Here is a 58,820-nt window from a genome sequence, read left to right on the forward strand (position 1 = left end):
GTACCACCTCACACCTAGATGATTAGCCAATATGAAAGTAAAGGAAAATAATGAATGTTGGAGGGGATGTGGCAAAATTGGGGCATTAATACACTGCTGGTAGAGTTGAGAATTGATCTAACCATTCTGGAAGGCAATTTGGAATTATGTCCAGAGGGCTTTAAAAGGACACATATACCCTTTAATCCAACTATACTTCTACTAGGTTTGTACCCCCAAAGAGATAATAAGGGAAAATACTTGCACAAAAATAATCATAGCTGTGCTCTTTGTAAGTGGCAAAAAATTGGAAAATGAGGGGATGCCCTTCAATTGGGGAATGGCTGAACAAATTGTGGTATATGATGGTGATGGAATACTATTATGCTATAGGTAATGATGAACTTCTTGATTTCTTTATGAACTGGAAAGACCTATACCAACTGATGCAGAGTGAAATAAGTAGAAACAGGAGAACATTATACACAGAGACTGAAACATTGTGGGATGATCAAATGTAATAGATATTGCCACTAAAAGCAATGCAATAATCCAGGACAACTCTGAGGGAATTATGAGAAAAAATGCTATTCACATCTGGAGAAAGAACTGTGGGAGTAGAAACACAAAAGAAAAACATATTAGTTATCCTTTGTTTATATGGCTATATGATTTGGGGTTTGAGTTTTAAAAGATTACTCCCTTATGAAAATGAATAATAATATGGAAATAGATTTTGAGTGATAATACATGTACAGTACAAACAAGTGGAATTGCTTGTCAGCTCTGGGAGGTGGAAGGGAAGAGAGGAGGGAGATAATCATCACAAGTCAGTAAGGGTTTTTTAAAGTTAAAAAACAAGTTGTCCAGCAGGCCTGGAACTAAATTGCAAGTATAGTAGCTTGGTCTGCAGAAACACCCAGTTTCATCTGAGAACCTGAGCATTGGCATCAACACAATTATTATAATAGGAAAAGAGTAACAAATCTGGAGTTTTCATCAAAAAACACTTTTAACAAGGGAAGGAAAGGCAAAAACCCTTGTGAGTGAGTGAGTGAGTGAGTGAGTGAGTGAGTGAGTGAGTGAGTGAGTGAGTGTTCAAGGAAGATTCTAGTATAGGTAATTTATGACTTTTCAGTCCTTGTCCTGAATCAACTGGGGAATGGCTGTAGAAACTGTGGTATGTATTGGTGATGGAATGCTATTGTGATATGAGAAATGATGAACAGAACGATTTCAGAAAAAGCTGGGAAGGTCTACATGAACTGATACAGAATGAAATGAGCAGAACTTGGAGAACAGTGTACACAGTGACAGCAATATTGCACGATGATCAATTGTGAAAGACTTGGCGACTCTCAGCAATACAGCGATCTGGGACAATTCTGAAGGACTTATGATAAAGAATGCTTTTCACTTCCAGAGAAAGAACTGCTGGAGTCAGATGAAGATCAAAGGATACTATCTTTCACATTAGTTTATTTACAGTTTTACTTTGGAGTTTTGGTTCTACATGAATGTTTTCATATAACAATGACCTATATGGAAATATATTTTGCACAATAATACTTATTGCTTACCATATCAAATTGCTTACCATCATCATGAGAAAAGGGATGGAGGGAGGCCATTTGAATCTTATAATTTAAGAAAATATATGCTGAAAATTGTTTTTACATGTAATTGGGAAAATAAAACATCTTTACATAATAAATAAATAAAATAACTTTTCAATCCTGAGCATTAGAGAGATGGATTGAATTCTATTGTGCTCAAAGGAATAATGAACTGGAGGAATTCCATGTGAACTGGAATGACCTCCAGAAATTGATGCAGAGTGAAAGGAGCGAAACCAGGACAACATTGTACACAGAGACTGATACACTGTGGCACAATCAAATGTAATGGACTTCTCTAGTAGCAGCAATGCAATGATCCAGAACAATCCAGAGGGACTTATGAGTAAAGAATGCTATCCACATCCAGAGAAAGAACTGTGGGAGTAGAAACACAGAAGAAAAACAACTGTTCAATCACATGGGTCGATGGGAATATAATTGGGGATATTGACTTTAAATGATCACTCTAGTGCAAATATTAATAATATGGAAATAGGTCTTGATCAATGACACATGTAAAACCCAGAAGAATTGCATGTTGGCTGTGGGAGGGGGGGTCAGAGGAGGGGAGAGAAAGAACATGAATAATGTAACCGTGGAAAATTTTTCTTAATCAATTAAATAAAATTTTAAAAAAAGAATTCTTAGCTTCTCCAAGGCTCCCATTCAAATAGCAACTCCTACAGGAAGCCTATCCTTAACTTCAAAATTCTTCTGCCCTCTCCAAAATTACTTTGTGTTTGTTTTGTAAATACATTCAGTATTACTCAGCTATGTATATTGTTCTCTATCCTACTCCCACTTCCACCCACCAACAGAATGAAAGCTACTTGAGGACAGTGTCTGTTTTTTGGTTTGTTTGTTTTTTTGTCTTTAAAACTCTAGTGTCAGTGTTCTAGATCTCTTATAATCAGAGAGATGCAAATCAAAACAACTCTGAGGTATCACCTCACACCTAGTAGATTTGCTAACATGACAGCAACAGAAAATAATGAATGCTGGAGGGGATATGGCAAAGTTCAGACATTAATGCATTGCTGGTGGAGTTGTGAATTGATCCAACCATTCTGGGTGGCAATTTGGAACTATGCCCAAAGGCTGCTAAAAGACTGTCTGCACTTTGATCCAGCCATACCACTGCTGGGTTTGTACCCCAAAGAGATAATAAGGAAAAAGACTTGTACAAGAATATTCATAGCTGCGCTCTTTGTGGTGGCAAAAAAATGGAAAATGAGGGGATGCCCTTCAATTGGGGAATGGCTGAACAAATTGTGGTATATGTTGGTGATGAAATACTGGAGGAATTCCATGTGAACTGGAACAACCTCCAGGAAGTGATGCAGAGTGAAAGGAGCAAAACCAGAAGAACCTTATACACTGTGGTACAATCGAATGTAATGAACTTCTCCAATAGTAGCAATGCAGTGATCCTGAATAACCCGAAGGGATATATGAGAAATAACACTATCCACATTCAGAGAAAGAACTGTGGGAGTAGAAACACAGAAGAAAAACAACTGATTAATTACATGATTCGATGGGGATATGACTGGGAATGTAGACTCTAAATGATCACCCTAGTGCAAACATCAACAACGTGGAAATAGGTTCTGATCAAGGACACATGTAATACCCAGTGGAACTGCATGTTGGCTACGGGAAGGGTGGGGAGAGGGGAGGGAGGGAAAGAATATGATTCTTGTAACCAAGAAATAATGTTCTAAATTGACCAAATAAAATTAAAATAAATTTTAAATAAATAAATAAAACTCTAGTGCCCAAGACAGTGCCAGGCTCAGTCACTGCTGGTTGAATGAATTAAGCTGTAAAATGAAGAAGTTGAACAAGATCTCTAAAATCCCTTCTAGCTCTACATCTATCATCCTCTTTGATGCTGTTCTCTGTCTCCACAATCTATCTAGATCCTACCACCTCACACTGTTCCCTCCCACTTGAATTTTTTCGTGGCTTCATGTCTATAAAAACAAGTCTCAGAGAATTCTTGGAGTAGGAAGAAGGGTCCCCTAAAGTTCTTCATTCCCTTTCCATTCCATTCCATCTCACAGTTATTAAATACTTACAATGTGCAATACATTAAAGATGCTGCTATAAATATTTTAGAATATATGGGGACTTTCTTCTTACCAATGATTTCCTTGGGGTTTAAGCCTAGTAATGGAGTCTGATTCAAAGGGTATGTACATTTTAGTCACTTTATTTACAAAATTCCAAATTGCTTTCCAAATTATTGTACCACTTTACAGTAAAACCAACAATGCATTAGTGTGTCTATCTTTCTTTCCATAAGCCCTGCAACGTTGATGGTTGCCATTTTTGTCATTTTTGCCAATTTGCAGGGCATGAGGTGAAACCTCAGGGTTGTTTTGATTTCTATTTCTTTTATCTGATTCATTTTGGATCTGAAGCATTCTTTCATGTGGTTGTGAATTCTTTGTAGTTCTTTGGAGAACTATTTGTTCAAATCATTTATCTGTTGGAAAATGGTTATTAGTCATATATATATATATATGTTTATTGTTTATATATCTTAGATACCAAACCCTTATCAGAGAAATTTGACACAAATTTGAATCAAAGAATTTTTTCTCCCATGCAATCACTTTATCACAATATTACAAACATTAGCAGGAACTTTTCAGTTCCAAGTAATCAAAGTTGTCTGTTTTATCTTTTGTAATTGCTTTTGACTCTTGCTTGGTTAAGAAGGTACTATGGATGCAAAGGTAGACATAGACCCTCTTCTCAAGGAGCACACAATTAAATGGGGTAAGGATGTCTGTGCCAATAATTATGATACATAGAAGGGAGCTACATAACAGACCTAGGGAAAGAGCTCTGAAGATCTGAAGAGGGAGAAATCACTTTTAACTGTTATTATCATGGTGGTTCAGAAAACACAGTACCTATGCCTTGATCATTATGGTCTGAAGTTCCATGTCTCCAAGGGTATCTGCACTAATATGATGAGTTTTCAGAAGCAGACAGCAAGCAGGCTGCCTATAGAGGGGCCAACTGGCTCAGATCACAAAAACAGAGCGCGATAAAGCTTCTGTAATGCTCAGGATTGGGAATAAGTCCATGAGAGGTTGTTGCACTTCTAGCCTACATGGGATTGGAAGATGAATAAACATAAGGGAAGGGAAGATAATAGAGGGAGGAGGAAGGGGAAGAGAAGGGAAGGAAAAGGGAGATTGAGTCTAGACAAGGGGAAGAGAGGGAAGAAGGTAAAAAGAAAAATAAAAGTGTTTTTTATTATTATTATTATGTGAAGGAGAAAGCTAGATGACTCAATGGAAAGAGTCAGAACTGGGGATGGGAGATCCTGGGTTCAAATATGATCTCGGACACTGTCTAACTGTATGACTCTGGCCAAGTCACTTTACCCCAATTGCCTAGCCCTTACAACTCTTCTGCCTTGGAATCAATGCTTAGTATTGATTCTAAGATGGAAGATAAGGATTTTTTTTTAATTATATGGGGACTCTGACACTTCCTAGTTGTATAACCTTGGGTAAGTCACGCAACCTGCTTGCCTAGCCTTTACCACTGTTCTGCCTTGGAACCAATATACAATATTGGTTCTAAGACAGAAAGTGAAGATTTTTTTAATTATCTGGGGGAAAAAGAGCATCAGAGAACAGATAGGACTGCTTCTGAAAGGGCCTGGGATGGTAACAGTGATGGAGAAAAGGTAGAGCTGCACAATTCTTATGTTGCATCTATTTTCTCTGCCAAGAACAATCTTTGAACTGGAAAGGAAGGACAAGAATGGCTAATACCTACAATACATAGTTGAGATTCAGAGAGGAAAGGAAACACCTATATTTTCCCTTTCTTGACATAAGTGAAGGCCAATTTAGAGTGAGCTTCCTTTTCAGTTTAGACAACAGTAATAAGCAAACCCTTCCTTTTTTCATTTTCCGGTACTCCAGTAATTGTGCAAGGCTAGCCAGAAGACAAACACAGTCCACCCTGCCTTGGACCATGAGCCAACTATAGACCAGATTAAGAAATCTCTGTCCCCTCTCCTAGAAAACAACAAACTGCTCCCCAAACTAGTGGCAGACCATTTGAGAGCCCAGCATAACCACATACCTGCTGTGTAGCACAAGTGTACAGCAGGCATATGAGGAATGAAAGAAAAATCCAAGTGAGAAATGAATTGTATTCAGAGGCCCACTTGTTCCATACAGACTTCCCTTCTGGGTAGGTCAGCCAATGTTTCCCCGTGCCATGACTTGCAACTATGGACAAGATTAAGTGTTTTACTGACTTGTACCCTAAATTGTTTTCCACAACAAGATCCAAGACAAGGAGGGCGATAATAAGAAAGAACCTTGCTCTGCTTGATAAGCTCAAGCCACCAAGCCCAGATGTACTACATTTCAGGGTACTGAGTCAGGATCCAAAAATATCTTGACAGGCTAGAATGTTGGGCTGGATCTAATAAGATGAAATTTAATCAGGACAAATGCAAAGTTTTACACTTGAGTTTAGAAAAACTGACTTCATGAAAGGGGAAGGGATAGCTAGAAAGAATTTGGTCAGAAAAAGCTCTGGGGGGTTTAGTGGACAAAAGTGGGTTACGCTCACTATGCCAAGAAAGTTCATTCCATTTTAGTCTGCATTGAGAAGTGCATTGTCCTGGACTGAGGAGATCATAATCGCTCTGTACTTTACCTTAGGCACCCCACACTTGGAATATTGTGATCGATTTGGGGCAATGCGTTCTTAGGAAAAGGCATTCATTGATAGGCTGGGCAGTGTTCACAGAAGGGCAACCAGGACGGTGAAAGGCTGAGCACCTACCCTATGAATATTGTGTGAAGAAGCTGCTACTGCTTAGACTGAAAAAACTAAAGCGGGCTATGATAACTGACTTCAAGAATACAAAGTCCCATTGCTTAGAAAAGGGACAAGACTGGCTTTCTTAAACCCTGGGAGCAGAACTAGAAATATTAAGTGCAGTGTGAACAGAAGCAGATTTAGATTTATTTGAGGACATCTTCTTGACAATTGGAGCTTTCCCAAAGTGGAATGGACTACTTACAAAGATAATGGGGTCTTCAAGCAAAGGATGTGGTAAAAGGGATTCAGGTCCATGGCTGGGCTGGACAAGATGGCATCCAAGATTCTATGACTTGGTTTTACCTAGTTACTTCAGATTTGACAGTCCTCTTAACAACAAAGAGATGACTCATTTGAATTAAAAAGCTATCCCTTCTAATCTCTCATCCTTATCTACCTTAGACCAAATTCTTTGCAGTTCTTGTGCTCCCTGGATCCCCCATTCTATCCTTAACAAAATGACCTCTAGGGCTAGCAGGTGGCTCCAGGGAGTAGAGTCAGGGGGACCTGGGTTCAAATTTGACCTCAGACACTTCCTAACTTTGTATGTTGGGCAAGTCACTTAACTCAACTGCTTAGCCTTTACTGCTCTCTGCCTTAGAATAGATATTTAGTACTGATTCTATGATGGAAGATATGAGTTTTTAAAAAAATGATCTCTTCCCACCTCCTTGTATTCACTGACATCTGGTTCCACCCAGAAGACATTGCATCCTTGCATCCCTGACCATCATTTCCTACAGAAGGTACACCTAATGAGAAGTGGCCTGTCATCCTGAATCAAAGGCTGGTCTTAAAGACAGGAAGACTTATGTTCAGGTCCTGCCTTTAATACACAAAAGCTGTAGTACCATGAGCAAATAAATCACTAACTCTCTCAGTTGCCTGGGCAATTTCCTAAGATTCTTTATAGAACTGTTGCTTCACAGGGCATTTCCACGTTGGGAGTGCCCTATGAAATAACAGTTTTTGGATGCTCCCTGAGAAAAATAAATAAGCTGACACTTATGTGGCATTTTAAGGTTTGCAACATGCTTTACATGTGTTACAATGTCAATAGGAGGCCACAAAAGATTTTTGAGCAAAGGAGTAGCATAACCAGATATATGCATGAGAATAAGTCTGGCAAAGCTATAAAGACTAGATTCCTAGAGGTGGTAAAGACTGAAAGTGAGTAGCAGAAACAGAAAAAGGATGGATACTCCATTTAACTTGGGAAGGTAGGTATCACCTACTGTGATACTGGATAGGTTTCCTTTATACACATTTCTTTCTTTCTTTTTTGAAACACTTTCTGTTTTAGCAACACCTCTAAGACAGAAGAACAAGGGCTAAGCAATTGGGATTAAGTGACTTGCCTAGGGTCACACAGCTGGGAAGTGTCTGAGTCTAGATTTGATCCCAGATCTACTTGACTCCAGACTTGGCTCTCTTATCTACTGAGCCACCTAGATGCCCCACCTCTTATTTCTAATGACCTTAATCTGTTGAATTTGTATCTTCTGTAGCATTTGCTAAACCCAAAGATCCTAGCTTTGGGGATAAGAACCCGCTATTTAAAAAAAAAACTGCTGGGAAAATTGGAAAACAGTATGACAGAAAGTAGGTAGGTACAGACCAATATCTCATGCCCTGTACCAAGATAAGGTCAAAATGGATATAAGATTTAGATATTAAGAGCGATACCATAATTAAATTAGGGGAACACAAAATATTTTACCTGGCAGATCTTTGGAGAAGGGAAGAATTTATGACCAAACAAGAGACAGAGAGTATTATAAGATATAAAATGAATAATTTTCATGATATTAAATTAAAAAGTTTTTGTACAGATGAAACTAATGTAACCAAGATTAGAAAGGAAACAACAAATTGGAGGGAAATTTTATAACAAATGTCTGATAAGGACCTAATTTCTCAAATTTATAAAGAACTAAGTCAATTTTATAAGAATACAAGTCATTCCCCAATTAACAAATGATCAAATCATATGAACAAAAAATTCTCAGATAAAGAAGTCAAAGACCATCAATAATCATATGAAAAAATGTTCTAAATCACTCTTGATTAGAGAAATGCAAATTAAAAGAATCCTGAGGTACTACCTCATACCTGTCAGATTGGACAATATGGCAGTAAAGGAAAGTGATAAATGTTGGAGGGGATGTGGCAAATTTGAGACTCATGCATTGGTGGTGGAGTTGTGAACTGATCCAACCATTCTGAAGGGTAATTGGGAACAATGGCTAAAGGGCTACAAAACTGTACATACCCTTTGACCCAGTAATACCACTACTGGGTCTATATCCCAAAGATAGTATTAAAAAGGGAAAAGGACCTACCTGTACAAAAATATTTAAACCAGCTCTTTTTTTTTAACCCTTACCTTCCATCTTAGAATCAATACTAAGTATTGGTTCCAAGGCAGAAGAGTGGTAAGGGCTAGGCAGTGGGGATTAAGTGATTTGCCCAGGGTCACACATTTAGGAGTATCTGAGGTCAGATTCAAACCTACACTCTCCCATATTGATTGAGTCCTGGCTCTCCATCCACTGAGCCATGCACCTGCCCCCCTGAAGCAGCTCTTTTTAAGTGGCAAAGAACTGGAAATGTCCATCAATTGGCTTAACAAATTTTGGTACGTGTTGGTGATAGAATACTATTGTACTATAAGAAATGGTAAGATGACTTCAGAAAAAGCTGGAAAGATCCAAATGATCTGATACAGAGCAAAATAAGCAGAACTTGGAGAACATGGTACACAGTAACAGCAATACTGGATGATGATTATCTGTGAAAACGTGGCTCCTCTCAGCAATGCACTGATCTGGGACAATCCTGAAAGGCTTATGATGGGGAATGCTCTGCACCTCCAGAGAAAGAACTGTTGGAGTCAGCTTTCACATCTGTGTGTTTATATTTATGGTTTTATTTTGGTGTTTTGGTCATGTATGAGTTTGTTCTTACAACAATGACCAACATGGAAGTGTTTTGTATAATGATAAAAATAAAATTAAAGAAAAAAAATAATTTGTAGTTTTTCTTTTCCCCTATTCGTAGGTCGATAGGAAATAGGCAAGTTGGTGAAAGAAATAGGTGAATTCCCCAATAATTTATTAGGAGCTAATGGGTTTTCAAGGCATTCTCTGTTATAGCATCTGCTCACAGAGTTATGAGAATCAAATGACAATATTTGTAAAGCTGCTTCAGTTCAATGACCAGGTAAGCTTGGGAAAGAATGAAAGGTCTTAGGCTGAATACAAGGTTCTCAGGCTTGTGAGAAGAGCTGGAAGCTCTAAAGCTGATTCAGTTGATGGAGGCTCAAGACATAGGGCTGTGTTCTTCCTCTTTCCCACTCCCCTTTCATGGACTATGGCTTTCTGATGAGGGCAGAGTTGGAAAATGGGGAAGGGTTATTGGAGGATTACAGAGTTAGAGAATAGGGTGGAAAGGAGAGAGCAAGGAAGCTGGTTATCCGCTCCTCTTTACTGAGAATGCACCTGAATAAGGAAGAGCCAGAGGACATAGATGTCCCAACAGCCCAGAGCCCATTGAGTCACATTAGCCTCTTCAGCTGAAGACTCTTAGAAGAGATTGTTATTGAAAGGCCAGACATCTGGAGGGACTTCCCAATGGGGAAAGGGCATAGAGCATATCTCCATTATGGGAACATCTCCATTCCCAGGAACAAGCTTTTTCTCTTGAGGGAGTTAGAAGAGTAGGAGGAAGATGGGAGGGAGACCTGCCCTAACTGGCTACATACGCCCCCACTCCCTGGGTCTGGGCCAGACCCCCCACAGCCCAGGCTTCCCCAGGTCTGAAGGGGAGGGACTAGACAATCTGGAGGCAGCTTTGTGGGATGATGTATGAAGTGTCACCACCTTCTTACTCGCTCCCTCTCTCAACTCCAAATAGCCAGGTCTCTTGTCAGGTTTGGCCAAGGACTATTTGGTGGGGAATTAGGGATTAGAGCCTGCTTTTCTGACCTCCAGACAGAGAAAGGGGAGAGGCAGCCCCCTATTTTGTTAAAACAGCTCTTCTCACACAAACCTTTCACTCCTGATGCTGACATAACACATGACAAATGGGGGAGAGAGCATATGGACACCTTGAAGTCCAGAGTGTTCTTTTGACCTTTTCCCTATAAGACAAAAATGGCAGTGTCTGTGCAAATACAACTTACAACCAGAGCAACCAGGGTTAGAAAGAGGATAGACTTCCTTGTCAATGAAAAGAGAACAGGGTACCCTTGTGGCATCTCCCTTCCTGGAAGATCTCAAAAGCAAAGGGGAAAGATCTTCATTTGGGGCAAGGAAAAAGGAAGAAAGATTCATTTCAATTTCACTCCAAAAAATTCCTTTAAAATGACTTAGAAGGGGGCAGCTGGGTGGCTCAGTGGATGGAGAGCCAGGACTCAATCAATATGGGAGATTGTAGGTTTGAATCTGACCTCAGACACTTCCCAGCTGTGTGACCCTGGGCAAGTCACTTAACGCCCATTGCCTAGCCCTTACCACTCTTCTGCCTTGGAACCAATACTTAGTATTGATTCTAAGATGGAAGGTAAGGGTTTAAAATAAATAAATTAAGTTAAATGACAGAAGTAATTGGAGAGGTTTAGAAGAAATTCAGAAGAGCTTTTCTGAGGGATCATAAGGTGGCACAGTTGGATAGAGGGCTAGGCCTGGAGTTAGGAAGACTCAAATTCAAATCCAGTCCCAGACACTTAATAGCTGGGTGAACCTGGATAAGTCCTTAACCTCTGCTTCAGTTTCCTCATCTGCAAAATGAAGTTAATAATATATCTACTACTTCCCAAGAGTGTGAGGATAAAATATTTGTAAACCACTTTGCACATCTTAAGGCACTACATAAATGCTGGATATATATATATATATATATATATATATATATACATATTTTTTTTAAACCCTTACCTGCTATCTTAGAAACAATACTATGTATTGGTTCCAAGGCAAAAGAGTGGTAAGGGCTAGGCAATGGGGTTTAAGTGACTTTCCCAGGGTCACACAGCTAGGAAGTGTCTGAGGCTAGATTTGAACCCAGGACCTCCTGTCTCTGGGTCTGGATCTCAATCCACTGAGCTACCCAGCCACTCCCAATGCTGAATATTATGATAGAAATGGTGTAAGAACACATGAGCCTGGGATGTGTGATTTAGAGGAGTCCAGGAACTGCCTGGCTAGGAGGCATCATTCCAAGGCAGGGTTCTTCTTACTAAAACTCATAACTCATATTTCCATTTCTGATTAACTGACAAATGGAGATTCCTGGAAATTCCACCCATACCCACTGAGGATCCCACAGATATCCAGCACTTCCCTTATCCACACCCTTCCCCAAGACACATCCTGAAGGTCTAGAACAGGCTGAAGCCTGTCGGAGGAAAAGTCCCCCTCTGCTTTCTTCCTCTCCTCAAATTCAGCAGGACCCTGACAGCTAGCCAAATCGCCTCCTTCAAAGAGGGGCTCAGAAACGCCGAGACACCGACCAGCATTGGGAGTGGGCAGCCTGGTGGCCCGGTGGGTGTCCCCCCAAGGAATTCCATAGCACGAGGGCCAAGAGTTAGACAGTATTGTGTGGGAGGGCCTGGGAATTCTGGAACATGTGGGCAGCTGTGGAGGAGGTCGGGCTTCCCAGCAGGCAGTGACAGATGGGAGACTTCCGTCCTTCCCATTAGCTAGAGCCCGATGCAAGAACACATCCCCTCCGCCCCCTCGGCCCCAGCCCCTGCCGGTCACCGCTGCTCTCCCAAGGTCTGCCGGCCAGATGACCAGGAGGCTGTTTTCGGTCTCACAACCCCCCCAGAACCTCAGCTGGGAGTTTCTAAGGCAGCTTCCCCCTGGGGTGGGGGTTGGGGGGAGGGAGGAGCTGCTTGCTGCTCCAGTTGCCATGGGAACGGAGAAGGCAGCGCTTGATTTGCATGTATTTATATCTGCATAATTTCCTGGGCCCAGTCACATCCCCAGGAATGTAAATGATTAGGTCCCTACTGGTAGGGCTGTTCCTCAGGCTGAGCGCCACCCCCAGGCCCCGAGCGAGCCTCCTTTCCCTCTTTGGTCCCAGGGACTAGGTCTGTCGGGCCCAACAAGCTCACTTGGATTCCATCTTCCTGCCCAAGGCTTGGGGGAAGAATATCCCTGAATGGGCCTCGGATTTCAGCACCACGGAAAGCAATGGGGAAGGTTGGCGGGGAGCCCAGTCCACCCCACTCCTCAAAGTGGTCCAGAGTGGGGGAGGGAGGAGAGAGTAAAGGGAGAGAGGCTAGTGGGTGGGACCCTGGCAGAAAAGATCCTGGAGGAAAGATCAGGAGTGCCACGGGGCAGGAAAGGAATCGAGTCTCCCGAGGTTCCCTTTCTGCTGAGGCACGGATCAAGGCCCCTCTCCTCCAAGAAGCCCTCCAGGACCGCAGCGACCTGCCCACCCACCCCCACCTCAGCTGTCCCAGCCCTTGTCAGAGGTTACGCTGTCATTCTGGGACATGCACCATCGTCTCCCAAGGTCGTTACTTTAGACGCCATTCTCTCACCGCTCCTAGAACCCTTGGTTCCCTCGCCCAGGGCCTCTGAGCACAGGAAGGCTGTCTTTTCAGTCCTCCTCTCAATCCCACAGGGTTACTCCGGGGGAATGGGCAAATGGTAGGAAAGGGCTTAACAGCCGAGTAATTAGGTGGAGGCTGCCCGCCACCGAGACAGGCCCGCCACCGTGTGACCGAATCAGGAAGTGCAAGCCAAGCTTTGGCAGCCAGCCCTGGGCCGGGGTCAGCGCTAGAGAGGTTGTTCAGAGCACCTGGCTCATGGCCAGACCTGGAAATCCCAATCGCCAGTCCGAGAAGAGACTCTGGGCTGGAAGGGGCCTCCCAAGCCAGGCTATCCAAGCCTACACGGTTTACAGAGGAGGCCCAGGAGAACTAAAGGAGACATCCAAAGTCACGCAGGTAATAAGCATCAGAAGTAGGACTCAACTCGGGCTCTGAATGATGCTGTTTACATTCTACCCTACAGCCCACAGTCCCACTCTGGGAAGAGCCTCCCCCTGGACCCCTGCTTCACAAAATGCTCAGAAACCTTCATCCCAGCTTCCTTCTCTCAAATCTGTTCATCTGGCTCCAATGATTCCCTGCTGCCTACCTGTTACAGTTCAAACTCTTTAATGAGGCATTGGAAGTCCTCCGCCATCTAGGCTCCTCCTAGCTTTTCTGCCTCATTTCCCAGGATACCCTTTGCTCCATACTTACCCTTTTCTAATCTGGACAGCCCCAGCCCACTACTAGATCCTACAGGTCCCACTTGGGCCACACATCTAGGAAGTGTCTGAGTTCACATTTGAACCCAGGATTTCCCACCTCTATCCATGGAGCCACCACCTGCCTTCTGGTTCCATTTATTTTTATCTGTGCATCTCTGACCCACCTAAAATGCCTCCTGAAGCTCTCCTACTATCTTCAAGGTTCAATTCAAGTCTTGTTTCCTCCTTCAAGTTCTAACCACCTGGACACCATTCAGAGTTCTAGCCCAGCTAACTCTTATCATACAGTTCCACAGGGTTTCCTGTGTGACTTTTGTCTCCTTAAGGGGTAAGGAATAAGGGGAGCACCTTGTGCTGTACACACAGATACACACAGAGCTGGGCACAGAGAAGGGTTTCATAAATGGAGTAAGTAGAACTTTTATTCCCAATTCTTCACTTGCTTTCCTGGGGAAAACAACCTTCTATTCCCAATCCAAGGGATTTAATAGCTTCGAGCAGTTGATAAAACCAGTGGTAATACTTTTCAGGGAGGAGAAGAAGGAGAAAGGGTGGAGAATTCCTTTGATCAAGCAAACACAGAAAGCCTCAGAGCAGTCACCAACATGTCTGTTCCTGAATCTGCTCCTGGCCCCTTTCCACTCAGGGGTCAGGGTCTCCTGGAGGTCTCTCCTCGGCTCCCACCTCCACTTCCTTGCCAATGCCCTGAGGCCCGGGGGCCTCGCCTCTTGGGCTGAGGGGTATGTGGAGGGGTTCGGGGCAAAGGCTGTCCCAGACCAGGAGGTGCACCTGGAGGCTGGTAGCCACCCTCATTAGGATCCAGAGGGTCCTTGCTGAGCAGAAGCCACACAGCTGGCACATGTCGTCGTACAGTAAGTGGGTCCAGACCAGCCTCAGGCACAACAGGGACCCAGGCATCCTCTGTCTGCTGGAAGTGCAGTTTGGTGAGCTGGTGCAGGCCAGGCAGCCGGCGCTTCAGAATCTCAGCACAGGTCACAGCTTTGCCCGTGGCACGTCCTGCACCAGTGAACACTATTCGCCGAGTAGATTCACTTTCTAGCCGGCCCAATGCAAAGCCCAGGAGGTTGCGGATCTTGCTGCCATCCCGGACTCGCATTTCTAAGGTGTCTGGAGGCAGTCCTGGCACTGGAGGAGCCAGTGGTTTCTCTACAGAACTTGCCTTCTGGTAATTCTCCATAGCTGGTCCAGGAATCTTCACTGTGCCTAAAGAGGGAGAAGTGAGTTCATAGGACCCAAAATCCAAACCCAAGGTACCCCTGTATCACAAAGGGGGCATAAAGTACCCTCAAATTAGGAGCCTTCAAGAACTGGGTATCCTTGAGGAAAGGGACAATGTCTTCCCCTAATCCTGATATATTCCTAAAGGAAAAGTCAACTGACTTTAAGCCAAAGCTCTTAAAATCTTGAGATGCAGGGCTTGGGGCAGTTAGGTGGCTCAGTGGATTGAGAGCCAGGCCCAGAGATAAGAGATCCTGGGTTCAAATCTACCCTCAGATATTTTCTAACTGTATGACCCAGGGCAAGTCACAACCCCCATTGCCTAGCTCTTACCACTCTTCTGCTTTGGAACCAATACACAATACTGATTCCAAGACAAAAGATAAGGGCTGAAAAAATAAAAATAATTTTTTTAAAATGAAGGGCTCACAAAGGGTGACACTGCCTTCTCTAGAGCTTGAAATGGACAATTCCCCCAGTGCCTAAAGAATTACAAGCAGGAGTGCTTAAAACTAACTTTAGAGACACCATGGTTCAAAAGAGCATTGAACTTGGGTGTCATGGAGTCTTGGGTTCAAATCCTGGCTAACTTAACTATATGACCCTGGTAAAGTCATTCAACCTGTCTGGGTTTTAGTTTCCTCATCTGTAAAATAAAGATAATTACAGCATCTATCTCAGAAGATGCTGTAAGGATCAATTAGGATAATATATGTAAAACATTCCACAAACCTTACAAAAATATATAAATGTTAGTTATTATTAAATAAAACCAGAGGAAATACTTTATTTTTTAAAAACCCTTACTTTCTGTCTTACAACTGATACTACTATTGGTTCCAAGGTAGAAAAGTAGTAAGAACTAGGCAATTGGGGCTAAGTGACTTGCCCAAGGTCACACAGCTAGTGTCTAAAACCAGATCCTCTTGACTCCAGGCCTGGCTCTCCATCCACAGTGCCACCTAGCTGCCCCCCAACATAATTTTATGAGGAAGTCACTAGGTATGTGACCATAGGGGAAGACACTTTAATCTGCCTTTGCCTCAGTTTCTTCATCTGTAAACCAATCTCATGGGGCTGAAGTTAGCATAGTACTTTTTGGAAACTTGAAAGCCAAATAGAAATATGAGCTACTGACCCAGCTTAGCCCCACAGAAAGATCCAAGAAGGTACCTTTCCCCTTTGCAAAGATCTCAGGAAAGATGGAAGTAAAATGTTGAACACAATGTCAATTTTCTTTTTAACATGTGAGTTGGGTTTGTGAGCCTTTCTTCCTTTTTTATTTTTTTGTTGTAAAAGGCTGCTCTCTTTGAGGGAGAGAGGAAATACTGGGAATGTTGGTGATATAAAAAACAAAATAAGAAAGGTGGACTATTACCAAAACAATCATTTCTAAATGAATAAAGTGACTTTGCTTCTGTAAAAGCTACTAAAATACTTATCATGTATATTTTGACGCCCCCTCCCCTTTTTTAAGCCCTTACTTTCTAACTTAGTAACACTCTAGGGTATGGGGTAGGCAATTGTGGTTAAGTGACTTACCCAGGGTTACACTGCTAGGAAGTCTCTGAGGCCACATTTGAACCTAAGTTCTCCTGACCCCAGGTGTAACACTCTATCTACTGAACCACTTAATTTGCCTCAATTTCCCTCCCTTTTCAATTTACTTTCTGCCTCTACCTATAAAAAAAAGTAAGGACTAATTATCTCTGTACACAATTGACTATTAAGGCCTTCATTCTGAAGCCTACTTTCTAGCCTCATTCAACCTCCTCAAATCCAACACAAACTGGATCTGGATTCAGAGGGCCTAGGTTAGAACCAGAGCCATGTCACCTGTCATCTCTGTGACCCTAGGAAAGTCACTTAACCCTTCTATGTATCCTCAGTTTCTACATCTGTAAAAGGGGAAGGAAATGAAGCACTTTTTAAGCATCCTACTATGTGCCAGGAGCTTTATAAATTAGTTTATTTGATTTCATCTTCACAACAACCCTGTAAAGTGAGTGCTATTATTATCCCCATTTTACAGATGAGAAATACAAGGCAAAGGAGAAATGACCTGCTCAGAGTCACACAGTTAAGTAAGTGTCTGAGGCCAGGATTTGAGCTCAGGACTTCCTGCCTCGGGAGTCAGGGCTCCAACCACCGTGCTAGACAATGAAGTTGTGGCTGGGGTCCTTTCCAGATCTCTAAACCTATGGTCCTAGGTTCCCAGCAAGTTCAGTACATCCCGCACTCTCAGCCAAGCCTTTGCTCACGCCGTTTCCCCTTTATTGCTGGTGCTTTACCACCAAACCTTATCTTTTCACCCGTTCCCTGCCCATGTCTTAAGTCTTTCCCATCGGTTAAGGCCGATCTCAAGTGCCATTTCGCCTTAAGAGCCTTCAACAGAGAAACCCGTAGTCAGGATCTCCGGTCCCCTGGGTGTCGACGCCTCCACGTGTCAGAAGAGACGAGACTGCCGGGGTGGGGGCAGGGAGGCATGACTTCACGACCCCTGCTCCTGCTCCCACCCCGTACCTATCTGCGGATTAGCCGCGCTCTTCCCTTCTCCACCACCGCTACCCATAAAAGTACGAGGGGTGCTGCCAGGACCTTAAACCCATCACCCGGCTGGGGCCCTTGGGATCTCTAAACGTACTTTCTCCCCGCCCACCTGGGGGATCTCAAAGTGTCTCCGATTCTGAGGCCACTTTCACCGCCCTGGAATGTTTAAGCGCTTCTGGCCAGGTGCCGTTCTCGGCCGGAACCTCTTAGCCTCCCGCTGAAGGGAAGAGGGCTCTATAAAAGTGCCCGCCCTCTCCGGTACCCCCTACCCCTCGGCCAGCCCTCACCTCCGCCTCCTCCCGCCGCCAGGGACCTCTCACGACGGGAAAATCAAGATGGCTGAGTGACGAGGCGGGCGCGCGCACGGCAGAGCAGCGGCGCGCTAGCTGGGGCGGGGCTTTCGCGGAACCACGCCCACCAGCGGGAAGCCACGTCGGGAAAGTTCGGGAGCTGCTACAGAGCTGAAGTGGAAGATAATTTCATCTTCTCCACCTCCACTCTAGGTACCTTCTCTGCATTGAGGAGGGCAAACTGAGGTCCGAGCGTGGGCGTGGCGTGTACCCGAGGGAGGAGCTTGGAGGCGGGAGGGGGGTCCTAGCCCATTCTGCCCTCCCTCCCCCGCCTCTGCGGCCGGCGTCCTCCCTTTCGGCATCAGCATCAGAGAATTCCTCCGCGAATGCACCAGGTGGCGACAAAGTACCAGCCATCGGACTGAGGGCGCCGCGACCCCTACAGCCCGCCAGTCTGCACCCCAGAATTGAACATGCCATTGCCTCAGAGACCACCAGATGGCACTATAGGCTTTTTGTTTGTATGTTCGTGGGGCTAGTTAATGCCATCTGTGCTGAGCACTCGGTAAACGCTTAGTAAAATGGGTGTTGAATTGCTTTAAATCGGGGAGGGTGGGGAACGCCCTCTCCCAGCGCAGTTCAGCACCTTTATATACTTTATAGAGCTCGAGACATTGGGATTTGCCCAGAAAGAGGAACTCTTGTGTCTCTCCCGCTCTGGGGCGAGCTCTATACTCTCTTTTTATTTTAAACCCATACTTTTTGCCTTAGAATCAAATTCTATATATTGGTTCCAAGGCGGAAGAGTGGTAAGGGCTAGGCAAAGAGGGTTAAATGACTTGCCCAGGGTCACACAGCTAGGAAGTGTCTGAGTTCGGGTTTGAATCGAGGACCTCCTGTCTCTGGGCCTGATTCTCAATCCACTGAGCCACCTAGTTGACCCTTAGCTCTATACCAGTGATGGCAAACATTTTAGAGGTGGCACCCCCCCTCCTACTGAGTGCTGGGCCCACCCTGCCCCTCCTTTCACCCCACACAGGGGAGGGAGGAAGTGCTCTGGCAGAGAGGCAGGTGATGTGAAAAAGTATCGTCTGGCACTGTGGAGAGGGAGAAGGGAGCAGTTCCCCCTACCCCGAGCCCCTCTGCCTTTCTAGTAATGAATTCTGAGGAGGAGGGATGGGGGGGGGGGGGCAGCCAAGTGCATCTTTGGCACTCCATAGGTTCACCATCACTGCTCTATATGCTTAATATTTTTTTGGTCATGGACCCATTTGGCAGGCTGAACAACTTGGGCAAAAGCCATGGACACCTCAGAAAAATGTTATTTTAAATGCATAAAATTAAAAAAAAAAACGAGGGTTACAAAGGAAAACCATCCAGTTATCAAAATAGTAAGAAAAAAGGGAAAGGATTCTCTTTATCTACACCACAATTATGTCCACTGTAAAGATAAGGGCTCTGAAGGTTAGAGAAGGGAAGTCCCTACCTCAGGGTGTCACAGCTAGTGTTTGGAGCTGGGATTGGTTGCACTGGGGAGTTAAGATGTTGGAGTAAAGCATGCTGTGCTCCCCAATCCTTCCACACAATAAAAAAGAAAATAAATTGCTTCAAAACAAAGGGTAAGAAGAGAGAGTAGCCCTGGCAGCATGGCATTTTCCAGAACCAAGCAGATCTTGGAGCAGCCCACAACTCTGCCATAAGGTAAAGAAGCTGCAAAACAAGAATTCAGCTGGAGCCAACCAACCCAGGTAGAGAAGGCAGGAAACCTACAAACTCTCAGGTGGTGAGCCTTGGGACTGCAAGGGAGCACAGAGAGAGAACTGGAACTACTGTGAAGGAACCCACTCATGCCTATTTGTCTGAGGCCAAAGAACCTAAAGCAGGAAACCTGCCCAGCCCAGGCCACTTGGCAGGGGCAGGGAAGCAGCCCAGTTCCTGATGGAATGGACAGGGGAACCAGTAGCATGGGATGCTGAATGTAACAGGACAAAGTAGCTGCAAACCTCCCTACAGTAAGCCAGCAGAGCAACCTCCTTGACAGACACACAGTGAGAACAAGGGCAGCCGGTCCTGCTCCAAGTATCAAAGAAGAGTACTCTGCAAGCTTGGAGCAGTGTATTTTCTACCCAAGGCAAAAAGAACTTCAACAGTCAGATACAGTCATGGAAAAATAAACAACTAGCAAAGTGAGCAAAAGAACAACCACCAAAAAAAAAAAAACAAGCCTCTGACTGTAGACAATTGTGTCAGAGAAGACCAAAATAAGAACTCAGAAGAGGATAACAATGCCAAAAAGGAAACATGTGAAGCTTCCAAAGAAAGAATGAAAGTATGTCAAGCTTCAAGAGAGCTCGGATTGATTGGATATGGGAAGTTAGGGAAGGAGAAGAGTCGAGGATAACTTTGAGGGGATGAACCTGGTCACTAGAAGGATATTAATCTTCCTCTCAGCCCTATAACTTTGTACCACAATACCCAGTACTCCCCACACCACCACCATTGCCATCCCCACCAATCCCAGATTCTTTGTACCATACCCAGTCTTTGAAGTGATGACACCTTGAAAACAATGTCCAACCTAGGAGGCTCTACCCAAAGTAAGATATCCTGAGAATGGAGGATGGAGCCTTCAGTGATTCTCAAACCCACCTTATGGACTACTAGCTATTATATCTAGAGAAATCCAGCCTGGGTAGAGAAAGGGAGAAGTACCCAACTTTAGGTTACTGTGAAGGACTTTTTTCTCTCCTAGAACATTCACACATCAAAGATTTATAGCCAAATAGATGTTGGAATTCAATGAGTTCAACCCTCACACTTTACTGAAGAGGAAACTGAAGACCAGAGAATTTAATTTCCTTAAGGTTACACAGATAACAAATGATAGCCACGATTTGTACCTAGGTTTCCTGACTCAAATCCAGCATTCATTCTAGTGCCCCGATTCAGCCAAATTAAAACTACTCACTCCATACCCATCAAACTGTAAAGGAACAGAAGGATAAAATTCAAGGTGGGTGGGTCAGAAGGGGAGTTTTCCTTTGGATACTAAAATATCCTCAGGCCCTTCCCCTTGCCTTGTGCTCCTCTTTCTCTGAGAACTGTAATCAAATGACTGTTACCTCCTATCTCTGGGAGAGGTATGTTATTGTACTGTATCCTCACTGTGTTTTGGATTTCCAAGCCAAACTCCCTTTCTTATCTACCACTCTTTCCCATTAGAATAGAAACTTAAGGGCAAGGACTGTCTCATTTTTATATTTGTGTCCCCAGCACTGATCACAGTACTCCACATGTAGGAAGCACCAAAATGCTTTTCATTCTTTCTTGGAACATAGTGATTTGCACATAGCACTTAATAAATGCTCTTCATTCATTCTTGGAACACAGGACTTAGCACATAGCACTTAATAAATACTTTTCATTCATTCTTGGAACATAGAACTTGACACAGCACTTAAATGCTTTTCATTCATTCATTCATTCATTCACTCATTCTTGGAACATAGTATTTAGCATGTTTTGTTGTTTAGTCATTCTTTGTGACCCCATTGACCACAGTACACCAATACCATCCAGCAGGTTTTCTTGGCAAAAATACTAGAATGGTTTGCCATTTCCTTCTCCAGTGAATTAAGGCAAACAAAAGTTAAGTGATTTGTCCAGGGTCACACAACTAGTAAGTATCTGAGGTCAAATTTGAACTCACATCTTCCTGACTTCAGGCCTGGCACTTTATCCACTGGTGACACCACTATATTTAGCACATGGTAGTACTTAATCAGAGGCGACTTTGTGGTCCAGTGGTTTGAGTGCCTGACCTGAGGTCAAGAAAACTCATCTTCCTGAGCTCAAATTAGGTCTCAGACACTTAAAAGCTATGTGGCCCTAGGCAAGTCACTTACCCCTGTTTGCCTTAGTTTCCTCATCTACAAAATGAACTGCAAAAGGAAATGGCAAACCACTCAGCTGTCTTTGCCAAGAAAACCCCGACAAAGAGTTTGACACCTCTCAGCAACAACAAAAGTACTAAATAAATGCTTTTCATCATTTAGTCATTCTTGAAAGTATGATCTGATCCCAAGTATTATTATTTCTCTGTGGGAAAAAAAAATCTACAAACCTACTCCAAAATCTATAAATCCCGCCCTTATCTCTTCTCTTGCATCACCAACTCCCAGCTGGATATTGACACCTGAATGTTCCATAGACCCCTAAAATTCAACAGGACAATGGAACCAGCCTTCCCCCCAAGCCCATCCTCCTCCAGACTTTCCTATTGCCATTAATGGCACCAGCATCCTTCTAGTGACGCAGGTTTGCATCCATCAGAGTCATCTTCCCTTCCTTCCCCTATACTCAATCAGTGGCCACCTCCACAACATCTCTCACTTCCATTCTCTTCTCTCCATTCAAATGATCATCACTTAAGATTAAGTTGTCATCACTTCTCACCTATTGTTCAGTCATAGTGTGACCCCATTTGGAGTTTTCTTGGCAAAGAACTGCAGAGGCTTACAGATGAGGAAATTGAGACAAATTGAGACAAATTTCTGACATTCAGGTTAAGTGACTTGCTCAGGGTCACACGACTGTTCAGTGTCTAAGACCAGACTTGAATTTGTCTTCCTGACTCCAGGCCCAGCATTCCATCCACTGTGCCACCTAGGTGCCTCAGTTTCCAGTGTCTCTCATCTCCAATCCATCTTCCACACTGTCACCAGTTTATTTTTCCTGAAGCACCAGGCTGGTCACTTCATTGCCTTGCTCAAAAAGCTTCAATGGCTCTCTACCGTCTCTAAGATAATGAAAAATTAGAACCCTGTGAAAATGGACAAAGATGAAGGATACAAAGAAATAAAGACACAAGGAAGTTAAGGAAAGCAAGGAGCTCCTTGGTTTGGGCTTTGAAGCTCTCCATCTCTGCTCCTTAATATCCCAAATTCTTTCAAGGTTCAGGTGCCACCACCTTTCCAGAGCCTTTCCCCTTTCCACCAGTGCTTAATGTTCTGTCCCTGAAACTAGTCGGGGTGCAATAATCTGTGAATATGCAGGGTGCTGCCCTGCCCCTCAAATCTCCCTCAAAGGATTTACTTTCCTTGACAGTTCCCATTTTATTTTTGTCTTTGTGTTGTCAGGGTGTCCCACTGTGCATAGTAGGTGCTTAGTCAACAACACTAAATTGAAATTATGATTTTAGTCCATGTTTTCATTGTTTTTGTTGGAATTGCTATTGTCTTGCTAGTATAAAAAAGTTTTTATAGTAGTATATATTTCCACTCTAGTCCCAGCCTGCCTAGTCCTGATGTACCCAGATCACTCTTCCCCTGTCTGGGGAAGGAAGTTTTTCCATTAATTCTAGTAGCCTCTTGGCTTGCTTTTATCTGCCTTTACTACCATCATATTCATGCTAGGTACTTAGAAGTAGGATAGTGAATATAGAGTGCCAGGTCTAGAGTCAGGAAGACTTGAATTCAAATCCAGCCTCAGATGCTTCCTAGCTGTGGGACCCTGAGCAAGTCACTTAATTTGTTTGCCTCTATTTCCTCATCTGTAAAATGGTAAATAAAATCTACCTCCCGAGATTGTTGTGAGGATCAAATGAGATAATAATTGTAAAATACTTAGCACTGTGTCTGGCACATAGTAAACTCCATATAAATGTTAGCTTTTATCAGTGTCAGGCCAGAAGTCAGGAAGACATCTTCCTGAGTTCAAATCCAGCCTCAGACACTTGTTGTGTGACCTTAGACAAGTCATTTAACCCTGTTTGCCTCAGTTTTCTCATCTGTAAAATGAGCTGGAGAAGGAAATGGCTAATCACTCCAGTAAAACCCCCAAAATGGGTCTCAAAGAGTTGGATATAACTGAAATGACTGAACAACAAAAAATACTATTATTAGTCAACTCAGTTTAATAATTAACATAATCATCTCATGTCATTTCTTATTGCTCTCCCCACCCCTTCATTTAGATGCTCTTCAAGAGTTGAATTATCTCCTTCCTCCCGACAAGGCAGGCTTTATCTCCCAGCACTTAAGATTGGGAGCTTCCTGAAGGTAAGGAGCAGATGAGTCACTCTACAGTGATCTGGTCAGAGGGGGTAGGCAGTGGCTTGGTTCCAAAATGAAAAGTGCAGGTTAAAAAAAAAAAAGGATATATTATATGAAGCAATATAATCCTTGCCCTTAGGGAGCTTATTTTTAGAAAAGACAATTGCACAGCTGAGCACAGTACAGTGTTATAAGAGACCAGCAGGAGTGGAAGGAGTAGCCAGCTTGGATAGTGTTCAACAGGCAGAGACGGATGAGGAGGGAGGACACTTTAGGACATAGAAAATGCAGTAAGAGAACGTACCAAGGGAGAAACCATGAACTATGTTCAAGGAATGGTTAGTGATCAAGCGTGGCCAGCGCACAGAACCCGGAGGTGGACAGTGAGAGATGAAGCTGGAGCGGGCTGGGAGCCATTGTTGGGAGGGCTTTGAACACTGGGCAAACGGTTCTGAAGCCTCAGGGGCGCAGTGGGGTGATACTGCAGGCTCCACGTTAGAGAGGTGGCTTGATTTTCAGAAGGCCAGTCTAGCTGGAGAGGGCAAGGCTGGTGAATTTTTCACCTCCTCATCTATCACCAAAGCACAAACCTGAGACGGTGTATTGGGGTGCAGGACTGGCCCTATGGTTTCAGAAGTGGGTCTAGGTCTGGCCTAAATTCAAATAAATGAAAATGAATTTTGGTTTGAGATTCCAAGGCCCTGGGTGAGAAGGCCCCTCTGGCATGGACGTCTAAGCCCCTCCTTGGCCATCGAGCACCCTCATGCTGGCAGGTGCAGCTGGGGATCTCCAAAGCAATTTCAGCCCCTAACCAGGCTGAGCCCCAGCAGTACATGTTCCTTTGATGGCTCCCCCAGGCCCCAGCCCTTTGCTAGGCACCCAGCGTGAAGCCACAGAGAAGCCATCGCTTTTTGTGGCTGGATTGTTGGAGTCGTTTTGTTTCTTAGTCACAGTGTCAATAAAGTCACATTGTCAATAAGTCCCGACATCGATAAAGGCGTGTTGTCTGACTGGGGCACTGGGGGATGCAGCACATCACGGCAGTGCTCTCTCCTCTCTTGTTCATTTGCTTTTGTCCTTTTTATTCCACCAGCATGCACGTGAATGGCCTGGCATGTCCCATTTCCTCTCCCGTTCACACCCATCCAGGAGGCCCCCAGGAGACCCTCCAGGATGACCACTCCCGTTAAATTCATGAAGTGCCCCCTCTCCCCCATTCCTGGCCTTTGGAGACCCTGAACAGATGAGATGTTTGGGACTAGCGGTGGTTCCCTTGTCCCCCCACAATCTCCAAATGTAGACCCCCAAGGAAGTAGGGGATACTGGGTCTCGACTTCCTCTGACCTCTCACAGCACATGGGTGCCTCAGACATTCAAGGCCTTGTCAAGGGGTGGTACAGAGCAGGAAAAAGGAGTTAGAAGGCTTGAGGTCGAGGCATTTCTGTCAAGACTCTGTGTGACCTTGGACAAGTCACTTCACTTCTATGATATTCAATTTCCTCATCTGTAAAATGGGCATATGAAGAATATTATCATAATCATATGATGGCTGGCCCTTATGTATAACTCTTAAGATTTACAAAGCTTTTTACATACATTTTTTCGCCTGATTCTCATAAGAACCCTGTGAGTGGAATGCTGGTTGTGAGAATCAAATTAGAAAGTATAGGCCAGGCCCAGGTAGAGCTAGACGATGACCAGTATGTACTGGTTCTGCCAATGTTTGCCTCCCCTTATAGAGGAAAGTGACCAGATATCAAGGAATACACCCAGGGCTGCTGACTGGAACACTAACAGGCCAGCTTTAAATTGTATCAAGGTGGAAGAGTCAGAAATACCAGAGTTCAAATCCACATTCAGACATTTCCTAGCAGCATGACCCTTAGTCACTTCACCTTCTGTCTGCTTTCCTTTCCTGATCTAAAACAGGGATAACAATAGCACTTACCTCCCAGGGTGGCTGTAAGGATCCAATAAGATAATGGTAGCTAAGTGCTTAGCACAGTTCTCTGGCACCCAGCAGAGGCTTTAGAAATACTAGCTGTTGTTTTTGTTAGATTGGATAATGGTAGTGGAGGCAACATGCTTCTCCGTTCAATTATTCCTCCCCCTAAATAAATGTCATTCAGCTGCTTTTCTGACATTCAGGTTAAAGGGCACAAAAACAAATAATTGGTCCTCCCAGGAGGATTTCTAGCTAGTGGCATCTCCACATGAAATCTCCCAGACTCGTCCTCCATCTCAGCCTGCAGTGCTGATAGGACTCATCCCCCAAGTGCACCCCCTGACCACCCAGGGTCTCACTTGCCCCCTACTCACACCAGAGCAATCTGACCACCTCCCATTCTTAGCCTTCAGAGAATTCCAAGCCTACCTGTCTATTCCCATGACTACTGCCCTAATACAGGGCCTCATTACCATCTGCTTAGATTAGGACAATGTTGGTGAACCTTTTTGAGATCACATGCCCAAACTGCCCCTTCAAGCTGCCAGTGAGACCCCAGCATCAACCCATATAGCAAAGGGGGGGAAGTGCTGACATTGGGCAGCTGAAGGGGGAATGGGGCAGCTTCCCCATGCTGCCCCAGCACCTGTGCTCCAGCTATGCCAACACAGGACTAAGGCAATATGGGGAAGCTAGGTAGCACAATGGATTGAGAGCCAGGCCTGGAGTCAGGAGGTCCTGGGCTTAAGTCTGGACTCAGATACTTCTTAGCTGTGTGACCCTGGGCAAGTCACCTAACCACCTATTACTTGGCCCTTGCTGTTCTTCTTTCTTTGAACTGATACTAAGACAGAAGGTACAAGTTTTTAAAAAAGAATGGCAATAATCTAAATCTTTTATAGTATCAACTCTGTCCTAATTCTAATCCATCTTTTGTATCATTGCCAGAAAATTTTATGTAGATGTTATTCCTCTGCTCAAAAATCTTCAAGGCCTTCTTACCCATCAGCAAGTATATTTTGAATGTCATGCATTCAAGACCTTTACCTTATTGTCCTCTCCTCTTTGACTCTGATCCAGACCACCCCTCTCTGCCCATCTTCCCACTTAACAGATCAGATTCTTATATTACTATCATAAAACTCTAGATTTGTAAAAACTTTTCTTATTTGAGAGTAATTTTAGGATAAGAAACTTGCTGCCTCTCCAAATCAAGAAAGTGAACTGCTAGGAGAAAGTGCCATGAAGATGCCTGCAGAAACTACACACTGTACCAAAAAAAACAGAATGAACTTTGGGATGTGGTGAAATTTAACTGTGGGGGGTTGAATACATTTATTTTGAATGTATACTCTTATGCCAAAGGGAACTGCCCCCTAATTGGCTTTTTTTTGTCAATGCACCTAACATTGGTTTTGTTCTCTCTTTTATTTCCCTCTTATCCCCAAATTACTATAATTTCCCCTTAGAAAGTACAAAATTGTATGTACCTCTAGTTAAAGATCTTTATATATATAAGTTGGTTATGTGTACCAATTCATTGGGGAATGTAGGCATGTAAATCTGTGAGATTTCTACATGCTCATTTTCCAATGGAATCACGGGGGGATTGTGTAATTAGGATTTGCTCCCCAGGACTCTAAATCCCAGCTTTCCATGTTCCTTCTCCTGTTACATCCTAATGTAGAGAGGATATAAATTCTGTGTAGCTCCGCCCTCTCGTTCTTTTCCCCTGATCGAGGCTGGGAAAGCTAGCTTTTACTTTTGTCCTTTTATTTCTTCTACTTCAAGTGATTATTAATAAATCTTATAAAATATAATACTTGAAAGTTATTGGATATTAATTTAAATTTTACACTCTTCCACCTCAGCACCTTTAACTCATGCTGTTCCCTGTGTCTGAAATACAATACCTCCATTTATATATCCTTGAATTCCTACACATCCCTTATAGCCCTACTCAAATGCTCTTATCTAGGAGGCTTTCCTTATCCTCTGGTCAATAATCCCTTGGACTTCCCATAGACATTTGCTTTGTGCCTCTCAAAAGCTGTTATGCAATGGAATGCTGGTTGTCTGTGGATGTAGCACACAATTGATGATTAATAAATAATTGTAGTTGATTGTTGAAGCATTTCGAGAGATAGCTCTGAATTGGTAGACCTGAGCACAAACTCTATACCTCTTCAATCCTATTTCTATCTCTGCCCCCCACCAACATTATAGTCATTCACAGTTTTTTTTAATGTGTCATTTCTTTATTATTACAGTAATAAGGACAACAGAGTTCCATTTTCCTTGTGTGGTATTGGTTATGACGGAGTGGGGAGTTAACAGAAGGATCGTGATATAGCCAGGAATAAAAAGGATCCCAGGGCCAAGGCCTGCATCTCTACAAGTCACCCTGACTTTTCCCTTTTCCCCCATCTTCAAATTGGGGCTGCCTAGAGAACAGTATTTCCTCAAACCCCTTCCCCCAAACTCTAATAAATACATGGCCAATCCCCATCCCAAGTACAAGGGGAAGATATCAATCTGGGGGGCACAGGCAGCTCACACCCACCTGGAGTGGTGACTCAGACATCAGGGAATACAGGGAATGAGGGACCCTGAGGGGTGAACATGTTCTAGGAGGGGAGTTAACCTACAAATTCCTTCCCTCACTCCATTGCAGGTTTTACTTGTTTTGCCGCCTCCAGATGGGACAGAAGCTCATCCCACTGGACAAATTGCTTGGAGAGGAGAATTGTCTTGGAAGAGGGGTCAAGGATAAGAATAACCATGGTGCCCAAGCAGGCTATAGTCAATGAACATTTTACATATCTATTTGCAGGAAATTTTTTTGTTTGTTTTTTAAACCATTATCTTCTATCTTAGAATTGATACTAAGTATCGATTCCAAGGCAAAAGAGTGGTAAAAGCTAGGCAGTTGGGGTCAAGCAACTTGTGCAGGGTCACACAGAGTATCAGGTAAAATTTGAACCCAGGACCTCCCACCTCCATGCCTGGCTCTCACAGGCTGAGCCACCTAGCTGTGTGACCCTGGGCAAATCACTTAATCCCCACTGCCTAGCCCTTACCACTCTTATGCCTTGGAACCAATATACAGTATTGATTCTAAGACAGAAGGCAAGAGTTTAAAAAGAAAAAAGGAGGCATAAGCCTGGGAAGGGGCTCAGAGCTATTCAGATTAACCTTCTGAAAATGTTGCCTTTACCAAGTCAGTCCCCTACTCTAGAAGCTCCAGGGATTCCTCACTGTCTGCAGGATCAAGTTCAGCCAATTTGGCTTGTCCACTGTGTTCTGACCCTAACCAATCTTTCCAACCACATCTACCACTATCTCCAAAAGGGACCTCCACTCCAATGAGGCTAGACTACTCACTGTTCTCTGAACATACCCTCATCTTTCCTGTTTGGCACTTTTATTGACTAAAATCCCTAAAACTGGAATGTCCTTCCCAATTTCTGTCTGTTGAAATGCCACCCACCGTTCAAAGCTTAATTTTTATGTTCTCAACTCCTCTGAAACTCCCTGACCATCCCAAAGTATAAAGACTTGCAACATTCAAGAAAAGCCAAGGAGGGGCACTGAGCTCAGCCACTTCCAAGGAGATACAGGATGGGGGCAGGAGGTACAGGGACAGGATCTAGTGAAGGGAGAACAAGGAGACAAGGGACCAGGCTTCACCAGACTGAGCAGCAGGGAAACCCCACAAAGGTGAAAGGATACCATCTTGTTGTACTCTTCCAGGAGTGCCTTAGTCGCTTCGGTGACTTCCTCACACTGATCCTGAAATGAGAGAATGTAGCTGGAAGCTATCGAGTGACAGGCAGCTAGAGTTCCATAATAGAAACTTCGGTGGCTCAAGCTCCCTTGGCTTCCTCCCGCATGCCACTGTGGTGCTGCTGCTCAGCCCAAGAGGCTGGGAACAGAATGTGCTCCTCAGTGGGGGAGGTGGGGAGGATGTTTTTTGGAAGGGGCTAGAAAGCCTATGCTAATACTTAACCCAAGAGGATGATTAATCACTAATACCGAACATAAGGTCCTGACAGGCTGATGAGGGAGATAGGTTAGAGGGGATTCCTTGGAGCCTTTAGTTACTTTGGCCGTAACTGTATCGGGGAGGACAGGTTGAATATGCCAGGGGCTCCCACTTAGTAATGCTCAGAGGGTTACAGAGTTAAACAATTCTTTTAACCTTCATTCCTACTCCCTACCTCCACCCCACCAAGTCACTGGGAGGAAGGGTAGACTGAGTCCAGAGACTGGGGTTCTGGTTTCATTCCTGTTACTAACTCATTGTGATTTTGACCACTCTAAGCATGCCTCCTAAATTGTGAAAAATTCTTTAAGACAATTTCTCCCTGGATCTCTGGGGAAAAGGGAGAGAGGCCAAACCAAGATGGACTGAAGGACAAACACATATTCCTGATTTATCTTTGGTTTGCATAAATATAGAGGAGAGGGGGACTGCCTCTTCCCTTCCACCTCCCAGCCATCCTATCACCAAGCCCCAGACACCATACCCTACCTGCTGCTGGATGTGGATCTGGGATAGAGCCTGCAGCCTGGTAGCATGCTTGGGAACAGCTGAAAATCACACAAGTGCAAGCTTGTTATTTGATGGTTTGTTGTTGTTAGGTTTTTTTTTTTTCCAAATCCTCTGGGGAATACTCAATAGTCTATTAGGTCTTCGGCTGGGATTAAAGTATTGAGTCTCCAAACTAAACAAACGATAGTCTCTATCGATTGCCTGGCAACTGTGGATGGAGGAAGGGCTCCGTGGGAGTGTGGGGCAGGGGGGCTAGTGGGGCAGAGGAGCTAGTGCTGAAGGTTCCCAGAGAAAGCAAGCTGTCTGGCCACCTTCTGTGTCCCTTTCACCTTTGGAAGGGCTGGGCTGAAAAAGGAGGTTAGGTCTGGAACTAATCATGGAATTACAGCTTCCTGGAGTGCAGAAGGAAAGAATAAAGGAGGAGAGCAAAGCTTCAGGAGTCTCACACTGGCTTCCCTATACTTCCCAAAGGCTGGTTACTCCTGGGGCCTGGGTACAGAGCAAGGGCAAAGAGCTTTGTAGAGATGTTGGCATGTCACTATGATCTATCCCTTTCTTTCCTTCCCTAGCGGGGTCCAGTCTGCCCAGGGGACAAACAGCTCACTTCCTGAGCCCAGGACTGGGCCACTAATATGCACTAAGTCCCTAAGCAAACCTCCCAGAAATTCATCACTCTAAGCATTGGCAGCAGCTTAAGGCAGCGAGACAAGGTCTTCCAGTAGCCAGCACAGAGGAGATGTAGAGAAAACTCCTCAAGAAGGGCAAGATGGATATCTGGATTCAATTAAAGCCTTGGTCTGTCACTTGCACCTGCCCCCTCCACCCAGCTCTGCAGAAGCAGAGGCGGCTCTCAGTCAGTATGCAGAAGGAATTCTGTAGCATCTAAGGCAGGGAGGAGCCTTCTGATAGACACCTCATCCCTGGAGCCTTGGCCCCACCAAAATCAAGCAGTAAAGACTAGAATGGAAAGTAGGAAGACTCAATCCCTCCTGAGATAAACTCAAGCTTTCCATATCTTTTAGATGACAGGCAGCAATACCACTGCAGAGCCAGTTGGCATTTATTGCTAAGGATAATAGAAGACATCTTTATAACTATACATATAAACTACCCCTCCTCCTCCAGCCAGATTCTGCCCTCTTTTCACCAGACAAGAGAAGTTGAATTATGTAACTGAAAAGATTTCTCCACAATGAATGCTAAGACCTACAGTGAGTAAAAGGGGAGATTATGGCATCTATTTTCCTCATTGAGAATGGGGTATAGGGAGCAGCTGGGTAGCTCAGGAGATTGAGAGCCAGGCCTAGAGACAAGAGGTCCTAGGTTCAAATCTGGCCTCAGACACTTCCCAGCTGTGTGACCCTGGGCAAGTCACTTAACCCCCATTGCCTAGCCCTTACCACTCTTCTGCCTTGGAGCCAATACACAGTATCGACTCCAAGACGGAAGGTAAGGGTTAAAAAAAAAAAAGAATGAGGTATAGACAACAGTGAAGTTGGACAATAGCCTCCAGAGCTAGCTTTCAGGAATTCTGATCTTCTTTTTACAGGTGGGGAAATTGACATCCAAAGAAAGGGATATGGATTAATCTAAGTGGCTCAGGGGAAAAAAAGGCAGTAAAGGGAACTGTGGCTCCATATGAGCCTCTCATCCTAGAACCTCTGGAGACAAACTCACAAGCACCTCCAGATTCTCAAGGACAGCTCCACACCAGGAGGGCATATGCTAGGTGTACCTCGGTACTGATCAAGGCAGTGGCAGGGACTCTAGTGGGACTGTTGGTTTTAGAAGTTGAGTCAGATCTAGAGCTCTTCCCCTATCTATGCCACCCGACCACCACTCCCAACCTTGACAGAATGCAAGAACTAGTCAGTAGGACTTTCTGAAGCTATCCTAAGGACATGAGCAGCAGTTGCAGGCAATTTTCCCAGGGAATGAAGTCTTAAGAGTTACCTTTGATGTGAGAGCTATCCAGCAGGGGAGCCAGAGCCTCTACCTGTTCCAGGAGCGCCACTTGGGAGAGAATAAACTGTTCCTCTGAGAGGAAAAGAAGCAGACAGTGAAGTACAGTCCTCTGCCTGTACCCATAATCTCTGTGTGTGTGTGTGTGTGTGTGTGTGTGTGTGTCCAAAATAGTTCTTGACATGCAAAAAAGATTAAGAACAACTACTCTAATTTCTACCTTGCCCCTAGTGTTACACAGATTCTCATGATCCCCAATTTGCCACCCAAGGCCTCTTGAGCTTTTGTTCATATTGTTTCCCTTATTATCCTCTAAATGGAAAATACCCTCTTATCTCTGCCTACCAATCCAAATCTTACCCATCCTGTAAGATCCAACTCAGAACTACCTTCTCCATCCATCCAATCAATCAACAAAGATTTATTAAATACTACTATCTGCAAGGCATTGACATGATAGAAAGCTGTATAATAGTAACTAGCATTTATTTGATCCTTTAAGGCTTGCAAAGTACTTTATAATTATCATCTCATTTGATTCTCACAACAATCCTGGGAGTTAGGCGCTACTGTTATCCCTATTTTACAGATAAGGAAACTAAGGCAAGCAGAGGTTAAATGACTTGCCCAGAGGTGACTTGCCCAGAGGTACAGGGCTAATAAATATCTGAAGTTGTATCTGAACTCAGGTCTTCCTGACTCCAGGTCCACCATTTTATGCACCATATCAGGTCTATTTTGGGACACAAAGACACATGCAATCTGTTGAACAGTAAAAGAGAATATGTGCCAAGTGCTAAATGTGCAGTCAGGAAAGACTTCATGGAAAAAGAAGCTTTGAGCTGTGCCCTGAAGAGGATGAGTAGAATTTAAATAGGTGAAGAGGACCAAGAACATTCCAGAATGGCAGGGTGTGACCACATCACAGCGGTCCCAGAACTCTAGGATAAGTAGACTATGGAACCCCTCTAAAGGTTTTTGAGCCACAGTGGCCTTCTCCCTTTTCTTTTCTCTCTTTTTTTTAAAACCTTTCCTTCTATCTTGGAATCAATACTGTGTATTGGCTCCAAGGCAGAAGAGTGGTAAGGGCTAGGCAATGGGGGTTAAGTGACTTGCCCAGAGTCACACAGCTGGGAAGTGTCTGAGGCCAGATTTGAACCTAGGATCTCCCATCTCTAGGCCTGGCTCTCAATCCACTGAGCTACCCAGTTGTCCCCTCCTCCCTTTTCTGACCTCCTTTTATGTATATTTTATCTTCCCAATTATAATTTCTTGAAAATTTAAGGACCACATCCTCTCTTTCTATCACATCTCCCATAATCATCAACACAAAGCATCAGCACAAGTATGTGTTAAAAAAAAACTTAATTGATTTACTTTGATCATCAAGTCCCCTATCCCCCATTCCTTTTCACCTGTAAGATAAATAAGAGCCATGGCAATTTTTGCAACAATTCTCCCAAATCACTCCACCTCCAAATCCAATTTCACTCTAACCCTGCCTCTTAAACTTTATTTCCTCACCTAAGTACCCATACCAGGACTTCAATAGATTTATCTTCTCATGTGACTCTGAATTTGGCCCTGTTAGTCACAATGACTGCTACAAGATTAAGAATTCATAGACTAGACTACCCTCTCTGCCCCTGAGAACTTGTAGTCCCTCCTCACCCCAAGGACACACTGGGAATTCCAAATCACTAAGTAATGGCTGATGGTCTAGATTGTGCTGGGACTCTCAGTGCTAGCTGAGAAAATGAAAATTCAGCTGAGTCATCCTCTTCAAAAAAGAGGAACAATTCCAATGCTAAAGTGGTCTGTGGCCCAGCAATTAAATGGTTATAAGATTCACTGTGATATCTGGTGGGGAAAACTCACTACTTGTTTACCTGCTAAGATGAATTGCAATTTGGCAGCATTAGGAACAGTGATTCGATCAATGTACTCAGGATCCAGGTATTTTATCAGGTCTTCAACTAAATTATCAAAAGAAAGAAAGAGAACAGAGAAAAGGTCAACAACTCAGGAAATGTTAAATTAGTTCCTTGTCACTTGGGAAGAGGGGGCAGCAATTTAACTTGTGGAGAGAGGAGACATTTGAGCTGGTCACTGCCTTGGTCTAAGATCACTAAGATCCCAAACACAGAAACTTTTATGTTATTTCTAGTTTCCAACTTCTGGTTCCCAGTCCCAGATGCAGGGGCTCAGTGAATGACATAGACATTGCCATCACTACATATCAAAACCATTGAGACTCTTACTTTCTCTGGTTATAATGACCAAAGTGAGCGAGAAATCCCTTTTCATCTTTGTTTCAACTAAGACAAAGGTGATGGCTATGGAGTGTTTAATAAATGTTGCTGGAATTATTTATTAATAAGCTCAATTTAAAAGCAAAATCCTCCCAAAAAACACACATGAAAGATTTTAAAAAGCATAGCCTTTTAACTCAAACTTATTATCTAAAGTCTAGCCACAAATTCACTGAATTTTAAAAATGTATACTGAGCTCAAAAAGTAAAAAAGATAATTTCCATATACATATTAAGACATAAAAGAGGATTATCACATGAAACTGTTAACCTCTATTTCATAATACTTGTTTTTAAAGAAAAAGTACATAATGAACTCTACATGTTACTTTCAAAATTGACCTGCTTGTCTATGCTTCCTTCTGAACTTTATTCTGTTCTTTTGTGCAGATTAAAAAAAAAAACTTACAATAGCCTTTTTTCAGCATCACTATTACTAACCACCTCCCTTCTTCAACACAATTAAAACTAAGTAAAAAAAAAACCAACTTGTTACAAATAAGAGTGATCAAATAAAAAGAATCCATAGTGATCATATTTCAAAAAATGCATGTCTCTGTACCTTATGTCTACCATCTCTTAGTTAGGTACATAACATGCTTCATCATAGGTCTGAAGACATGGTTTTTAACTTTTTTTTAAACCCTTACCTTCTGCCTTAGAATCAATATTATGTATTACCCAGCTGCCCCCTGAAATTTTTAATTTTCTTTAGTGTTCCTGTATAAAATGTTCTCCTGGTTCTGCCTATTTCATTCTGCATCAATTCATACTAAAATTGTCTCTTTAATTTCTTATTAATAATAATATCCCATTATATTCACATACCACCATTTGTTTAATCATTGTCCAACTGTCTAAAAGGCAATACAAGGCACCTCCTTAGAGTATACTTCATTACTTTTCTAGTTCACCCTGTTTTTACTTTTCTCTTCAAAATCAGGAAGGTTGTTCTATATCATCTTCCTTTCTTAGTCACCATCCCTCACTAATATATATATCCTGTCTTCTTTCCCTATTGAATTTGAGGTATTTCTACACAAGTTGGGTATTTAACTCTCTTCTATACAGTTTGGATATGAGTAAGGTTCATCTGATGCTCTCTGCCATGACTTTTCCCTCCACATTAATGTATACTCTTCTCACACACACCAATTATGAGAAAGGACAAGAATACTAGGACAAGTTCTTTGTATACTAATATATTTCTTGTACCTTCTCTTTTAGCCCTCAGAAAAGAAATAATCCACAATTTCTTATTTATTTCCTAAATATCCTTTGAAGACCTTAAGGTACTGAAGAGACACTTATTTCTTATTAGAAAGTTTGCTCTTCAGCTGGGTGGCTCAGCAGAATGAGAGCCAGGCCCAGAGATGGGAAGTTATGGATTCAAATCTGCTCTCAGACACTTCCTAGTGTGATCCTAGGCAAATCACTTAACCCCCATTGCCTACCCCTTATCACTCTTCTGCCTTAGGACCAATACATAGTATTGATTCTAAGAGTCTTAATTTAAAAAAAAAATTTTTTTTGCCCTCCATCATTATATAGCTGCTTGAATTTGATCAAATATATTTATTTACCTTTCTAGTTTTCTCTGGACTCTTGTGTCTGTATTTCAAAGTTACAATTCAGCTCTGGTCTTTTCATTACCTAAGTCTAAAAGCCCTTTATTCCATTAAATGTATATTTTTTTCTCTGCAGGATTTTCCTTAGCTTTGCAAGATAAATTAGTTTAGATTTTAAGCTTAGCTCTTATGCCTTTTGGAATACTGTATTCCAAGATCTCCTACTTATAGTATAAGTTGCCATATCTTCTGTGATTCTGACTGGTGCCTAGTTATTTGAACTTTTTCTTTCTGGATGCTGTTATCATTAGGGATGAAGGAGAACTGGATGTTGGCTATGACATACTTTGGACCAGGCCCCTTGATATGATAATAGATATCACACATTGTCTTCTATTTTTTCAATTTTTTAAAATTTTGTTTTAATGGCTCTTTCTGTCTCATAGTCATTGATTTCTTAGTAGTTTTCAGTAGTTCATTTCTTGGATAATGTTTAGCACTCTCTCTTCTAAGCTATTTAGCCTTCTAATTTCTTCCTCCAGATCTTATTTCTTCTAGGTATTCATACAGAGCTTGTGAAAAATCCATTTTTCTTTTTTTAAAGGAAAGTTCCATTTATTCCTATGCTTTCTTAGTATTTTTAATATATATATACATACATATATATATATATATATATATTTAGTATCAATTCAAAGAGAAGGATTTTTTTTAAAGTAACTTACTTCTCTCAGAAAAAAAAAAAAGGTCATCTCCAGACTAATCTACAGGTTTCCTCTCTCAGCTTAGCAAGGTAACTCCAACTTGGGCCCTGGAGCAAGTGTCAAAGGATCATGGAAAAAGAAAAATGGGGAGACTTCTGGCAAAGCACACTGACTTAAATAACAGCAGAGGGCCCAGCTCTGATGAATCTATTTCAGCAAAATCCTAAAAACCTCACCAGATTGAATAATGGTCAATAGGTCCAAAGAGAAACTATAGTAAGCAATTTTGTCCAACCCAAAACTCACAAAAACATCAGCCAGAAGTCTGTGTGCAACAGGAAAGAAGGGAACCACCAGAAAAGCCAGTACCAATACAAGCAGACATGACTACATGTAGTCTTTCAAAGTGAGCAGAGATGGGTAACATACATATAGTCTGAAAGTTCTGTGTCTAGAGACTGAGAGTAGAGGGCTCTTCCACAAAGCCCCAGGAGGGCCCTGAAGATCCAGTATTCTGAGCCGCAAAGATCCAGAGAGGTTTAACTCCAGGAGGTGGAGGTCAGTGCAGGAACCCAGGTGACCCAGACCACTCTAACACTGAAAAAATATCAGTTCAGAGGGAAAATGGGCTATATGAACACCTAAACACCAGTTTAAATTAAATAAAAGCTCTGGTGAAAGGAACAGAATGAGAATAAATAGTTTAGAATAGAAAGTGGTAAACATTATATGAGAAATGGACACTCAGGAAAATAGACTAAATAGAAATCAATTACTCTCTAAATAGTAATAAATATTAGAACAAAATCAAAAAGTTGAAAAAAATAAAGAAAATGTAAGATATTTTTTAAAAACTGATTTGGAAAATAGGTTATGGAGAGATAACTTAAGAATCACTGAAGGGCAGCTAGGTGTCTCAGTGGATTGAGCCAGGCCTAGGGATTGAACGTCCTAGATTCAAATCTGGTCTCAGAAACTTCCTAGATGTATGTATGATACAATACTGGACAAGTCATTTAACATCAACTGCCTAGCCCTTTTCTGTTCTTCTGCCTTGAATCTGATATTTATCCATTCTAAAACAGAAGGTAAGGGTAAAAAAAAAAATATTGGATTTACCGAAAAGGAAAAAAAAAGATTAAAAACATTATAAACCCTAGGCATAATATTTCAAGAAATGATAAATCAAAACTGTCAATATCTACTGGATTATCTACTAGAATAAGAGGGCAAAGTAAAGATTGAAAGAATCCATTGATGAGCTCATGAAAGAAACCTCAAAATAAAAAGTTCCAGGTAGTTTATAGCTAAAATTCAAAGTTTCCATGTAAAACAATAATGCAAGTATCCAGAAAAAAAATTTTAAATTGTTCCAACATCAAGGAACAACGGCCAGAATAATTGAAGCTCTGATAGCTTTTATTATAAACAAGATATCTTGGAATACAATATTCCAAAAGGCAAAAGGGTTAGATTATAAATAAGAATACTATACTCTGTAGAGAATAATCCCATAAGGGGGGGAAATAATGAAATAGAAGACTTTCCAAATTTTTTGATGAAAAGACAAGGAGAGGTGGGTAGGAACTTTGAAGTGCAAACTCAAGGCTCATGAGAAATCCATAAAAGTAAATATATTTGGTCAAGTTCAAGGAATTGTATAATGCTGCAGATCTAACATTCTAATGGGGGGTGGGGGGATGTGTCCCTTTGGAAATTTAATAATTTAATGTCTTCAAAGGCCAATGAGCAGTTGAAAACTGTTCACAAAAAAACATGTCCTAGGAGAAGAATATTCTGTTCTCAAGTTTTAAGAGAAGAAAAGAGAAGATAAAAGGAATGTAATAGTACAGAAAGAATAAAGGGAATGGAACTTTCTATATTCTCACTGTTACAGAACAATATACAACATGGAAGAAAATATGGGGGAAAGTAGGTATCAAATTAGCTCTCTCTTTTATCTGAACTGGATGAAGGAAGGTTGAATATACCTACAGATTTGCATATATACAAAGAGTTTGTTATAAAAATACATGCATCAAACTCAAATGGTCAAAGGATATGAATATATCGTTCTCAAAAGAAGTGCAAACTATTAACTATATGAAAGAATGCTCCAATCACTAATAAGAAAAATGCAAATAAAAATAAACCTGATATTTTACTGTGAATCTTAAAACTACTCAGACTGTACCTTAGAAGATTTTGTCTAGTTATTCCCCATTTTTAACAATGGAGGTACTTGATCAGGAATGTATTGAGAACTTTTAAAATTACTCCACCCTACTCAGACAGTGCCTTAGGGAAAGATAAAGTTGCAAACTCCTGATTGAACAATGAAAAGTCCCTAACTCATACTTATAGTAAAGCTAGAACCTTAAGCTAGGTCTATTTTTAGATCTAATACAAAAGGGTGCTAAGTACCTATAAAGGTTAAATTAGTACCTAAAAGGTCAAGCAACTTACAAAAGGCAAGCTTAACAAAAGAGATGTGAAATACTCAGAGGATTTAATCTAAACAGAGAAAGTGAGAACAAAAGAAGATGAGAACTAAGAATGGGCAGTCCTGGGGAAAAGCGTCTACTGTGATAGACGTGAAAATTTAGGGGAGGTGACATAAGAGAAAATTTCTTTAAAAGGAAGGGACTTATTGAATTTGAGTCAGTTGTAGTTGGAATTAGTTGGAGTTCGGAGTTCGAAGGACTTGAGCTTGCTTGCAGACAATCTTGTGGTGAGTGATAAAGACTGACTTGCTCTCCCTTAGGCTCAGGCCTAGGCCATTTTGGCCTAGGCCCTTTTCTACTGCTTGGCTATTCTCTCTCTCTTTCTCTCTCTCTCTCTCTCCTTCCCTTAATTCCTTCATTTTTATTAATTAAAACTTCCATAAAACCCAGCTGACTTGGGTATTTTCATATTTGGGAATTTCCCATGCCGACCACTTATTTAGATTTTAAGTCAAAACACTAAAATTATCTTTACAGTTTTGGCAATTCACAGTCTTGGAAAACCACATTTTCATGGTTACATTACTTCATATTCAGTAAACTAGAAAAGATGACAATGATGACAACAGTCAATATTATAAGAGTTATATAAAGCTGGACACACTAGTACATTTATGGTGAAGCTATAAATTAGTAAAATCATTTTGGAAGGCAATTTTAATTATGTAAATGAAGTAACTAAAATGTCCATAGTTTCTGATCCATAACCACTAATAAACATATATCCCAAAAAGGCCACTGATAAAGAGAATTCTTATATACTTGTTGGAAAGGAATTTCTCTTCCTATTATGTCACTTTGTTTGATATCATCAATCAATGACCTGGAGGTCACTTACCACTAAGATGTGCAAGTATAGACAAACCCTCAGAGAAAGGAAGTTGAAAACAATGAGACCCAAAATTGTTCCCACAGGCACTACCCCATCCCCACCTGGTGCCAGGCAAACTAAGGAACTATGGTTGGTTCCTGAGATATGACATGGGAGAGCTAGTGGGTGAAAATTGCTTATAAGGTGAGACCAGGAGAATGTTCGCTCTCTTCTAGCTGGAGCTTGGAACCTGAAGGAACCCAAGTTGGTGGTGAGCTTCAATCCAACATGGCTGTAAATTGAGTAGTAAACTAAGCAACTCTCTTCCTCTTTCCTACATTTCCCTCTTTTTAGTATCACTACTTTGATGTAATAAAGCTGTTAAAGCTACTAAGTAACTACTAATTTAATTTTAACTATTACATACTTCAAAACACTTATGGCAATTTTTAATGTATCAAAGAACTGGAGATAAAGTAGATGCTCATTGATTGGGGAATGGTTAAACAAACTGGTACATGAACTAACAGAATGTTACTTTGCTATATGAAACAGCAAATATGAAGAACACTGAAAAGCATGGAAAGATTTATAAGAAATGATTCAGAGTAAAAGTGAATAGATTTAGAATACAATATATGCAATGACTATAATGAAGTAAATGAAAAGAAAAACCACCACAAAACAATAAAAAACAACATTTAACAATCATTGTCCCAAAAAAGAGATGAGAAAATACTTCCTTCTAATTACTTTGTATGTGGAACATTGCATATATTTTCAGCTGTTTTCAACGTGTTAATTTTGCTAATTATCTTTTCAATTCTCATTCTTAAAAATTTTTTTTCACTTTTTATATGGGATAGCTCTCTGGCAATGGGAAACAGGAGGGATACAGGGATAAATGTAGGTAATGTAAAAACAAAAGATATCAATAAATTTATTTTTTAAAAAGGAGACTAGTCAATTCCTGAAGACACAAAAATATAAAATCTGCTTTTCCAGAGACAGTGAAGTCTTCCAAATACTGTAAATCTGTAAACAAATTCCTAATGTACATCCATGATTGGTCTGCTTTAGTTCTCAGCTGTATCATGATGCACTGGGTGGGGTGGGGGGATGCAGAAAATCAAAATAAATTCATTATGAAGTCTAATTCAGCTTCTCCTGATGAGTCACCTGGGGTTTAGAATCAGAGTTATGTCTAGCTACTTTCTGTTCCCCAAGAAACTGCCAGTGACCCATTCTACAATTCTCATCATGGTGAAAGGAATTAAACCCCTTCCCCCTACAACCAGATGCTAGGTAATGAGATGTTTGGGTAGGAAGATGCTATTTTAACCACAGTTGTTCCTAGTCCTACCTAAACTAGATCCCCACTTTCTTTGTCCCAGCCCCTTAGGTTCTACCTCTCCTCTGGAACTGGTCTGATTGCTCACTGCCTACCACTATCAGACCTTTAGATCTGATTTAATGAGCTTTACAGGCAAAAAGGTCCCCATCTAAATTTTAAGCTGGAGAGAAATTCACTTTCCTCTAATTCAACCTAGACAAAGTTAGAGTTTTTCAAAAGGAACTTACTAAGAAACTAATGGCAGCTATAACCATCAAACCCATTTGGTATTGGCTTAAAAAAAAAAGACAACCCAGAGAAATCAATGGAACAGACAGGGGAGAATCAAAAACAAGGGAACTCAATAACTCAGTGTTTAATAAAGTGAAAACCATAAACTGCTTAGGAAAAAACCTCATTGTTTGATAAAAACTGCTGGGAAAAGCGAAAGGAGCAGAACCAGGAAAACATTATACACAGAGACTGATACATTGTGGTACAATCGAAGGTGATGGACTTCTCCATTAGTATCAATGCAATTTCCCTGAACAACCTGCAGGGATCTAAAAAAAAAATACTACCCACAAGCAGAGGATAAACTGTGGGAGTAAAAACACCGCTGAAAAGCAACTGCTTGACTACAGGGTTGGAGGAGATAAGACTGAGGAGAGACTCTAAATGAACACTATAATGCAAATTCCAACAACAGGGAAATGGGTTCGAGTCAAGAACACATGTGATAACCAGTGGAATCATGCGTTGGCTATGGGAGAGGGAAAGGGGGGGGGGGGGAGAAAACGATCTTTGTTTCCAGTGAATAATGTATGAAAACGACCAAATAAAATAATATTTTAAAAAAAAACTGCTGGGAAAACTGGAAAGCAACATGGCAGATTTTAGGCTAAGATAAATACCTCATACCATATTCAAAAATGCATTCTAGATGGACACATGATTATAATGCTAAATATAATATTATTTTAAAAATTAGAAGTAATATTTACCAAATAAGAGATAGAGGGAATTACAATAGACAAAATGTTACTTGACTACATGAAACATGAAAAAAATGTTTTTGTCCAGACAAAATTAATGTAACTAGGATAAAAAAGTGGTCAATTGGGGGAAATCATTGTATAAAATTTCTTTGATACAGGTTTAGTATCCAAGACATAAACAATTTATGAATAAATATATTTATATGTATATGATTAGTAACCATTCTCCAATAAAAAGTGATCAAAGAATATGAACAAACTTCTCAAAAGAACTAAAAAATAATCAAAACCACATTAAAGAATGCTCCAAATCCCAAGCAAGATAAATGAAGATCTAAATAATTCTGAAGTTTTATCTCCCACTCTAAATTGGCAAAGATAACCAAAAAAATGGCCATAATGATGATGGGGTTAGTGTATATTGCATATAATGATAGGAATACTAATACATTTCCATTGGAGTTGTGACATGGTGTGATCATTTTGGAAAACAATTTGAAATTTTGCAAATAAAGTGACTAAAATATTGTATATCCTTTGAATCAGACACTCCATCACTAGGCTTATCCACGAAGCTTTAAGAAAATATCCATATTCATCAAAATGTTTATATCAAGCCTTTTTAATTAGCTAAGAATTGGGGGGAAGTTGTTGCCTATTTCTTGTGGAATGACTAAACAAATGGTGGTACATGGATATAATAGAATATTAATATGCTATAAGAAAACATGTGCCAAAAAAAATATACAAAATGTAGAGAATGAGAATCCCTCATGGCAACTCCCCAATCCATTGGTTCTTGGAGATAGAAAGTTCACAGGTGTTATGTATTGAGAGAGGGTAAGGGGATAAGCATTGATAGACAACTCTTGCTTTACTTAATTGTGCAAATTTGACTTTAAAGAATCCTGAAATAATTTCAAATTCAAAAAAAACTGTTAAATAATTGTGCCCTCTCTCTTTGCTCCTGCCCCTCATCCCTTTGCTCCATGTCCTCCCACCCCCCTCAATTAAAAAAATTAAAAACCCGCCAAGTGAAAATATAACAGATGCCCTCCACCCCCATCAGTGGCTTGGCTTGAGACCTCTAAGTCTGATTCTGTCTACCTGCCCAGCCCTGATATGCCTGTCTTTGTTTGTGTGTCTATCCCCAATCCCTTCATGTCACCCACCCTTTCCTGTCTGTGCCCATGTCTAGCCCCCCAACATGTCTGTGCTATGCCAGTTCTTTCTCTCATTTCTAACCAGGCTGCCATGTGGCTGGCCCTGACCCCCATACATTCCTCCTCCTGCTCTCACTTCGTTGTGTCTGATCCCAACACATCCCTGAACCATAGATCAGCCTCCTTTCTCCAGAATCACACTGCCCCCTTTCTTTCTCCCTCCCTTTCTTATGTCCACAGGCAAATTCACATTATGTAAAAATTGCTTTAAGTTGAGGCCTACACCCTACACGAACAATGAAATAAGCAGAACCAGGAGATTATACAAAGAGACTATAACAGTGGGACGATCAAATGTGATTGACTTTGCTACTAAAAGCAATGCAATGATTCAGGACAATTCTGAGGGACTTATGAGAAAGAATTCTATCCACATTTAGGAAAGAACTGTGGGAGTAGAAACACAGAAGGATTTTGGTTTTAAGGGATTGCTCTTTTACAAAAATGAATAATATGGAAAGAGGTTCAAATGATAATATATATATGTATATATATATATATGTATATATATATATATACACATATATATACAGTGGAATTGCTTGTCACCTCCAAGAGAGGAGAGAGATGAAGAGAGGGAGGAAACATGAATCATTTAACCATGAAAAAAAAATTTTAAATAAAAAATAAAATAAAATTTAAGCCTATACAATCTAAAAAAAAAGTTGAGGTCTACAGAATGAATCACTCACATGAAGTGAGAACTGTCTGTATATAGTGCTGGCAAAGTGCCTGGCAACTTGCTAAATGCATCATAAATATTATATCAGTTGATCTTCACAACAATCCTAAAAGGTAAGTGCTATTATTATCCCCATTTTATAGATAACTGAAATTGGCACCGAACCATCTAGCTTCCTCTAATATTGCTTGTATTTTTAGACTTTTTTCAATGTATTGATCAGTTATGATTTTTCCCTCTTTTTTTCTTTTTTTGTCTTATAAAATACTTTTTGTATTTTGTAAGATAGTTCCTGTGGGGGAGAAAGACCTTGAGGATAACTATTATGATGCAAAAAACAAAGAGCATCAATAATATTTTCTTTAATCATTTAAAAAATGGAAAACAAAATAATCCACAAAATGGATGAATGTATAAAACACACATTTTTGATACAAATTTAATTAATCTGGCCAAAGATTGGCTTGAATAGCACAGTTTATAGCCAATTTCTTTCTCTTATTCCAACTCTACCTGAAGAATCCTAATTCAACATCCTCTTCCATAATGAAGTATTTCCCTTTCCATACAGCTTTCTCCCTTTTTCCCTCCATCTTTTCCACCATGGAACCAAGTTGAGGAGGTCTCACTACAGTTCTGGTCATTCATAATTCATCTGGATTATCTCTTACCAGTAGAGGACTAACCAATTAATGAGTTACCTTCAGCTGGACTGAGAAACCACTGCATGTTCACAGCTACATATCATAACTCTTACATAACAGTAACATTGACATTTAAATAGCAAAAAAACATGACATAGCAAAAGTAACAACATAATAAAACAAACACAAGACATAAACATAGTTAGGTTACATTGAATCACTACTTAAATGAGTGAAATAGCGTATAGTTAGGGTACTAACAGTGTTATGATTAGCTATAGATATGTTATTTACTAACATAATGTAGTAGTTACATACTTGGACTTAGTTTAGGTATAGAAATTTAGTTAGGAGAAGTATTTTGAAGTTAGATAAAATTAAGATAAGGTAAGAAAATTAGATACTGACTTGCACTGCATCATACATTTACACAACACAAACAACATATGACATCACATATCAAACAAAATTGTAAATAAATATGTAAATAGGGTATATAATAGGATTGTAAATTAATTGTATTATAGTGTGTGTAGATATGTAAACTGTGTAAATATGAACTGTACATAAGTGTATATATGTGCATATGTATAGCATATATGTATATATTATATGTATGTTCTATATGTAAATTATGTACAGAGCTCATTGTTACATGTATTTGCATAAGTGAGTTTATTGTTTGGTTTAATTTTCCATTGTAAAACTTATGGAATATTGTGTTTATTGTGATTTTCAAAATTTTTTCTCTGAGTTTAATGTTAATGTACTGCAATACTAGTACATTGTTCTGTTTTAGCTGATAAGAGCATTTTAAGTTTGATATTTGCAGGGAAGTTATGTTCATCTGATGTTATTTGCTGCTCTGATTTGGCTTCTGTTTGACTTTTGTACTTGTTCATTATTTACTTTGTTTTCCTTTTCCTTTTTCCCTTGTTACAATTCTTTAGAATAGGTCAGTATAAGTTAGAGTAAGATAGTTGAGTGTAAGTTGTTTGTTATTTTGGATAGATTTCTTAGTTTAGGTAACTGGTAAGTATTTTCGCTTGTTTTGGAAGGGAAAGGAATAAGGTATCGTGTTTCCAACACGATTTTTGATTTGTGCAATAGGGGGGAATTGTGATAAAGGATGGAAAGGTTTGCAATTTGCAAAACTGTGCAAGAACTGAAAAGTGCAAACCTAGGTATGATTGACAGTGGCATGTGACAGAAAGGTCACATGGGAGCCTGAGCGGGAGGATCTGGGAAGACTCCATCTTGCCCCAACGGATTTTTCTTCTGGTTTCCTGAGGAAGTCAAGAAGAAAGTCTGAAGAGGGATCTGAAGAGGATTTTCCCTGTGTTGAACTGAGGAAGGATTCCTGTATCTAGCTGCTGGCAGCATTCAGTCTCACTTGGACATCAGGACTTCCTTGGACATCTAACAACAACAACAGATCCTGGCTCTAACTGTTTTTTTTGGACCCCTGCTGAGTAAGATTTGGGAACTTAATTAAGTTTTATTTTAGTTAGCATAGTTAGTTAGTTTTTTAAATAAGAATAAGTAAATCCCTAAGTCCTTATTCCTTTCCCTTCCAAAACAATAAAGTAGATTTTTATATGTTTTTTCCTCTTGTGTTTCCCTTATCCATAATCCTACCCTAACACAGGACAGCATCCAAACAGGCCAAGTCCACCCAAAAGTGATGTCCCACCCTAGTCTTGTAAAGAAGCAGGAGTCACTCTCCCACACCTCCAGAAACTCTAGCAGTTGAAGTACCAGTGGTAGAACTTACTCTTTTTATACAGGACTTTAACCCTCTCTCTTTTACTGGAAATGTTCCCCAAAGCCACCTGTACCTTAACCAAGCCATCAGCTACCTAGGGAAAAAGAGCAAGAGAGAGAGAGCAATAAGGGCAGGTTATAACCAAAGCAGTTGACTGATAAGAGCCAGGACTTGGCAAATATCAAAGATATCACCAAGTCCCTAAGCTTTACCTGTTTACAATACCAATCTGTCCCTCCCCCCACCACACCTCAAAATCCATTACACATATTCATTATCCAACCATGTACACAAATTATCCTATAAAGACATATAAGGAGATCTCTCCATGTCTGTCTATTCATTTTAAACCATTTCGTTTCCTGTCTTTTATGCTGTCTTGTAACTATTCTCTAATTGCTTCTCTTATGTTGAGCTACTCTCTCCAAGCAGAATCTTTCTCTCCCTTACAATGTAAATAAGCCTAGTGCTGGGCTCAGAGTTGATGCTCAGAAAATAGATTGTCTGGAACATGTATAACAAAGAGGAATTGCTCATCAGCTCCAGGAGGGAGGGGGAAGGGAAAAAACATGAATCATGTAACCATAGAAAAATATTCTTAATTAATTAATTTAAAAGGGGGGGGGGGAGAGTATTAGAGAACCCTGGGGACATATCTTAACTTTGGGAGTGGGGTGAGGCGGGGCAAGGTAATTATTATAATAAATCAATAAAAAAATATTTTTGAAAAAAAAAATACAATTGTCCAGAAGAAAAGGCTGTAGGCAGTGGTAGAAAATATAATGTGGGAATGGAAATTTATTTCTTTGGAAATTTTTACTGAAACCAAACTGAAGTCACATTAAGTTTATAAAAACTGTTTATCGGTTCATATTCTTCTGCCTAGAAATTTAATTAAATGATTGTGGGTCTCATAAATGAGCATGGGAGAGAAGAGATGAAAGTTGAAGCTGAAAGTTATGAAAACAGAATAGTTGTAGACAATTCCTTTTCTTACCCACTAGCTCAGAATAAACAGGAAGCCTGCTAATGACATCTGATTCATGAAAAGTATGTAGAATCATATACAGCTTGGGTAGCATTACACCCAGAGTCTATCCCCTGCAGTTTCCGCCATCAAATTCGGGGAAAACAATGGCACCTGCTTAAGGGATAACACCCAAATCAAAAAGTTTCAGCTAGGGAAGAGGTGAATCTCACACATAGAAGATAAAGTTCCATCTAATTAAAATGTTGATCCCACGGGACAGCTAGGTGGCTCAGTAGATAGAGCACCATGACAAGAGGTCCTGGGTTCAAATATGGTCTCAGATACTTCCTAACTCTGTGGCCTGGGCAAGTCACAATCCCATTGCCTAGTCCTTACTGCTCTTCTGCCTTAGAACCAGTACATAGTTCTAAGATGAGAAGGAAAGATTAAAAAAAAATGTTGATCCCTCTTTCCATCTTATCCAAAAATGTTGATTCTCTTTTTTTTTCCCCTCAAAACTCAGTTTAAAACACCCCAGCCAAAGAATATCTCATCTATTCTGGAAAGAGCACTCATGGTCAACACAATTTGTTTGACAATCATATTCTGCCTTCTGACTTTTTCTATTGTAGTTTTGAATTTTTATTGAACATTTTCCTGGATCACCATAAAATATCAATATCCTTCCCAGTTATGTTTAATGGAAAGAGCACTAAATGAGTCAGAGAATCTGCATATGAATCCAAGCTGCTACTTACTATTTGTGTGAGTTTACACAAATCAGTTTACCTCTTTGGGCCTCTGTTTTATAATACTTAAAATGTAACTTTGACCATATATTTTATGAAAGCCACATTGTATGTTGGGAAAAGGTGATCTGGTCATATATTGAAAATAAGAGATACCAGAAACTTAGACTATGCTGAAATCCCAAAGATATTAAAGAACTGAAGGAGGGACTCTTTTAGCACATAAGTGGCTCTTTCAAGGGAGATTTACAAAAAGATTTGAATTAAGAACAAAATAAACAGGTAAGCTGGGGTAAAGACCTACACCTGTGAAATCTCTGATCACAGTGACAAGAGATCACAGATAAACCTAAGATCTAATTTGTCTGTGCCATCCAACTATAAGCTCCACCAGAGCTGGGAAAGTATCTAATTCATCTTTGTACTCCCAGTGCCAAGTACAGTATCTGGTACATGATGAGTGTTTAATGAATAATAATTGATTTAAACCAAAACCCAAATATTTATCTAGAATTTTTCTGTCCCCTCATTCCCAGTTTCTCATCTAAGCTGGACAATTTGAGTTACTCCCCTAAAACAGATAAATCTGAGATTTCCTTTGGTCAAAGGCCTCTGATGGGTTTTTGTACAGCTTTTAAGTAAGGGTTTTTCTCAGAGGAGAGGTGGAAGAAACAAAAGATTGGGCTGAAAATGACAAACTGTTTCCCAAAATAATTCTAGGGGATTATTTTATCCGTTATCATCTTGTCATAGAGTAGTCCTGTTCCTAATTCAGCCTAAATTGATTGGGAATAAAATCTCATTGTTTTGATTTCCCAGGGAGAAAGATTATAGAATCAATGTCCATCATTCACTTTGGTGTTTCACTCCTATTTATAGAGCACTCTTGTTTGTATATAAAGAAAATCCTTCCTCTTAACAGTTCCAGATGATTTCACATGTCTAAGAACTCAAGAGGCTATAAAGAATATAACAAGCAGGCTATGGAAAATACTGCTCTGCTGTTCTGTCCAAATTTGTCATCTAATCCAGACTCTTGCTTCAATGAGATAACAGAGAGGACACAAAGTATGGGGAAAACTGAGGATCCAAAGGTAAAAAAAACAGCTTAAAATGGAATTGGTTAATTAAATACAGGGTCAAGACTGTGCAAGAAAGAAAATGAGCCCAGAAAAGGACTGATGGCCTGAGAGAACATTATGAGTGAACATTACAGCAAGGCAACCACCTCTTTGGAGGAATTGATGAAATATGTTGGGATGATCTGTCAGGGGTTCACACAGTGAAGAAAGAAAATTTTAAGACTCACTCTACTGAGGGGGGTGCAGCTGGGTGGCTCAGGGTATTAAGAGCCAGGTCTTCAAATCTGGCCTCAGACACTGCCTAGCTGTGTGACCCTGGGCAGGTCACTTAACCCCTATTGCCTAGCCCTTACCACTCTTCTGCCTTGGAACCAACATAGAGGTGAATATAGAGTATTGATTCTAAAATGGAGGGAAAGGTTTAAAAAAAAAAAGACTCACACAGAAGGAAATGGCAGGGAGGTATCATGTGATCAGGAGTAGAGATTCTGTGTCAGGAGGGAGTACTGGAGAAGAATCTCCACTGGAGGAGAATCCAAATGATGACAAACATTTAGTGTGTACCATTCAAGGAGAAGGTCATACACATGTTGGTCATTCAGAAAAGGGAATCTTTAGGAAAGGGTCAGAGGGAAGTAGTAGCTAGACAGATCAATCAGAAGGAATCACTGGTGGGGGCAGCTGGGTAGCTCAGTGGTTTGAAATCCAGGCCTAGAGATGGGAGGTCCTAGGTTCTGAGGATGGGAGGTCCTAGGTTCAGATCTGACCTCAGACACTTCCCAGCTATGTGACCCTGGACAAGTCACTTAACCCCCATTGCCTAGCCCTTACCACTCTTCTGCCTTGGAACCAACACACAGTATTGATTCCAAGACGGAAGGTTAGGGTTTTAAAAAAAAAAGGAATCACTGGTGGTGAAATTATGGGGGCTGTTACTAGAGGTTCACAAAGTGAAGAATCAGTGAGGAATTGTGGGGGAGCTTAAGTGGGAAGAATGGTCACAGGATCACACAATGAGGGACTGTCACTGGATGTTAGGTGTACTGTATGAAGATTACACTGTAGGGAATCAGTGAGAAGTAAATTTCAGAGTACCTAGGATGTAGATCAGAAATTGGAAAATCAGTGTGGAGTTGGGGTATTAAATCTGAAAATCATTAAGTTGGAGTTTATGGGTAGGGGTGTCACAGAGAGGAAGGTCATTTGAGGTCACAATGAAGAACCAGGGGATATAACTGGAGGAAATTCATTGAAGACCACACAGTAGGAAATCATTGAAGAATCATGGAGGAATGTGAGTTATAAGGAGTTACAATAAAAAGTCAAAGACAGGGTAAGAATAGAGATTAGCAGTCTGGAGAAATCATACAGTGTAAAGTGAGGAATCAGAGTCACTGAGGGAAGCAGTGAAGATATAGTATAGTAATAGAAAAGTGTCATGAGGGGCAGTCACTAGTGGTACCAACGGGGTCAGTGAGAAATCAAAGGGGTTGTCACACAAGTCCCTGTCAAGAAGGAATCACAGGGAAGAGAGTGGATAATTAGTGATATCAAGCAAGTCACTGGAGAGGGGGTTGGGCATCAGGCAGTCACTTGGGAGGGTGTCACGATGAGGAGGGTGGTCACTAAGCAGTCACTTGGAGGGAGGTGGTCACAATAGGGAGAGTGGTCACCAAGTAGTTACTGAGAGGGGGTGTCATAAAGTGGAGAAGGGGTGGGGTCAGTAGAGTCATTCTCCTGAGAGGACGGGCTCGAGAGAGTCATGCAAAAGAGAATTCTGGGCATTTGGCCTGAGCATCGAGTCTCAGCCTGCTCACCTTCCGAGAGCCGCGCGCCTCGCCTGTCCCATACACCCAGCGTTCCAGCTCTTCTAGCCGAGCCTGTAACCGCTGCACGTCTGTCAAAGCCGCCATCGCTTCGGCCAAAACCAGGAAAAGCTCCGGAGGCGGGACATCCGGCTGGTTGGGAAAGGAAACCCAATCCAAGTGCACAAAAGCCTACCTGCGTAGGAAGTGACGGAACGAAATTTCCCCACTGCAACTTTAGTCCCGCCCCTTCCTTACCGGAAATGGCCTAAGAGACTCAGTGGACAAGCCAAACGCTCTATAGTTACCTAGGCAACCAACTTTGGCCCTGGTCTAGGGGTCCACAACCACTCGCTTTCAGCCTCTTCCTTTCTTTAAAAATGAGTACCTCTGTGGTTTCCATTCAAGGTCTGCCCCACCTAAAGCCTTGGCTTGCCCTTTCCTACCTAAGAATCCCGCAAGACAGCTCCTTCAAATCTTAGAAATATCCACATTGGGGCGATAGTTTCCCAGCCCCTCCAAGTCTCAGCCCCTTCCACACCCATTTCCCCACCTCGACTCAGCCCCGCTCCTCCCCTCAGCCCTTCCCCCGCCAGTTTAGCCACACCTCTTGGTTCCGTGCTTTCTACTAACCCTTCCATGATATGCTCTAGCCTAAGAGTCTCCTCCAAAAATCCTTGGGAATCCACCTTCTGTACCCATCATCCTCCCATCTTTGCCCAGGGAGTTTACCTATGAACTTCTCCATGAAAATGTAAGGTTCTGGAGAATAGGGATTGATTTATCCTTTATATATCTAATGCTCCGCACGTAGTATACACTTAATAAAATAATCCTAGTGCTGTGTGCTTGCCCTGACCCAGTCTACCACCCCAGCTATTTGGTTCAAAGCCAACTCTACCAAAATTGCGAGGTGCAGACTCCTCTCTGCCCCCAGAGTTCTACTAGTTCAGATCAGAAACCTCCGGAATTGTATGTGAATCGGACAGTCCCCAGGATTATAAGAGTCTCACTGTAGACTTCCTGGGAATCTTGTCAATGTAGACAGGGTGAGCAACAGACACCCAGAAACTACATTACAGGGTATTGCTTTTTTCATTCATTCATTCCTAATGAATTGATAATCCAGCCTCAGACACTTCTTGCTTTGTGACCTTTGGCAAATCACATAACCCCCAACTGCTTAGCCCTTACTCCTCTTCTTTGGAACTGATATTTTTATCAATTTGAAGACAGAAGGTTAGTGTTAAGAAAAGAAAATTAATTGATAGATGAGATTGTGGAGTTACCAACTGTAATCTTGGGAAATAGAGATGCTAAAAAACCTGGATGTGGTCAACAAACTTTTTTTAGTATCAATTTTTTTAATTTTTAATTTTTTAATATTTTTCCATGGTTCCATGATTCATGTTCTCTCCCTCCCCTCTCTGGGAGCTGACACAAAATTCCACTGGGTTTTACATGTATTATCACTTGATACTTATTTCCATATTATTCACTTCTGTAACAGTAATCTTTTAAAACCAAAACTCCAAATCATATACCCATACAAACAAGTGATAAATCATGTTTTTCTTCTGTGTTTCTACTCCCACAGTTCTTTCTCTCTATATGGATAGCATTCTTTCTCATAAACCCCTCAGGATTGTCCTGGATCATTTCATTGCTACTAATAGCAAAGTTGATTACATTTTATTGTCCCACAATGTTTCACTTACTGTGTATAATGTTCTCCTGGTTCTGCTCATTTCACTCCACATCAGAGGTCTTTTCAGTTCATATAGAAATCAAGCAGTTCATCATTCTTTATAATACAATAGTATTCCATCACCATCATATACCACAATTTGTTCAGCCATACTCCAATAGGACACCCCCTCATTTTCCAATTTTTTGCCACCACAAAGAATGTGGCTATGAATATTTTTGAACCATTTTTTATTATCTCTTTGGAGTACAAACCTAGTAGTGGTATTGCTAGATCAAAGGCAGGCATTCTTTTAAAGCCCTTTGAGCATAATTCCAAATTGGCCTCCAGAATGGTTGGATCAATTCACAACTCTACCAGCAATGCAAATTAGTGACCCAATTTTGCCACAATCCCTCCAACATTTATTATTTTTCTTTACTGTCATACTGGCCACTCTGCTAGGTGTGAAGTGGTACCTTAGAGTTGTTTTGATTTGCATTTCTCTAATGAGGAGAGATTTAGAAAACTTTTTCATGTGATTATTGATAGTTTTGATTTCTTCATCTGAAAACTGCCTATCCATATTCAACAAACATTTACTAAGTTCCACTATTCCAGGCACTTTTGCTAAGCACTGGGTATATAAAAGGAAAAGATAGTTCCAGCCCTCTAATAGTAATAAACAAAAGGAAGCATAAAGGAGTCAGGGCTCTAGAGCAGTGATGGAAAACCTTTTAGAAACAGAGCCCCATCCCCACCCCAGATAGAGTGCTGTGCTCTGACCCCTATCAGCCTTCCCCTTTATCCCAGACAGGTGAAGGAGAAAGTGCTACCATTGTCTGCTGGACAGAGTGGCAGGGGAAGTGAGGAATGTCCTCAGGCACATGGAGAAGGGGAGGAGAACAACTCTGAGTCCCTCTGGCTTTCTAGTAAGGAACTCTGGAAGGAGACTGCTGATGTGCCCACAAAGAAGGCTGTGCATGCCATTTTTGGCACATATGCCATAGGTTCACCATTACTGCTCTAGGAGAATAGCCAGGCATGATGTTTCCTGGAGTGGAAACCATATAGAGCAACTAACATTAAATGAAATTACCTGAAAAGGTCTGAGCCCTCTATAAAAGAGGGCTTTTGGGAGGAGTTTATGCATCTGCCTTGCAGTCCTCCAATCAGAGGGGGGAAAGCAACTGAGTTAAGAAAATGCTGTATATTAAAACTGAGTCATTCAGTTCTGAAGGACTTATGAGAAAGAACGCTATCCACACCCAGAGAAAGAACTGTAGGAGTAGAAACACAGAAGAAAAACATTTGCTTGATCACATGGTTCTATGGGGACATGACTGGGGATGTAGACTCTAAATGATCACTCCATTATAAATATTAACAATATAGAAATAGGTCTTGATCAATGATACATGTAAAACTCAGTAGAACTGCTCATTGGCTACTGGAGGAGGGAGGGAGGAGATGAGGGAAAGAATATGAATCATGTAACCATGGGAGAATGTTCTAAATTAATTTAATGAATTAATTTTTCAAAAACAAAGAAAGAAAAGAGGGAAAGATAAAAAAAACCAAGAGACTCTAAATGAACACTCTAATGCAAATACCAACAACAGGGAAATAGGTTCGAGTCAAGAACACATGTGATAACCAGTGGAATTGTGTGTCGGCTATGGGAGAAGGAAAGGTGGGGGGGAGGGGAGGAAAAGAAAATGATCTTTGTTTCCAGTGAATAATGTTTGGAAATGACCAAATAAAATAATGTTTAAAATTTTTTTAAAAAGCAATGAGAGAGATGTGATGCTTAAAAAAAAAAAAAACCTGAATCATTAAGCAGCATGTTTGTGGAGTAGAAATAGAGCTGAGTAACTGGAGGTAAATGAAGTACAAAATGCATAAATATTCTGGTTTGTTTTTTTTAAACCCTTACCTTCCTTCTTGGAAGGTAAATACTATGTATTGGCTCCAAGGCAGAAGAGTGGTAAGGGCTAGGCAATGGGGTCAAGTGACTTGCCCAGGGTCACACAGCTGGGAAGTATCTGAGGCCAGATTTGAACCTAGAACCTCCCGTCTCTAGGCCTGGCTCTCAATCCACTGAGATACCCAGCTGCCCCCTAATATTCTGGTTTTTGAAAAGAGAAAGAAGGTAAATGGAGTCTTCAAACAAGTGAGCTGACAGCAATACCTGGCAAAAACATATTACATATCACAAAGGGGTAATTTGTGGAAAATTAGAAAAAGGAGCAGTAATCACTAAAAGCCATCAGGGCTTCATCAATAACTGCTCATGCATGCTAGAATAACATCATATTCTTTTCAACAATCTCACTAGCCTGGTCAGAATAGGTGATATAGGACAATTTAGAAGTATTCTTGGGCTGGTTTGAATGACAAAACCCAAAGAGTAGCTCTACCCTAGTAGAGTACCACAAAGAACTGTATTTGGCCTGTGCCATTCAATACTTTTAACCAGTTCTGAATGAAATAATAGATGGTATGGGATAAAGTCACAGATGAGCATGATTCTCAAATTTGTACATGACAAGAAACAGAGAGATAGTCTATAACATGTACATTAGATGGCAGTGTCAGGATCCAAAATGAACTTGACTGGCTAAAAGAGTGGATCAAATAGAATAAGAAATTCAATAGAACGAAAAAGACAAAACTACATAATCTAACTACACAAATAAAGGAGGAGAAGATGTGATTCACAGATCATAAGAAATTCTGGGGTCTTCATTGCCCATTTATATTCAGTTGTGTCAAACTCTTCATGACTCCATTTGGGGTTTTCTTGGCAAAGATACCAGAATGAGTTGAGACTCCCTTCTCCAGCTCATTTTACAGATAAGGAATTGAGGCAAACAGAATTAAATTATTTACCCAGGGTCACATAGCTTGTAAGTGTGTGAGGCCAGATTTGAATTGAGGAAGATGAGTCTTCATAACTCTAGGCCCAGCACTCTATCCACAAATGTAAAATGGAGATTTTGAACCCTAGACTTCAATCCCCAGAAGTCCTTGGTACTTCCCAAAATTCCCTATAATCTCACCCGCGTCCCCACCTGGGCAAGATCACAATTAATATTTAAACTGGTGGTATCGCCTACCTCAATCTCTTCTATGCTCATGCTCTCTCTGCTAGGCCATTTGCAAGATGTAGTAAGTAAGCTTTGAATGGGCTAATCAGCCCTAGGCATGTGGTTTTCTTATTTTGTATTTCTTTATTCCTTGATTTCTAATAATCTTTAATAAACTCATAAAATATAATATTTTTATTACTAGAGACTAAAATTTAATTTTTACATGGTCAACTAATTTCCCCTGTGGTGGGGACTTTAGGGACCTACAAAATAAGTATGAACCTATAGTATGTCATAGGATTATATATCTAAAAGTGGGAAAAAACCTCAAAGGTCATCTAATCCAATGGGGGGACTGAAAAATATGGCCTGAGATCCAAATCCGTCCCACTGCCTATTTGTGTAATAACCCTGAGCTAAAAATGGTTTTTACATTTAAAAAAATATTTTTTAATTTTTAATTACTTTATACAAAAACTGAATTTGGACCTCAGCCTATAGTTTGCCAACTTCTGATTCTAGCCCAACCTCTTTCCTCCTTTTTATAGATAAGGAAACAGAAACCATTGAGGGTAACTAAATATCACAAAGGGATAAATTATCAGAGGTAGTATTTGAACTCAGTTCTTTTACATTAGAGCAAGTATTCCAAATGTCAGCCAAAAAAACCTTAATAGTCTTCAATTGTATTAAATAAAAACCATAGTGTGTTGACTTTAAGTCTAATTGTAGTCTACACTGATCAGAACCCAATTGACATTAATGTATTGAGTAACAGGCACTACTTTTTAAGGAGATTATTTTGACTCTACATGAGGAAAATTTTGGAAACATTTAGGATTGTCCCAAATTAGAATAGTCTTCCTTGGGAAAGCAGTTGATTTCTCTTTCCTGGATGGTTTCAAGTGGAGGCTAGATGACCACTTGTCAAAGATGTACTCTGGAGATTCCCTCAGTTGGGGAATGGCTGAACAAAATATGGTATATATGATGGTGATAGAATACTATTGTGCTATAAGGAATAATGAGCAGTATGAATTCAGAAAGAACTGGAAAGACCTACATGAACAGATACAGAGTGAAATAAACAGAACCAGGAGAACATTATACACAGTAACTGAAATAATGTGAAAGGTGATAGATTTTGCTACTAATAGCAATACAATGATCCAGGACAATTCTAAGGGACTTATGAAAAAGAATGCTATCCAAGCTCTAGAGAAAGAATTATTAGAGTATAGATGCAGATGAAAACATAATTTATCGTTTGTTTATTTGGGCATAGGATTTGGGGTTTGGGTTTTATAATATGGAAACAAGTTTTGTGTGCTAATATATGTATAACCCAAAAGAGCCTTAATTAAAGTGGTGCAATTTTGTATAACTTAACATCAGTAGTTTAATATAGTTGGATTGCCATGCAAAGACTTGCATTATAATTATCTGCTACTTGAATGTTTTGTGTAATGCTTTAACAGTGCTAGTAAATAAATATGGGTTTAACTTTTTTTAATGTTTAAAAAAAACAACTTGTCAACTCTGGGAGAGGGGAGGGAAAAAGGGAAGGAGATAACATGAATCATATAACTTTGGGAAACATGTGGAAATTTGTTATTAAATTTTTTTAAAGAGGTATCCTGAAGAGACTAAATAACCTCTAAAATCTCTTCCAACTCTTTTTCAGGAGAAGGAGTATGTACTTACAATAATTTATTATTTCACTCTCCTACTGAGCAATAAAATATAAAAATAAAATCCTCACAATAATTATATGTAGTCTAATAAAACAAATTCTTACATTGGCTATGTTCAGAAATGGATGTCTCATTCTGCCTTGGAAGTCCCTAGAAGGGGATAGATTGTATGTTTCATCCTCAGTCTTCTGTCATCATGATTTATCGTTGCTAAAATCTTTCAGTTATTTTTCTGATGTTACCATTGTATAAAATTTTCTAGTTTTGCTCACTTCACTTTATATCAGTTCATAGAAGTTTTCCCTGGTTCCTCTGATACTATCCATTTCATCATTTCTTATGATACAATATGGTATAATATTCTATTTCTATATCCTAATTGTTTAGCCATTTCCTCCCAATGGGGGGGCACCTTCCAACTCTCAAGAGTATGATTCTGAGGTTCTGCTTGCACAGATTATTGCTGCAGTCATTTCCCCATAAGGTAGTGCAGTGGATAGAACATTGGGCCTGAAGTCAGAAACACCTGGATTCAAATCCAGCTTCAGACACTTCCTAGCTGTGGGAACACAGAGCAAATCACTTAATTTATTTGCCTCAGTTTCCCCATCTGTCAAATGGAGATAATAGCAACCACCTCCCAAGGTTGCTGTGAGGATCAAATAAGATATATTTGTAAAGTGCAGTATGCATTATATAACTGTTAGTTATTATTTTCACAGTGTTCAGTTTTGAGTGATGCATTTTAAGGGAGGCATAAACAAGCTATTCATATAGAAGATGGATAGAAAATTCAAAAGAATGATTGAAAGAAGGATTTAATTTGGGGACAATTTAGTGAGTAAGTGATCTAAATCTTTAAATTTA

The 58,820-nt window shown here is 40.9% G+C and overlaps 2 protein-coding genes across 8 annotated transcripts; both read right to left on the reverse strand.

The window, feature by feature from the left end:
* Window positions 1–14,131: 14,131 nt before the first annotated feature.
* On the reverse strand, window positions 14,132–17,986 carry RPP25L (ribonuclease P/MRP subunit p25 like). Of its 5 annotated transcripts, none has more exons than XM_056806001.1 (2): window positions 16,149–17,986; window positions 14,132–14,960 (listed from the first exon to the last, which is right to left on the reverse strand). In XM_056806001.1, the coding sequence occupies exon 2, from the start codon at window positions 14,932–14,934 to the stop codon at window positions 14,386–14,388; it is 549 nt and encodes a 182-aa protein (XP_056661979.1). In that variant the 5' UTR covers window positions 14,935–14,960; window positions 16,149–17,986; the 3' UTR covers window positions 14,132–14,385. The 5 variants fall into 5 exon arrangements, with proteins under 5 accessions (XP_056661979.1, XP_007498917.1, XP_056661978.1 ...); XM_007498855.2 differs by having other exon boundaries at window positions 17,813–17,969; XM_056806000.1 differs by having other exon boundaries at window positions 16,518–17,843.
* A 10,063-nt stretch (window positions 17,987–28,049) lies between these two features.
* DCTN3 (dynactin subunit 3) lies at window positions 28,050–52,065 on the reverse strand. 3 transcript variants are annotated; one of them, XM_056806002.1, is made up of 8 exons: window positions 51,927–52,065; window positions 51,493–51,676; window positions 46,884–46,968; window positions 34,220–34,306; window positions 32,322–32,405; window positions 30,348–30,406; window positions 29,546–29,605; window positions 28,050–28,563 (listed from the first exon to the last, which is right to left on the reverse strand). In XM_056806002.1, exons 2-8 carry the CDS (start codon window positions 51,586–51,588, stop codon window positions 28,474–28,476), a joined length of 561 nt encoding a protein of 186 aa, XP_056661980.1. In that variant the 5' UTR covers window positions 51,589–51,676; window positions 51,927–52,065; the 3' UTR covers window positions 28,050–28,473. The 3 variants fall into 3 exon arrangements, with proteins under 3 accessions (XP_056661980.1, XP_001378765.1, XP_007498916.1); XM_001378728.4 differs by having other exon boundaries at window positions 51,493–52,054; XM_007498854.3 differs by lacking the exons at window positions 32,322–32,405; window positions 51,927–52,065 and having other exon boundaries at window positions 51,493–51,757.
* Between the last annotated feature and the right edge of the window lie 6,755 nt (window positions 52,066–58,820).

The sequence above is a fragment of the Monodelphis domestica genome, chromosome 7 (assembly GCF_027887165.1).
Source record: "Monodelphis domestica isolate mMonDom1 chromosome 7, mMonDom1.pri, whole genome shotgun sequence".
Taxonomy (NCBI): domain Eukaryota; kingdom Metazoa; phylum Chordata; class Mammalia; order Didelphimorphia; family Didelphidae; genus Monodelphis; species Monodelphis domestica.

Bases quoted from the DNA above. Each gene is read 5' to 3' on its own strand.
- RPP25L (XM_056806000.1), bottom strand. From the start codon at position 16,554: ATGTGGCCTCAGAGACTTCCTAGCAGTGTAACCCTGG. The intron at 14,961-16,517 runs GTAAGTCACTTA...CTCCCTCTTTAG, and splicing joins TCCTAGCAGTGTAACCCTGG to GCACAGTGAAGATTCCTGGA.
- DCTN3 (XM_056806002.1), bottom strand. From the start codon at position 51,588: ATGGCGGCTTTGACAGACGTGCAGCGGTTACAGGCTCGGCTAGAAGAG. The intron at 30,407-32,321 runs GTAACTCTTAAG...TGTGATTTTCAG, and splicing joins GGATAGCTCTCACATCAAAG to CTGTTCCCAAGCATGCTACC. The intron at 28,564-29,545 runs GTATCCTTTCAC...CCCTCTTCCAAG, and splicing joins TGGAAGAGTACAACAAGATG to ACAATTCTCCTCTCCAAGCA.